Source organism: Bufo bufo, chromosome 6, assembly GCF_905171765.1.
Source record: "Bufo bufo chromosome 6, aBufBuf1.1, whole genome shotgun sequence".
Lineage (NCBI taxonomy): Eukaryota > Metazoa > Chordata > Amphibia > Anura > Bufonidae > Bufo > Bufo bufo.
In genome coordinates this window covers 246,083,824-246,155,912 of record NC_053394.1, presented here as the reverse complement: position 1 = coordinate 246,155,912, position 72,089 = coordinate 246,083,824, and the positions used below count along the sequence as shown (strand labels likewise).

General features: G+C 43.6%; 1 long non-coding RNA gene across 1 annotated transcript; it reads left to right on the top strand.

The window, feature by feature from the left end:
* The first annotated feature begins 46,788 nt into the window (after positions 1 to 46,788).
* LOC121003311 lies at positions 46,789 to 61,913 on the top strand. Its single transcript, XR_005779458.1, has 3 exons — positions 46,789 to 46,972; positions 57,087 to 57,088; positions 61,903 to 61,913. It is a non-coding gene; the product is annotated as an uncharacterized LOC121003311 (long non-coding RNA).
* The last annotated feature ends 10,176 nt before the right edge of the window (positions 61,914 to 72,089 follow it).

The window sequence follows — 72,089 nt, the reverse complement described above, 5'->3', positions numbered from 1 at the left end:
GAGTGACGTGCAGCGCTACGTGACCCAAGCTTATATAGAGGCTGGGTCACATGCTGCACTGGCCAATCACAGCCATGCCAATAGTAGACAAGGCTGTGATGGCCTCTTGGGGCAAGTAGTATGACGCTTGTTGATTGGCTGCTTTGCAGCCTTTCAAAAAGCGCCAAGAAAGCGCCGAACACCGAACCCGAACCCGGACTTTTACGAAAATGTTCGGGTTCGGGTCCGTGTCACGGACACCCCAATACAGTTCGGGTTCGCTCATTCCTAACTTTGAGCTTTATTCACCTTTTTAAACACACTGCTATTATGTAATAATATTTTTTTTATTGGCATATATAGGGCCTTCAGTATACTGAGTGACAAAATTCTGCAAAATACTGTAGCTGTGTGAGAGACATGCAATACATTTTCACCAGGGCCCAGAAGCTACACCATGAAACTCACATCACCTACTGTTTTTGCAAGGTTATTTGAAAGATAAATATCCTATGACAATATGCTTACAGTAGTTTGATTCAATGCTTTTTATTGAAGGTACTTATATTATGCAATTATTTTATTTGCCCCTTGCTTTGCTGTCATATGGAACGTTCAAAATAATGTATGAAATAAAGCATTGATTCAACAAACATGTAGAACAAAGCATTGATAAAAAGTATTATCATTTTTAAAGCCTGAAACATAATTGAAGGATCTTTATCATTTCGTCCTGTAGTGTTTGCAGCTGTGAAAGGTATAACCTAGATAATAAGGATGAGATAATGTTACCAAAACCTGCTGATAGGCAAGCAGCTCCCATGACAGTTCATTTATTCCATGTAGCTCAATCATTATTCAATTTTTCTATTGCTGAAAGATTTATTAACCATTCTATCTATAACTATCCATTATCAGATGCTCACTAATGAAATCTACAACACTTACACAGTTGGTATTTAATGTATTTGAAGAGACTTCAAAAGTAGTAGAAGAGGCTGGTTTATTGAGAGTTAAAATTATAAAAATAATTATGCAAGGACAAAAGTGTATAAGGATTTCATTCAGGTTTTATTCAGGTGTTCATTGAGTAGTCACCCACATATGACAAGTAATGCAAAATAATTCACACTAGAATTTACTTTTACTGAATGCATATTTTACTGAATTAAATATGCTTTCCACTTAAAAGTATTCTGTCACCTCGTTTTAGCCTATAGAGCTGCGGACATTCACGGCTAGATCGCCGCTAGCATGTCTGCAATATGTGCTTTAATTGTGTGCTTTAATTGTGTTTAAAAAATGATTTTATAGATATGTAAATGACCCTGGTAAGGAGCCCAAGGGGCTGTACTAACCTTCTTGGAGCCCAGCCATGCCCCCCTGTGAAGGAGCCCAGCACCGCCTGCGTCCTCCGAATCTCCTCCTTGCTCACAGTTAGATTGCCATAATCTCGCGATGCACGAGCTCGCGCATGCACAGTTCCTTCCCTGAGGCTGATGCCAGCACAGGGATGGAACACTCTACCAAAACTGTGCATGCGCGAGCTCGCGCATCGCGAGATTACGGCAATCAATACACCAATACACAGGGTAGTGCGCCTAATTATCTGTTAGTGATGACGTGATATTAAGCGCCAGCCCTCAATGATCTATTTAAGTTTATTTCTTTCTTCCAATGGTTTAGAGTTGTTCAATATAATTAAAGCAGCAAATAAGTCCTCATTACATCAATACACAGGGTAGTGCATTAAATTATCTGTGAGTGATAATGTGATATTAAATGCCAGGCCTCAATCATTTTTTTCTGTTTAATTCTTTCTCCACACGGTTACAAATTTTGTTGGGGGTTGTTCAATTTAATTTAACCAGCATATAGGTGAACAGTACACCAATACATAGGTTAGTGCACCAATTTATCTGCTAGTGATTAAGTGTCAGCCCTCAATGATCCATTTCAGTTTATTTTTTTCTCGCCATGGTTTAGAGTTGTTCAATATAATTCAACCAGCAAATAGGTGATCATTACACCAATTCACAGGGTAGTGCACCAAATAAACTGTGAGTGATAATATAATATTAGTTATAAGTGTCAGGTCTCAATCATCTATTTCCATTTTTTTTCTCCCCATGGTTTAGAGTTGTTCAATTTAATTAAACTAGCATATAGGTGATCACTACACCAATTTTTATTTTTTTTACTGTTTACTAAAATATACTCAAGTTATAGTTATATAATGGACATGGACATAAAGTCCAGACTTTTAGCTTTCAATTGAGGGTATCCATATTAAAATTGGATGAAGGGTTTAGGAGTTTCAGCTCCTTTACATATGGCACCCTGTTTTTAAAGGGACCAAAAGTAATTGGACAATTGACTCAAAGGCTGTTTCATGTAGGTGTGGCCAATTCCTTCATTATTTTATTTTCAATTAAACACATAAAAGTCCTGGAGTTGATTCGAGTTGTGTGTGATTGCATTTTGAAGATTTTGCTGAGAAGTAAACATGCTGTCAAAGGAGGTCTCCATCTGCGAAAACAGAAAAAAAAACATCCGAGAAATTGCTACACTATGAGTGGCAAAATCTTCAGTTTGGTGCAACCTTAAAAAGAAAGAAAGCACTGGTGAGCTCAACAATGCAAAAAGACCTGGACACCCACGGAAGACAACAGTGGTGGATGATCGCAGAATAATTGCCATGGTGAAAAGAAACCCCTTCAGAAAAGCCAACCAATATACCATAAAGCAAAGACTGTATGAAAATAAATACAGAGGGTACACCGTGCAAGCCACTCATAAACCTCAAGAATAAGAAGGCTAAATTTGACTTTGCTAAAAAACATCTTAAAAAAACAGTACACTTCTGGAAGAACATTCTTTGGACAGATGAAACTAAGATAAACCTCTACCAGATTGATGTAAAGAAAAAACTATGGCAAAGGCATGGTACAGCTAATGATCCAAAGCATACCACATGATCTGTAAAACACGACGGAGGCAGTGTGATGGCTTGGGCATGCACGGCTGCCAGTGGCACTGGGTCCCTAGTGTTTATTGATGATATGACACAGGACAGAAGCAGTCGGATGAATTCTGGGGTTTTCAGAGACATACTGTGCGCTCAAATCCAGCCAAATCCAGCCAAACTGATTGGCCGGAGTTTTATAATACAGATGGAAAATGATCCAAAACATAAAGCCAAGGCAACCCAGGAGTTTATTAAAGCAAAAAAGTGGAATATTCTTGAATGGCCAAGTCAGTCACCTGATCTGAACCCACTAGAGCATGCATTTCACTTGTTAAAGACTAAACTTTAGACAGAATGGCCCACAAACAAACAGCAACAGAAAACCGCTGCAGTAAAGGCCTGGCAGAGCATTAAAAAGGATTCTTTCGTTCCTCATATTTTTATGCAATCATTTTGTTAAACCCACTGAATTAAAGCTGAACTTTAACTGCATCTGAATTGTTTTGTTCAAAATCCATTGTGGTAATGTACAGAACAAAAATTTGAAATTTTTTGTCTCTGTCCAAATATACCTAACTGTACAGTCCCCTTTCTTTCTGTTTCCACACAGTTCCACACAGGGTTGATGAATTTATCAAGACCAGCATATATGTGATTACTACACCAATACACAGGGTAGCGCACATAAGCATCTGTGAGTGATAACAAATTTAGGCTTAAAACTGTGTCATGTTTTAGCGATAGTCCTACCGACTGCTAGAACATCTAAAAAAACACACCAAACCAAGCAGAGACAAAGACATGACAGTGAGCAAAACCGAAAACTTTAATAACAAGATACAGGCATGACAGCAATTAAGGGACCAGTGGCAGAGTACTACTGAGCCAAGTGCATCAGTTTTACTTGGGGCCAAACCCAAAGGGCAGAGACTCAGAGTCAGGGAGCCCTATTTTTCACAGAGCCCCAGATAGTGGGGATGAAATTAGCCAAGGGCTCACTGGTCGCACCTCCAGGATGGTCTCAGTGCACTTGGCCACTTGCCTGCAGAGACTGATGGTGCAAGCATCAGTAGTCCACACAAACAAGGACTGGAACCCAGGCATACATACTAGAACTCGATCAACTGCACAGGGCATGGTACAGATAAGACTAATGGGAACCCAGCACACAAGTAGCTGCCTGGACCCCATTCGAAATGGATGCATAGCGATCTCAGGCAGAGGCTGCCCTAACAGGCAAACAAGCAGATGCCTGGACCACATGCAGAACAACACATGGTGGTCTCAGGCAGAGCTGCACACAGAGTAGATGTCCTCCCTCTGGAGAACCCAGGGGCCCTCTCACCGAAGGCAGAACATACAAGATAGGAACAGAAGCAGTAAGCACTGCCAGGCTGAGGGTACTTTCACACTATTGTTTTTCTTTTCCGGCGCTGAGTTCCGTCCTAGGGGCTCAAATCCGGAAAAGAACTGATCAGTTTTTTTTTTTTTTTTTTTTTTTATATTAACAATTTTTATTGTTTTTTCAAATTTTTACATTCGAAGTCATAATAAAGAGCATTGACTGTCATCTAGCATGAAATGATATGCATATACAGTATTCATGTCTAACAGTCATATACACAATTTGCAATTGTAAATGTAAAAAGAGGCTTGTATAATCACATAAAGGCAAGTGTCAAATAGAAAAGAACTATAACTCTAACAATAAGTTAGTGTAACTGTGTGACAGGGTATTAAGATAGTACTTGAATCTGACTGAATTAAGACTGAGATATAACTGATAAGACTGATATAAGACTGACATAGGACTGACATGATATATGCGTGAGAGACATTGAAGTAGAGTTTAGGTACTGGCCCAGAAACATTGAGTTGGGGGGGGAGGCGTCTAAGAGAAGTTCCTATAACCTCTCCAAGGGGACCAAATCCGAAGAAAGGAGTGTCTAGTGTGAGATTCCCAATGAGAGATCTCCTCCATTCTGTATATTTGATCTACTCTATTTATCCAGTGCTCCAAGTTAGGGACTTCAGCAGATAACCAGTGAGTCGGTAGCAAGAGTCTAGCAGCGGCTATCAAAAGTGAGAAGAGCGCGGACTTAGATGGATTAACCCCCTTCATACCCAAGGATAGCAATGCTAAATCTGGTGTGCAAGGGAAGGAAGTCTGACATATCTGGTTGCTTAGTTTGATTATACTATGCCACCACGGATTTATTTGCTCACATGTCCACCAGATGTGAAAGAACGAGCCTTTGGTTTTGGAGCAGCGCCAACAAACATCAGTAGCGTTGGGTATATAAAGGCATGTTATATCAGGGGTCCTGTACCATCTCATAAGGATCTTGTAACTATTCTCCTGAATACGAATGCATCTGGAGATCTTATGAGGGGTAATTAAGGCCTTAGTAATTTCTAGAGGAGTCAAGGTTCGCTGGAGATCTCTCTCCCACAACCCAATCACTGCAGGTTTAAGTGTTGTGGGGGGGGGTAATCAGATTTTTATATATTGTGGAGATGGTTTTAGAAGGATACTTCTTACAGCTTATTAATTCTTCAAACCAGAGTGTAGGGTTAGAAGGGATGATCTTTTTTGCTAGGAAAAGAGATTCAGTTCTGATGAAGCGCATGAGAACTATGTTATGGATCTGTGTATTGAGCACTTTACAGATTTCTGGATCAGAGAGTATACACCCATTTGGGTCTAGAAGTTGAGAGATGGGATTTTCAAGAGATCTTAAAGTTAGGGGACAGCTATCTCTCAAGTCTTTCGGAGCCAGATTAATAAGATCTCTTATCTGAAGAAGAGGGGAGGGCAGGTTTAAACTCTTAGAGCAAAGTGAGATACCCTTCCAAACTTTTAATGTATTGCGGATGAGAGGATTTGGGATGGTACTAAGTGAAGAGGGTAGTTTATCGGCCAATAGGAGGGCTCTGATGGGAGAGGACAGGAAAGCATTCTCTAATATAGGCCAAGATTTATGGGGAGGATTTCTAATCCAATCAACCACTCGAGAGAGTTGTATGGCTTTTATATAAACCTCCGGGTCTGGGAGACCGATACCACCTTTAGCTTTGGGCCTTGTAAGTGTGAGAAATGAGATGCGGGAATTTTTACCATTCCAAATAAATTTTCGAATAAGCTTATTAAGAGAGACAAAGAAGGACTTAGGGATTTCAATAGGGAGTACTTGCATTAAGTAAGTAAGTCTGGGTATGATTAGGGACATTAGGATGTTTTTTCTACCAAACCAAGAAAGGTATGGGTATTCAATTGAGTCTATTTGGGCTTGGATAGATGTTAGAAGGGGTTTATAATTCAAATTAAATAGTTCAGACAATTTGGGAGAAATCTTGATACCTAAATATGTTAATAATTGGGTCTGCCAATTGAAGGGGGAGTTTGCTCGCAAGGAGGAAAGACTCAGGGGGGAAAGGCCTATGTGGAGAATTTGAGATTTCAAGGGATTTACTTTAAAGTTAGATAGTGAGCCGAATAGGGAGAGTTTTGTCAGAATTTTGGGCATAGATATATGGGGGTTAGTGGTTAGGATCAATAAGTCATCTGCGAAGGCCGCTAGTTTAAATTCTTGACAACCCACCTTCAAGCCTTTGATCTCTTTATCTTGTCTAAGAGTTTGTAGGAGAGATTCCATAACCAGGACAAATATGAGGGGGGATAGCGGGCAGCCTTGCCTCGTACCATTTCTTATTGTAAAGTGAGAAGATAAGAGTCCATTGACCGACACGGATGCTGAAGAATTTGTATACATAGAAAACACTGCATTTATGTATTGTAAAGGCAACTGAAATTTCGAGAGGATCAGTTTAATGTATGTCCAATCAATTCTATCAAATGCTTTTTCAGCATCCGTGCCGATCAAGACCAAGGGGATAGCTTTATGTGATGCATAGAATAAGGCATTCAGTACTTTAGTGGTGTTGTCCCTCCCCTCCCGACCCCTAACAAACCCCACTTGATCAGGATCTATCAAGAGAGGGAGAAGGCTTTGCAATCTTGTGGCAAGCATTTTAGCTATAAGCTTGAGATCGAAGTTGAGTAAGGATATGGGGCGGTAATTGGAGCATGACGTGGAGTCTTTACCCTCTTTAGGGATTATTGTAATAGTAGCTTTCGTCATGTCTGAGGATAGAGGTTGGCCAGCTAAAGCACCATTACATATTGGGAGCATGAAGGGGGTCAATAGGTCTCCAAAGGCAGAGTAGTATGATATCGGAAGGCCATCAGGGCCAGGGCACTTTCCTTTGGGAGTAGATTTGATGGCAGATGTTAACTCAAGGGAAGTAAATGGCTTGGATAAGGATTCTTGCTGTATAGCAGTCAGGGATGGGAGAGTGAGGGTGTCCAAAAAAGATTTAATATTGGCTTCTCTATCTAGGGTGGTGTCCGGAAGAGCACAAGGGGGGAGATTGTATAAAGTTTCATAAAACTGTTTAAATTGATCAGCTATATCTTCTGCTTTGAAAAGCTGAGTACCTATGGGGGATTTAATGCTCTGGATATAACGGGAGTCTCTTCTCTGTTTAATTCTACGCATCATGTATTTTGATGCTTTGTTTCCGTGAGCGAAAGTTTTTTGCTGGGCCGAAAGGAAGAACTTAGCTGAACGCTCATTTAGTAAGTTCTTTAGTTGCGTTCTAAGAGAAGAGAGTTCCGCTAGTTGAAGAGCGAGAAGGGATTGTTTATGGGCTTTTTCCACACAATGAATTTTAGACAAAAGAGTATTTAATTTCTTTTCAGACTCTTTCTTTAAATAAGAGCAGAGACTGATCAATCTGCCTCTGATGTAAGGCTTATGGGCATCCCAGAGTATCTGGGGGGATATCTCAGGGGTATTATTTAATCTAAAATATTCTTCCAGGAAGGATAGTATTTGTGACTTATGTTTAGAATTACCCAACAGAGATTCATTGAGTCTCGAGTTTGTATACCTACTGTTTTTGACTTCTGGGCATATAGTGCAGTATATGGGGGAGTGATCAGAGAGTGTGATGTTTCCTATCTGAGCAAGGGAGCAATGTTGAAGGTTTTCCTTTGGGGCTAAAATAGAATCTATCCTGCTGTACGAGAAGTTAGGTGAGGAATAGAAGGAATAATCCACTAATTCAGGGTTGAGGCATCGCCATATATCTATCATACCCATATTATAGAGTTTAATATGTAACACTCTCAGAGCCTTTGTAGATATTGAGGATTTCTTTGAAGAGGTGTCAATAAGAGGGTTGAAGGCAAGGTTAAAGTCACCTGCTATGACCAGGAGGCCTTCCCTATGATTGTCGACTAAGGCTAGGGTATTGGAAAGCCAATTAACCTGATCCTCGTTAGGAGCATATACATTAACAAATGTAAACATAGTTTGTCCTATTTTACCCTTTAGAATGAGGTATCTAGCATCCGGGTCTTGTAGATGGGATTTATATTGGAAGGAGAGCCCCCTACGGAAACCTATGCTAACTCCCCTCGAGGCGGCTCCCCCAGCCCCACAGTGGTACCAACTAGGGAATCTTGAGTATGAGAGATCCGGATAGCAGCCATGTTTGTAGTGAGTTTCCTGAAGGAAAACCACTGAGCATTTTTCCTTATGTAACATAGAAAAAATTTGCCTTCTCTTGGAGGGAGATCTCAGGCCCTTGACATTATAGGATACCAATTTAAGGTCAGACATCCTTGAGTGTGGGAAGAAAGAGAAGGATATAAAATCTATGTGAGATGTCTGCTAGAAAGTTACCCACCGGCCACCAAAGGGGGGGGAGGGAACCGCCACGAGAGAAGAACACCGGAGACCTCTGTCTAGGACCACCTCGGGACCACGACTTTTCTTTAAATATCATGTCAGCTTCGTATAAAAGAAAAATAGTCAGAGATGATTTCAAGTACCTGTCAAAATAACAAAAAGTAAACATGAACATAGAAAACAGAACCAGTAGCATTAACAGCAAGTGGTTAAATAGATGTTTATGAAGTGGGAACATAGCCAACATAGTTCCCTGAGAAAAAGGAATAACACTGGGGGAAAAAGGTACACTATGATACCAAGAAGCAGTAACTCCCTCTAGGGGGATACTATGTCTGGAAGGTCAGACTGGGTTGTCTTAGAATTTTTGTTAAACCTGGGATCAAACCGTAATTATTGATTTGAAGCTATATTTTTCATAGAGACAAGGATAGAAGGGGGGGGGGGGGGAGGGGAGAGGAAAGAGGAAGAGGACACCTTACATATACTGGCGTAGATGAGTCAAAGGACACCACTTATATATAAGACTGTGGAAATCATCAAACAGATGGGATGGGGTTCCCTACTGTATCTTTCTCCTACACTGAGTGGGGAAGGGCACGGACATGGGCAATGTTAGATTGAGGATCCCATTCACCACCCAGTGCAGTAAGCTAATTTATGTGGAGCATTCAAACAAAGTGGTAGTAAAATAAAACAAAACCAAAGAAAAATCTATGCATTGAGTCCTCTGCTTTCATAGTTATATGCAAGAGAGAGTAAAACAAAAGGATAAGGGGGGTTGGGAAAATAATACTTATGTTAGAGACAGACGCTTAGGGGTGGTGGTAACATTTCCCCTTCTGGATCTTTGAGATTTAGGAGTTAGGAGAGGTTCCCATGGAATTGGCGTAGGCAGGTTTGGTAATGCGGTCAGGTTTTGGACCATGTCCCAGTTTTCTATAGGGAGCGGCGATATTTGAAGGAGATCATAAGCTCTATCCAGATCGCTGAAGGAGGCAATGTTGACACGGCGACCATCTTGGAGAAAAGACAGACCAAATGGAAATGTCCATCTGTATAGGGTCTTACGACGACGTAGCAGGTCGGTGAGTGGTTTCAGCATTTTTCGCTTCTTCAGGGTAGTTTGGGCTAAGTCCTGATAGATGGTGATGGAGTTACCCTCCCATTCCACAGAGTCTGTGTTCCTAGATCCAGCCAGAATTGCTTCTTTCACCGGAAAGTGCAGGAATCTGCAGATCACATCTCTGGGGGGCTCATTTGCTTGTGGCTTTGGGCGAAGTGCTCTATGCGCTCTCTCTATCAAGACCTCGTGCACGGAATCAGGGCCCAGAAGCATGAGGGAGATCTGTATAACTGCCTCTGGGATATCCAGTGTAGAAACGGACTCTGGAATGCCTCTAAAACGGAGATTATTCCGCCTGCCCCTATTCTCCTGATCCTCCATTGCTGTGTAAAGAGCGTTCATGTGGCTCTGGGCAAGGGACAGGCTGGAGGCCGTTTCGCTTTGGTGCTGCAGGATTATGGCCTGGGTGTCTTCCAAAGCTTCCACCCTGCGGCCTATGTGGCGTACGTCTTCTTTAATAGAGGAGAGATCACGGCTAAGTGGCCCCAGGGCGTCTGCCAGGGCTTCTTTAAGGAAAGACCTGGAGATGGGCAGCCGTTCTGAGTCATCGGAGTCTTCTCCTACCTTTTCGGCGCTTGCAGCTGCCGCCTGTTTGTAGCTGGAGCGAGGTGTCCCGGGCGCCATCTTGGCTTCCTTGCTCACCGATGTTGCCGCCACTTTCCTGATGAATTTCTCAATTTCACCGGCTTGGCTCTGCGATTTGCTTTGACCAGTCTGATCTGTGGTCTTTTGGTTGCCGATCTTGACCATTTTAACTTCCAGATCGCTAATGATAATGGGCTATGAGGGATCTGCTAGCAGGAGAGCTGCACCTCACACAACCATTCAGCTCCGGTGCAGGCTCCCAGAACTGATCAGTTTTATCCCCGTGCATTCTGAATGGAGAGTAATCCGTTCAGGATGCATCAAGATGTCTTCAGTTCAGTCTTTTTGACTGATCAGGCTTTTCAGAAAACCGTAGCATGTTGTATTTTTACCTCCGGCCAAAAATCCTGAACACTTTGACTGAAAGCCGGATCCGGTCTTTTTCCTATTGACTTGCATTAACGCCGGATCCGGCGCTGTGTGTTCAGTCAAACCGGATCCGGCTTTTGCATGTTAAACCCAAAAAATTTGAAAATAAAGTTAAAGTCCATAAATGGCGGATCCGTTTTTTCCAATGCATTTTTTCATTGTTATCAAAATCCTGATCAAGATTCAAATGTAATCTGTTTTCACACGTTTTTCCAGATCCGGCGGGCAGTTCCGGTGTCGGAATTGAACGCCGGATTTAAACAACGCTAGTGTGAAAGTAGCCTAACATAGACCTAGACACTGAACAAATGCAGAAGACAGAGATGTCCTCCCTCCGGAGCAACCAGAAGCTCTCTCACCGAAGGTGTAGACAGGATTAGCAGATTTCTGTTCCCCATGCGGAGTTAGTCCATGGGCGAACAGACAGAGCTGCACACAAGGCACAGACAGGTAGAAATCTGGACCCCATGAGGGATGACACATAGTTGTCACAGACAAGACATGGAACAGAGAAGCAGATGCCTGTCCCCATGCGGAATGACACACGGTAGTCACAGGCAGAGCTGCACAGACAGGTAGAAGTCTAGACCCCATGTAGAATAACACATTTTGGTCACAGACCAAACACGGAACCATCAAAGGGGACCTAGATGTCTCACTAGGTGGGCACACAGACAGGGCAGAATAACCCCAGGACAGGTGCATAGCTCATGCTCCCAGTAATGATTGAGACAGACTCACCCCAGGCCCACATCTCACAAGAATATAAAGCACCCCACACTCAGACCAAGACATTAACCACACACAAACCAGGAGACGGGGAGGGGAAAGCAAGGAAGAGACAGTAAGCACACAGGCTAGAATACTCCACGTCGCCCCTGGCAACCAGCTTACAGCCAGTACACCAGAGAACAAACGTGAGCAACAGTCAACCCCTATCACAGTGAACACATTGTGGCAATCTGTTGTTTGTTTCTGTCTTCATACGTTTCCAATGAGATATTTTTTGGGAGGTTGTTGAAATTATTAAAGCCAACATAAATGTGATTACTACTACATATCCGCCTCCTCCAGCTCCTGCTGCCTGTTACTATGTGTGCCAAATCCTGTATGCCGTTTTTTCTCCACAACACGGGCACACAAAACCACAGTGGTGTTCAATATCTGCAGGATTAAAATAAGCCATGGCTATTCTAAAACACTAATGGACGCAGAACCGTCCCAAACAGCAGCAGGGCACAATATCGCTCACACTACCTCTCCTACCCTTCATGTTTCACGTAAAGCGTTGCCATGCCGTTCTAGAGGAAGAGCAGTTGGAAATGGAAGAGGATGATGATAAGTGATGAGCGGCAGGGGCAATATTAAAATTTGCAATATTTTGCAAATATTTGGGCCAATATTCGTCATATATTCGAATTCGCGAATTCGCAATTATTTTCTTGATTGCGAAAATAGGCAATGTAATATGCGCATATTGCACGCGTAATACAGGCGTGGATCACTGTTGCTACATTTTTCAAGCTGCTAGAAGTTTCCTGAGACTGGAGAAAATGGTTGGCACAGCAGAACATTACATGTTTATCAAGGCCATCTGCATTCGAATGACAGTGACGTCTTTGACCAAGGTGCATCAAACCTTCAGTTGTGAGTGTCTGCTACACTGTAGCTTTCTTACATATATTATTAGGTACACCTCTCTGATATCAGTGTATTATCATTTCTGTCCAATAGGATGTGGAACACATTTTTGATCCGGCCTTCGATACCTGCGGCTCAAGCACTGATATGAAGGCAACTTTGTTACCTTTGACTAACCTGCAACAGTGCTGTACTTGAAGCTGTTTAGGGTCTATTCTGCTCTCCACCGCTATAACATGCATAGCGATTATCTGATCATCTAACCTGGTGTTGCCCCAGTATATCCTGCTGCATCAGTGATTGATATATTATTGATTTGTATTATACCAAACTAATATATTTACCTCCTGATGATCCCACAGTGTTAACTAGGGGGAAACGCGTTGAGGTTGTTTAGGTGGTTGACCGGACAGTTGACCCTTATTATATGTGTATATATGTAATTTATCTTGTTTATAGCATCCAGAGTCCGTGAACATATATCCCTGCATTAATTTGGGGGCATATTATACTTCATCGATATCTTAGGCCCTTAGGGATATGCAGGGCTGATATTAGCCTAGGAACGTGGACAGGGGGTCTCCACCATTAGGGGTCCTTCCTGGGCTGAGGCTTTAAGAAGAGGGTAAGTGTAGGGACAATTCATTCCCTCTTCCCCACTATCATTGTCACTCACCTGGATGCTGTTAATTAGACCTTTCAATGTTGTAACCATTTTTTTGAGTATTTTTCTTGAATATCTTAAAGGCTCTTTAAGGGTCTTTTTTAATGAATATCAATAAAACTGTGATTTTAGGGGTTTCTTTGCTGGAACTTACAAGAACATTACAATAGCTTTATATGCAGATAGAATGCTCCAATATATTTGCGATTGCGCAAATCGGCAATTAATGATGCACATATTTTTGCGCAATATGTACAACTTCACATTTTATCAGGTCTGACTACATATTACTGATTGGTGCACTAAGTATTGTTGTGAACTTGTGACATCACAGCATTATGTCTGTAGCATGTATGTATGGACAGCAAACCTGTCACACTACCTAACATCCTGCACTGGAACCTATCAGCTACACTATATCATGATCTAACCTACACTGACTATCTCCCACTAACTATCTGTATTATATATATATAAGCTAATTAACTAACTATCTAATGTAATTAAACAGTAAAGCACAGAACACAGCAATGACACTGCTGTCTCTTTTAGAACTCCATAAAACTAAAGAAAATGGCTGCTGGGGAGGTTCTTATATAGTAAGGGGTAGGTAACTTTCCTATTGGTTGATAGGGATTTTGCTAAGCTCAGACAAAGACATTGCAGCCTTCTCATTGGCCCACAAGCAAGAAGGGAGGTTCCTGATGAAAAAAAAAAATCGAGAATATTTGAGAATACGAATATATAGCACTATATTCTAAATCTTCGCAAATTCTCGAAGTGGCAATATTCACGATTAAAATTTGCGATTTGAATATTTGCGCCCAACACTAATGATGATGCTGATTATGATGACACTTTCAATAAGACCCAATCATCTCATTGGGGAGCAAAGTTTAAAAGAATTAGCTCTTTGGGTATGCTGGCCAAAATGGTGACCCGTTGACTGGCAAATTGATGGCAGCATCTCCAGAAACATGATTTGTTCAAAGTGGGTCCATATGACAGTCAGTGGTCACCTGACCTGCCGCATCATAGAAAAAGCGATCACCTGACTGGACACATGACCGCATCACCTAACTTCTCCACCCACATGCCTACAAAGTGCATCAAAGTGCACCAGTTCACGTGCTGTTATCCACAATCATGTGGCCACAAAAAGCCCCTTCGTTGCCATGCAAACTAACTAGTATATCAACAAAGGATCTATACCAAAATCATCGGTAGATCAACCATGTATACTCAAATGTCGTGATCAAAGGGCATGTATCTGCGAGTATTTGGCAATATAAAAAAACATGCTAAAAGGATCCGCGCTAAAAACTTTTCTGTATTCATTTCTGGCCATCTAAGTGCCTCTCCCCCGATCTAAAAGAGAATAAAAATACAAAACCATTAAAAACTGGCTATATACTAGTAATGACTAGAGTTGAGGTGACACCTGGATGTTCAGGTTCAACGGGTTCGGCCGAACTTCACAAAAAAGTTTGAGTTCGGGACCCGAACTTGACCCCGAACCCGAACCTCATTAAAGTCAATGGGGACCCGAACTTTTGAGCACTAAAATGGCTGTAAAAATGTAATGGAAAGGGCTAGAGCGCTGCAAATGCCAGCAAAATGTGGTTAAGAGCATGGCACGTGCTCTGCAAACAAAAGTGGATAGGGAAATGACTTTAAATAACATAAAATACGTAAAATAAAAAAAATAAAAAATCTTGATCTATGAGAATGAGGTCCATATGGAGGAGGAAGTAGCCTACACAGTTTTTTGTTTTTTAATTTATTAAAAATTTTTTAAATCAGGGTACACCCCAAAACATTGGGAAATATAACCTGTGATAACCCCCTCCAGTCGTGCTAAACATGTGTTCAGACAATACACTGGCTGCAGGGCAGGCCAGCACCTCCAAGGCGTAAAGGGCAAGCTCAGGCCATGTGCCCAATTTGGAGACCCAGAAGTTGAAGGGGGCAGACCCATCATTCAGTACGTGTAGGCATGTGCATATATACTGCTCCACCATGTCGCACGTCCCCGTGATGTCCACGATCCAGTTGGATATTTTCTCTATCAACTTTTTATGTTCTTTTATGTTCCTACCATGGTGATCACGGGTGGCGGGGATTCAGGGTTCCAGGCTGGAGAGGGAGCTGGAGAAATGGATACCACATCCAAGGGAGGTCAATGGATGAAATTAAATGTAATCGAGCGGAAATGTGGCACAAAGTATTGAAGCATAAGCTTCCAAGTTAAGGAGGGGGCGCGCGGCAATTACCCACTCCGGACTCGGGAAGGTAGTGACGATAGATAACAATACAGGACTCTTAAGATGCCCTGTTATTGGAATGATTAATAAAAAAATTATAGGGAATGTCACTGTGGTATTTTGGATTTGGAAACGTTAGCCAGGAGAGGCCCTGCTGCCGCTTTGTTGACTCTAGATAACTTCTGCCTGATCGCACGTCCCTGTGACGTCCACCATCCATTTAGATATCTTCTCTATCAACTTTCGATGTTCTTTTCTGAGCCTACCATGTTGATCACGGTTATCGGCGAATCAGAGTTCCACGCCGGAGAGGGAGCATGAGAAAGAGAGACCAAATCCAAGGGAGTTTAATTGTTTCAAATTAAATATGATAAAGTGGAAATATGGGACAAAGTATTGAAGCCCAAATGTGGGACAACTTGTTAAAGTTTAAGCATTGAATGAAATGAAGTGGCGAGCATGAATTAAATAAGTATTTCTGAAATTGGATTCCCTGTCACCTATGCAAAGCAGGGGTTTCTATCCGGCAAAATTAGAAAAATGTCACCTGACAATGTAACAGACGATTTTTTTACATTTATGTTCCTGTCACCTATGCAGAGGTGCCCCCGTGACGTCCACCATCCATTTGGATATCTTCTCTATCAACTTTAGATGTTCTTTTCTGAGCCTACCATGTTGATCACGGTTATCGGCGAATCAGGGTTCCACGCCGGAGAGGGAGCATGAGAAAGAGAGACCACATCCAAGGGAGATAAATGGATGCCATTTTTTTTTTATCGAGCGGAAATATAGGAAAAGTTATTGAAGCGCAAATGTGGGTCAAATTATTGAAGCGCAAATGTGGGACAAATTATTAAAGCGCAAGTGAGTGACAAATTATTGAAGCGCAAATGTGGGACAACTTGTTAAACTTTAAGCTTTGAATGAAAGGAAGAGGCGTGCATCAATTAAAGAAGAATTTCTAAAATTGCATTCCCTGTCACCTTTGCAGAGCAGGGGTTTATTCACATCCAAAATTGTAAAATGTCAACCCAAGAATGTAACAGAATTTATTTTGAAATTTATTAACCTGTCTACTTGGTAGAGCAGGGGTCTATGACAGAAAAAATTTGTTTAATGTCACCCGAAAATGTAAAAGAAACATTTGTGAAATTTATTAAGCTGTCAACTAGGTAAAGGAGGGGTATATTACACCCAAATATTGGTGAATTTCATCTGAAAATGTAGCAGACAAATTAGTGACTTTTTTTAAACCCGTCTACTAGGTATAGAAGTGGTACATCACACCAAAACATTGGTGAATTTCACCCGAAAATGTAACAGACAAATTTTCTGATTTTTATTAACCTGTCTACTAGGTATAGCAGTGGGACATCACACCCAAAAATTGGTGAATTTCACCCGAAAATGTAACAGACAAATTTGTGAATTTCTTTAACCTGTCTGCTAGGTATAACAGAGGTATATCACACACAAAAATTGATGAATCTCACCCAAAAACATAACAGACAAAGTAGTGAAATGACATAAAATAAAAAAAAATACGTACAAAAAAAAATATATATTTTATTTATGAGGTGGAGGTCCATATGGAGTAGAAATTTGAGGAGGCGCTGGATGTAGCGGAGTAGGTGGAAGCAGTGCTAGAGGAGGACGTGGTAGCCAACACTGGATTTTGGTTTTAATTATTTTTATTTTTTTAAAATATTAGGGTACACTCCAAAAGAGTGTGAAATATCCAAAATACAATAATGAGCAATTGCTCTGCAGTATAGCAATGGCTGGTTAAGGCCAGTGTCATTTCTGCACAAGTCCTATGGGATCCATGCCTGGTTCATTTTAATGAATGTAAGCTTGTCCACATTGGCTGTGGACAGGCGGCTGCGCTTGTCTGTGATGACGCCCCCTGCCATGCTAAACACACGTTCAGATAATCCACTGGCAGCAGGGCAGGCCAGCACCTCCAAGGCGTAAAGGGAAAGCTCAGGCAATGTGCCCAATTTGGAGACCCAGAAGTTGAAGGGGGCAGACCCATCATTCAATACGTGTAGGCGTGTGCACACATACTTCTCCACCATGTTGGTGAAATGCTGCCTACTGCTAAGACGTTCCATATCAGCTGGTGGTGCTGGTTGTTGTGGCGTGCTGACAAAGCTTTTCCACATTTCGGCCATGCTAATCCTGCCTTCTGAGGTGCTGGCGGTGCCCCAGCTGCGTTGGCGACCTCTTCCTCATCCTCTTCCCTCGCCTTGTGTTTCCACTGTGCCCCCGCTGTCAGGTGGGAATGCCACCAGCAGTGCATCTACCAGTGTGCGCTTGTACTCTCGCATCTTACTATCACGCTCCAGTGAGGGAATTAAGGACGGTACGTTGTCCTTGTAACGGGGATCCAGCAGCATGGCCGCCCAGTAATCAGCACAAGTTAGAATGTGAGCAACTCGGCGGTCGTTGCGGAGACACTGAAGCATGTAATCGCTCATGTGTGACAGGCTGCCCAGAGGCAACGAAAAGCTGTCCTCTGTGGGAGGTGTATCGTCTGTGTCCTCTGTATCCCCCAGCCATGCACCAGTGATGGCCATAAGCTGGTCTGGGTGCCACCCTGCTGTGAACATGGTTCCTCCTCCTCCATCTCCTCTTCTCAATAGTGTACCTGGCGTTTGTGGGTGCAGGAACCCACCCTCAGAGCCAATTGTGAATGACTAGCCGGAAACCCTACGAAATGATCCCTCTTCCTCCTCCTCCTCCTCCTGTGCCACATCCTCTTCCATCATTGGTGGTGAAGTGGTGATGTTACGCAGAGCGACTCACCCGTGCGTGCTGCAGCTGAAACTTCACTATCGCCTGCTGTTGCTCGCACAGTCTGGCCAGCATGTACAAGGTGGAGTTCCACCTTGTGGGCACGTCGCATATGAGGCGGTGAGCGGGAAGGCCGAAATTACGCTGCAGCGCTGACAGGCGAGCAGCAGCAGGGTGAGAACGCCGAAAGCGCACACAGACGGCCTGCACTTTATGCAGCAGCTCTGACATATGGGGGTAATTTTCAAGAATCTCTGCACCACCAAATTAAGCACATGCGCCAGGCAAGGGATGTGCATCAAACCGGCTAGTCCCAGAGCGGCTACGAGATTTCGCCCATTATCGCACACCACCAGGCCGGGCTTGAGGCTCACTGGCACAAACCACTCATCGGTCTGTTGTTCAAGGCCCATCCACAGCTCCTGCGCGGTGTGTGGTTTGTCCCCCAAACAGATAAGTTTTAAAACTGCCTGCTGTCGTTTACCCCTGGCTATGCTGAAGTTGGTGGTATAGGTGTTACGCTGACCGGATGAGGAGCCAGTGGAGACGAGGAAGCGGAGTAGGAGGAGAAAGCAACAGGAAGCAAAATGAAGCGCCCTGCAATTCTCGGTGGTGGAAGGAAATGCGCCAAACTGCTATTCGCCTCAGGCCCAGTCACCACTGCATTTACCCAGTGTGCTGTTATGGAGATATAACGTTCCTGACCTGCTTACTGGTCCACGTATCCGTAGTCAGGTGCACCTTGCCACAGATGGCGTAGCACAGTGCACACCTGATTTTGTCCCCTACTTGTTTGTGCAGGGAAGGGATGGCTCACCTGGAAAAGTAGTGGCAGCTGGGCCAACGTACTGTGGGACAGCCACCGCCATAAGGCTTTTAAAACTCTCTGTCTCCACCAGACGGAATGACAGCATTTCAAAGGCCAGTAATGTAGAAATGCTGGCATTCAGGACTAGGGAGCGCGGGTGGTTAGGGGGGCACTTCCTCTTCCTCTCCAGTGTTTGGGAGATGGAGAGCTGAACCCTTTCGTGGGACATTGTGGAGATGCTTGGTGACCCAGGTGGTGGTGTTGCTGGCAGATCCACTGTTTGCGGGGTGGCAGGTGGCACTGTCACTCCAGAGGTGGATGAAGAGGCCGAGACTGCAGCAGGTTTTTGAGGTGTCTACTCCACTGCAGCTCGTGCTTTGCACTTAAATGCCTGGTCATGCAGGTTGTGCTCAGGTTGAGAATGTTTATACCTCGCTTCAGGATCTGATTGCACAGCGTGCAAAACACTTGTGTCTTGTCGTCAGCACATTGTCTGAAGAACTGCCACACCAGGGAACTCCTTGGAGCTGGGTTTGCTGTGCTCGGCCCCTTGCTGCAGTGGGCAGTAGCAGGCGTACTGTCTAGGGGACAGCCGCTCCGCTTTTGCACCCTGCTCTCTCTTCTGCTGTGCTGTTGGCTCTGTGCGACCACCGCCTCTTCCTCCAAACTACATAGGTCACTCGCATGACCTTGATTCCATGTGTGGTCAAGGACCTTATCGTCCTCCACATTATCTTCCACCCAGTCTTCCCCCCTGCCCTTCTTGTCAGTGTGCACAATTTCAAAAGCCCCAGCAGTTGGCACCTGTGTTTCGTCATCATCCGAGACGTGCTGCGATGGTCCTCCCATGTACTCATCTTGAAACATAAGTGGTTGGGCATCGGTGCACTCAATCTCTTCCACTTCTGGGGCAGGGATAGGTGGATGGCCCTGGGAAACCCTGCTAACAGAGTAATCAAAAAGCAGAAGAGACTGCTGCATGACTTGGGGCTGAGACTGCTTGGCTGATTTGCAAGGGGTGAGGTGAAAGACTGATGGACATCGGCTGCAGGTGCCAACTCTGATCTTTCAGCAGAAGACTGGGTGGGAGACAATGTGAAGGAACTGGAGGCACTGTCAGCAACCCAATCTACTATCGACTGTACTTGTTCTGGCCTTACCATTCGTAGAGACGCATTAGGCCCGACCAAATACCGCTGCAGGTTCTGTCGCCTACTCGTACCTGAGGAAGGGGTTTCACTTGTGCGTGTAGCTGGCACAGATCGACCACGTCCTCTCCCTGCAACAGGAGTTCCACCAGCAGCACCACGACCTGGGCCGCATCCCTTATTTGACACTCTCCTCATATTTCTCAAATTTAGGATATTGCCAAAAATTGGTGTTTAATTAATAGCAGAATAGAACAATAGTATGTAAAGGTTGTATCTCACACGTACAGATGCAGACTAGGCCGCAATTAAAGTTTTTTGCTCAAAAAGGGTGTTTTATTAATAGAAGAATATAACCACAGTATCTAAAATGTGTATCTCACAGGTACATATCCAGACTAGGTCGCAATTAAAGTTTTTTGCCCAAAATGGCTGTTTTTCAAATAACTGAATAAAACCACAGTATCTAAAGGGTGTATCTCACACGTCCTGATCCAGACTAGGCCGGAATTTTTTTATTTTTTTTTGCACAAAATGGCTGTTTTTCAGATATCTGAATAGAACCACAGTATCTAAATTGTGTATCTCACAATAACATATGCAGCAGAGGCTGCAAAATTAAGTTTTTTGCCCAAAAATTGTGTTTGTTTAATAACAGAATATGACAGCAGTATATAAACCTTGAATTTCACACGTTCGGATGCAGCAAGGGCTGTAAAATTGTGTATTTTGCCCAAAAAGGGTGTTTTATTAATAGAAGAATATAACCACAGTATCTAATGTGTGTATCTCACACGGACTGATCTAGACTAGGCCGCAATTTAAGTTTTTTGCCCAAAATGGTTGTTTTTCAAATAACTTAATAGAACCACAGTATGTGAAGGGTGTATCTCACACGTCCTGATCCAGACTAGGCCGGAATTAACATTTTTTTTGCACAAAATGGCTGTTTTTCAAGTATCTGAATAGAACTACAGTATCGAAAGGGTGTATCTCACAATGACATATGCAGCAAAGGCTGAAAAATTAAGTTTTTGGCCCAAAATGGCTGTTTTTCAAACAGAATATAACCACAGTATCTAAAGTGTGTATCTCACACGTCCTGATCCAGACTAGGCCGCAATTAAAGTTTTTTGCCCAAATTGGCTGTTTTTCAAGTAACTGAATAGAACCACAGTATCTAAAGGGTGTATCTGACACATCCTGATCCAGACTAGGTCGGAATTTGTTTTTTACACAAAATGACTGTTTTTCAAATAACTGAATAGAACCACAGTATGTAAAGAGTGTATCTCACACGTCCTGGTCCAGACTAGGCCGCAATTAAAGTTTTTTGCCCAAAATGGCTGTTTTTCAAATTATTGAATAGAACCACAGTATCTAAAGTGTGTATCTCACAATGACACATGCAGCAAAGGCTGCAAAATTAGGGTTTTTGCCCAAAACGGGTGTTTGTTTAATAACTAAATATGACAGCAGTATATAAACCTTGAATTTTACCCGTGCTGATGCTGCACGGGCTGTAAAATTTTGTATTTTGCCACAAAAGGGTGTTTTTAAAAACCAAGAAAATTATGGCTGTATTTCTAGCTAAATTGCACACTGAATAATCCTGCAAATGCACCAGATGTTGGATATTGACAAAAATTGCTGTTTTTTCAAAGCCAGAAAATTATTTAATTTTTTAAAACTTGTTTTTAACAATCACAGATGCAGCAAGCGCTGCAATATTAAAGGGGTTATCCAAGTTATATTTATTGATGACCTATCCTCAGGATAGGTCATCAATATCAGATCGGCGGGGGTCCGCCACCCGGCACCCCCTCCGATCAGCTGTTTGAAGAGAAGGCATGTGGTGTCAGCGCTGCCTCCTCTTCACTGTTTACCTTCTAGCCGTTGCATCTGCAGTGGTGAGCAGGTGTAATTACACCCAAGCCGTCCCATTCATTTCAATAGGAAGGCTTGGGTGTAATTACACCTGCTCACCACTGCAGATGAAACGGCTAGAAGGTAAACAGTGAAGAGGAGGCAGCGCTGACACCACATGCCTTCTCTTCAAACAGCTGATCGGAGGGGGTGCCGGGTGTCGGACCCCCGCCGATCTGATATTGATGACCTATCCTGAGGATAGGTCATCAATAAATATAACTTGGATAACCCCTTTAAGTATTTTGCAAAAAAAGGTTGTTTTTTTATGACAAAATATGAAAGCTGTATATAACGATTTAATTTTACATGTGCAGATGCAGCTAGGGCTGTAAAATAGTGTATTTTGCACAAAAAGGGTGTTTTTAAAAACCCAGAAAATTATGGCTGTATTTCTAGCTTAAATTGCACACTGACTAATCCTGCAAAGGAACCAGATGTTGTATATTGCCAAAAAAGGGTGTTTTTTTACTAACAGAATATGAATGCTGTATATAACACTTGAATTTTACACGTGCACATGCATCAAGGGCTGTAAAATAGTGTATTTTGCAAAAAAAGGGTGTTTGTAAAAACCCATAAAATTATGGCTGTATTTCTAGCTTAAAGGGTTTCTGTCACCCCAGAAAACTCATATTTTTTTTTTGGATAGTTATATTCCTTATAGCGCGATATAGGAGAATATAATAGTCTTACTTACTTTCATGCGGCCGATTCTTTAGAAAACAAAGTTTTATAATATGCAAATCAGGGCTCTACCAGCAAGTAGGGCGTCTACTTGCTGGTAGCCGCAGCAGAAAACCGCCCCCCTCGCCGTGTTGATTGACAGGGCCAGCCGTGATCTCCTCCTCCGGCCGGCCCTGTCAGTATTTCAAAAATCGCGCGCCTCTGTTCATTCGGTGCAGGCGCTCTGAGATGAGGAGGCTCGTCTCCTCAGAACTCCCTCAGTGCGCCTGCGCCGATGACATCACCGAAAGAGAAGACGTCATCGGCGCAGGCGCACTGAGGGAGTGCTGAGGAGACAAGCCTCCTCATCTCAGAGCGCCTGCGCCGAATGACCAGAGGCGCGCGATTTTTGAAATACTGACAGCGCCGGCCGGAGGAGGAGATCACAGCTGGCCCTGTCAATCAACACGGCGAGGGGGCGGTTTTCTGCTGCGGCTACCAGCAAGTAGACGCCCTACTTGCTGGTAAAGCCCTGATTTACATATTATAAAACTTCGTTTTCTAAAGAATCGGCCGCATGAAAGTAAGTAAGACTATTATATTCTCCTATATCGCGCTATAAGGAATATAACTATCCAAAAAAAAAAAAAAAGAGTTTTGTGGGGTGACAGAAACCCTTTAAATTGCACACTGACTAATCCTGCAAATGCACCAGATGTTGTATATTGCCAAAAAAGGGTGTTTTTTTAAAACAAGATTATTAGTATTTCAAGCTTGGATTTGAATGTCACAAAAGCTCATATGCAGTGCTGGTCCAATGAGTTTGCATAAAATGACTGCCGCCGCTGCCCACCTAACTAACGCTTCTTCTATGATGCGGCAGGTCAGGTGACCACTGACTGAACACGTGACAGCTAGGTATCATTATGCTGATAGGATGAAGTTCTGGACATGCGCGGTTGGAATTCAGGGACGCTAATGGTGGTATGCATGATGCGGGCGTTCCGGATGCTGTCACCCCCTCTTAGGTAATCAACAGTGGTCTTCTTTCATTAGGTTATGGAGGGGACATACTCGTGAATTATAATGTCACAGATGTAGTAGGGGAGAACACCAAAAGACAATCAAGAAGGAAGGGGAAAGACACTAGGCCTCACCGCTAGGGAAGGAAAAGGGTCACCACCTATAAAACCCTGCTCCTGGCCCTAACTCCTATCCATATGGGCACCTCTCGATGGTAGAGATACCCATACACGGGAACCTAGAAAACCCTGGTGACCCTCAGATGCCCTAAAGATAATGACAGGGCAGGGCCACCTGTTCTTTCCTGGTGAAGGAACTAGCATCTCACTGAGGCCTAGTAAACAACCAGGGGGGGGGGGGATACAAAACACGACAAGCGGAACACTTAACTTCAGAGGATGAAGGATAAACAGGACTTCAACACGAACCACACTCCAGCTCTTCCAAGACCAAATAAAGCTATCCCAAGCAAGGAGTGATGGGAAAAGTCTGACTAAATAGGGCGAGTTAAAGATCACATTATCCACACCTGAACAGGAGGTGTGGACATACCAGCAACACACAGACAAAGTGAAACCAAAAGAGGCTGTCATATCACTAATGCGTAGATAATCTTTCAGACCTTCTGGGACCTGTCACAGATGTGACATATACACCTTATTGGTAGATGTTAAGTAACAGGTGTTTGTCTTTATAATATTCGATCACTATTGGTTGAAGCCGCCTATTCGTGTATTTTACTTTGTATGTATGCTTGACAAAGGGTACTTGCTAGACGAAATGTTGCAGCGCTTTATTGGCTTATTTTGCACATGTCATATGGACCCACTTTTAATAAATCACATTTCTGGATATGGTGCCGTCAATCTGCTTTTCTTCACTATTCAGATGACCAACAGTGATGAACGGGAGGTGCCATATTCGATTTAGACGAAATTCGCGAATATTCGCTTGAATATTCGTCTCATATTTGTCGAAATCGAATATTCGGCATTATTCTAGTTATCGCGAATAATATGCGATTTAAATAATTGTGTATTGCGATTTTAACTTAAGGCTACTTTCCTATTGGTTTGATATCTAGAATTAGCGAAGATGACGAATATGACGAATGTATTCGTCATATTCCTTAAAACGAAGATAACAAAGTATTCTCCATCTTCGTTTTAGCTCCATATTCGTCAACTTCGCTAATTCTAGCAATCAAATAGGAAAGTTGACTAGAGACAGCTAATTTATTATTATTATTTTTTTTTATAATTTTTATTTCAATTTTATAAAAACATATACATTTATGCACAAAACACAACAATTCAACAATAAGAAAGTCCGTATTACAAATTAATGAATATTATAATAACTTTTTTTATTTATTTTTTTTAATTTTTTTTTCCCCTTCTTCCCATTTTACCCCTAGTACCCACCCACCACCCCTAGGGAGAGGGAGAGGGACGGAGGAAAAAAAAAAAAAAAAGTAACTTCCAGCCCTAATATAACCATTTTGTCCATATTTCATCAAGTTTTTCAAATTTTTTGATATAGCACTCCGTAACCCGTTCCACTTTAATCAAGTTGACAACTGCTTCTCGCCACTGTCCCACTGTCGGGGGATCTTCCTTTACCCATTTCCTTAATATAAGGAGTCTAGCTTGAAATAGTACTTTACCCAAAACCAATCGTATCTCTTTATTTAACTTCAGATGTTCGTCATATTCCTCAAAACAAAGATAACGAAGCATTCTCCATCTTCGTTTTCGCTCCATATTCGTCAACTTCGCTAATTCTAGCAATCAAATAGGAAAGTTGACTATAGAGACAGCTAAGTTTTTAATACGCTATGCGATAATATTACTTTGCTTTTTTTAAAATAAATAAAATAATTATAATACTGGAGAAATAGACCAGGCACTCTATATATGTAGCCAAAAATTTAGATGTTTATTTAATATACATATAAAATCAATTGTTTAAAAATATCTATTGTGACATAACAGCATAAAAAATAAATTGCAACAATATCCAATATGATATAAAAATGTAGCAGCAATATAATAATATAGCAGCAATATGTAATTGCAACAATATATCAAATAGCAGCAATAGTTGAAATTCAGCCCCAAAGACCGCAATCTAATAGCAGCAATAGTTAGAGTCCAGCCATAAAAAAACGCAATCTGATTGTGCGTTTAAACATCCATACGGCAGGGAATGTGGGAATATGACTAATAGCAGCACTAATTCAAATCCATCATGGGGAATTCTACCAAGCCAACCATAGTAAACCAGGTCTAAGTTGAAATCGCAATGCGATTACTTCAAGTTATAATAATCGAATTGCGATTTCAACTTAGAGCTGTGTTTCTAATGGGTCTGTTTGCTAGAATTAATGAAGTTAATGAATATGGAATATAGCAGTGCTAAGTTGAAATCGCAATTTGATTAATTCAAGTTATAATAATCGAATTGCGATTTCAACTTAGAGCTGTGTTTCTAATGGGTCTGCTTGCTAGAATTACCGAAGTTAACGAATATGGAATATAGCAGTGCTAAGTTGAAATCGCAATTCGATTAATTCAAGTTATAATAATCGAATTGTGATTTCAACGTAATTCTCAAATCCGACAGTACATTCTAGTATGGAGGCGTTCCCATGGTGATGGGGACGCTCCATGAGCACGGAAATCGGCAGAAGCGGCAACGGGCACTGACTGGAGCAGCCAGAAAGCCAGGAATCCTCAGGATAGGTAAGAACTACTTTTGGGAAGTGGTAAAGAAAAAATATAACAATAAAAAATAAAAAAATAAGAATATTTGAAATAGCGAATTTATAGTGCTATATTCGAAATATTCGCGAATAAGCGAAGTGGTAAAAAAAAAATTGATATTCGAATATTCGTGCTCAACACTAATGACCAATGTGGATCTCAGGTTGTGATGGGCTGATACATTCCTGATTATGACTAGATATATACTTTCCAGTGGCTCAAACCTCACTCCAACACGGTACGGAGCACACTCCAGCAGACACACCCCTATGTCTTTGTGTAAAAATCTATATTGTTAATAAAGGCTGGATGGCACTCAATATTTGGGGTTGCATAGATAACTCCATTTGTAGTTATTAAATTATTTATTTTAAAAAATCTCAAATAATAAAATCTTAAAATATACCATATAATATATAAGATGTATATTATATGGTATATTTTAAGATTTTATTATTTGAGATTTTTTTTTAATAAATAATTTAATAACTACAAATGGAGTTATCTATGCATTCCCGATTATGTCTTCACGGTAGTGAGTGCTGCTTTGAACACTATTATCACTTACTTGCTTATGTAGTGACAGACGAATCAGTGACATCAAGAAGTCTGATAATTACTGGATAGCCATGCTTTTAGACTCTCGCTATAAAAGCAAAATGGGGGAATGTTTTCCTGCCGAAGAAAGGGAGGCCAAATTACGTTATTACCAGGAAACACTGTGTACACAGCTTGCCACAGCTTAAAGGGAGCAAATGTCTGCTGCCACTGTGTCTGAAATGCCTCTCCCACCGCTACAAATGACAGAAGTAACAGCAGCAGTAGCAGCAGCCATTTTCAGTCTCCTCAACATGTTAGCGCAGTTTTTCCATGTGCTGTGCCAGGCTGAGGCCAATCAGCAAGCCAACAGCTCCTGTCTCAATGTGTCACTACCAGAGCTTTGGGACGTTCTCACAGCTCTGTTTCTCCACCCCTGTGATGATGTCACTACTAGAGCTGGGAGGAGTTCTTACTGCTCTGTTTACTTTTGGTTTCCTTCCTCCCAGCTGTTCCTCATGCGTTTGATTTCCCTCTCTTTATATCACCCCTCCTCCTATTGTAGGGCGTGGATTATAGTTCTCATTTCAGTTGTAGCTCTTGCTTTAGTATCTTCACTTGTAGCTATCAGTTCACTGGACCTGTCTTCTGCTGCAGCAAGCACTCCGGATATTGCCAGCTGTCCTTGGATCCGTCTTCTCTGCGGCTGCAACACCTTCAGCTAAGTGTACAGACATTGTTGTGTACCTGATTATTTTCTGACTGGATCTGAGGTAGCCACGGTTCCCTCCATATACTGAGTAGGGCACCGGTGGCCGTGCCCCTTCCACTATTGTAGGGGTTACAGTGGTCATCAGTCTTAGGCACGTGGGCATGCCTCGTTCCGCCATTTGGATCCGGGCATGTGCTTTAGCAGAATAGGGAGAGCTTTGAGGGTCTGACAGGGGTCACCCTTTATCCTCCCTAGTTTAGGAGCTCTTTTACTGTGTATACTATTGTTGCTCACATACAGCCATGACACAATGCCCAGGTTCAGGCCTACCTAAACTCTGTCCAGTCTCTGGCGCATACCCTGTTCCCTGACCTAATGGATTTATGGGCAGGCAGACTGGAACAGTTGCCCAAACTGGAACATCATGCTCTATTTCTTGTCCAGAATCTAGTCTCTGAGAGAGTTTTCAGACCTGTGGGTGGCAAGGTGACACCCAAGCAAACCAAGTTTTCCCCTGCCAGTATCCAAAACATCACTTTTGTCAAAATGAACCAAGCCTGGATTTGGGAGGATTTTCACAATTCTCTGTTGATGCTGCCACATCTTGCCACTGTTGTGGCTTCCTGACTTCTGACTCTATTATGCCACTGCCACCATCAAGCCACTGCTGCGGCCTGCCAACCATCATGGTCTGTACGGCTGCTGTGTCCATCATGCCACCACGGCCATCATGCCAATGCTGTGGCCCGCCTAACATCATGTTCTGTACGGCTGCTGCTGCCTCCATTATGCCACCACCTGTATCCTGCTTCTGCTGCAGCCTGCCGACCATTTTCTGTACGGCTGCTGCTGCTGCCTCCATCATGCCACCACCTATATCTTGCCACTGCTGCAGCCTGTTGACCACCATCTTCCCTCTGAAAGATCTGAGGCTACCACAGCAATAGTTCCTAAGAATAGGATATATTGAATGTCCTATAGGTTACAATGATCATTCATAGCAGTCTATGGAACAAACAATCTAACAATTACATGTTGAAGTCCCCTATGGGTACTTAAAATGTGTAAAAGAAGTTTTTAAATTTTTTTTTTTTTTTTTATTATAATAACCCCCTGCACTATTAAAATATAAATGTATTTATCCTGAATAGTGAATGCCTTAACAGAAAAAATATGCTTCACCCCTCCCCACAATTATTTTTTAAATAAAAAGTGATCAAAAAGTCATATACAATCCAAGATGTATCAATAAAAACTAAAGCTCCATAGGTATAAAAAGATACTATAAAAATTATGGGGGTCAGAATATCGCAATACAAAGAAAAAAAATCTGTTTTTTCAAAGTTTTTTTTTTTTTAAAGTATTCAGTCACAAAAAAACTTTGTTAATGTGGTATAGCTGTATTCATACTGACCTGTAGAATGAAGGAAACAGGTAGTTTTAACACATAGGAAGCTCCGTAAAAACGAAACCCATAAAACTATGGTGGAATTGCATTTTTCTTCTACAGTAGCAACACTCCATTTGGAATTTTTTCCAGCTTCCCACTACATCATATGAAATATAAAAGGGTACCATTAGAAAGTAAAACTTGTCCCGCAAAATAAAAGCCTCATACAGCTATGTGAATGGAAAAATAAAAAAGTTATGGCTCCGGGAAGCCAGGGACTAAAATAAAAAAAATGCAAAAACAGAAGTTTCATACAAGTGCAAACCACTTTCATTTCCCAAACTATTACATAATATCATAATAAAAAAAAAAAACAGCTATTTGAAATAAAAAATAAAAATTTACAGCACCAGATTTGTTGTATGTGATAATATTACTTGTTATGTAGGGCCGGTTAGTGCATTGAACCCAGATGAGAAAAAAGAAAATGTTTCTTTGCAATGATTTTTTTTTTACTTCTTTCTACTATTTCTGCTGTCAGTAAGAGTGGTAACCATTTAAGCCATTATTTGTAATTGTTTTAATCATTATTCTTATTTTGTAGAATGCTTAGCTGAAACAATTCAGCTATACATTTGTATTTTATACTGTGTTTGACATTTCTCTACAAAGCAAAAAATGAATTTCCTTGCTAGTAAGGTAATTGGCAGGGTCAGATACCCAAAGAATTCTGGCACAGTCAATCGCTCAAGATGATCTGTGATGATGATAATTTTATCGTCTGTGCTGCTTCAAAATGATAGCTAGAAACGGGAAATGATATATCTGAAAGAAAATAAAACAACAGGCATCAAGATGATAGAAAGGATAGTCCTGTAATGTTATTGTCCCGGTGTGACAATGAAATGGATGGAAACATACCGCCAAGTTGGAATGACTGTGCTTTACCTTGGAGGCAAAGTAGGGGGTACCATTTGTGAGAAAGAGAGTAAAGAATGGACTTTTTTCTACAGATGAATACATATTTATTATCATTCCTACATAAGTACTGCAAGAATATTAACAGGACAAAAACACACATACTTCATGCTGTATACTATCTTAAAGCTTTTTTCTAGAGTTATGCACGTGGTGCAATGCAAAAATCAGCCCTCCCAATAGCAAAAGTTAGTGGACAGAAGGAATACCAAGGAAAGATTACAACATGCCTGGCCCTGATCCTTTGTACCCATAAGTGATATTCCAGTCAGCTGAGTGTTCTATAATGGCTAAAGTGAAACTACACCATGTATGCTCTTACATTATATAGAGAATAGAAAACATCCTGGATCCTAAAAGCTTAAAAACCCTGCTGACTTCGAAAATTATATAGCACTTAAACCACTTGGTGCCATTTACAGATGACATAACTGAAAATCAGACTCAACATTCTCATCAGTGTTGCTAGCACCTGACATTATGGCACGTTTGCTGGGCCATGCTCTATCCCAGTACCCTAAGTGTCTTCTTAAAACCAGAGATCACCATATTCAACTTTGTGTAGATTCCTTCAATCTCCTAGTGGCTCATGATACCTAGAGGTGTAGCTAGGCTTTCCAGCACCCGGGGCAAGAATTCAGTACGGTGCCAAAACAATCCCCCTGCACATTTGCCACCCAAGTTTATTAAATCAGAAAGATGGACAAAATGAGTAGTATTACAGTGTCCCCTCCAGCTCCATTAAATAAAGTTAAAGAAAAAATAATACACAAAAACTCACCTGTTTCCCTGATGGGCAGGCATATCTGGCATTCCCAGCAGCAGCAGCATGATGCGGTCACATACACACTTCACAGTCCTGACTGTGTAGGAGGCTGATTCCTGGACTGCACCACTCCTCCCACACAGCCAAGAATCGCAATGTGTGGACTGCTGGGGAGTGCCAGAGCTCAGCAAAACAGTGAACCAGTGATCGAATAGCTGCCTGCTTCACCATGTAAATGAACTGTCCGAGTGTGCCCTCAACCCTCTGCACCCGGGGCTTGTTCCCTGCTCGCCCCCCTCAATATGCACATGTGATGCCCAGGTATCTTCAGAGTCCACTAATAACTATATAAAAGTAGAGATGAGGTGTGCCAATAAATTCTATCGAAATTAGATACATTATGAATTTCCAAAAAATTGACCTCTAAATGAATCCAAAGTGTCACAAGAGTCCACTTTGACAAACTGACCCCCCCCAGCCCTCTGTCCCTGCCTACTTGCACTTACCCGACCTAGGCAATGGAGCGCAACTGGGCGGCGACCCCTAACCTGCGTAAGTGCGGAGGGACAAATAAACATACAAACAAAGCGAGGTCGAATAACAAGGTCAAAACCAGGAGCTCAAGGCGGCACAAGGGAAAAGGCAGAAGCAGCGTCAATAAACAAACCGAGTGTCAATAACAGGAGAAGCAAGTCAGACAAAAGGAGCAAGCAAGAGACGAAGTCAAGTAACTAGCCTAAGACAAATACCAAGTAAAAATGCCAACAGAATATTCACTGGGTATAGGACCTAATTCACAGGCAACCTGTGGCCAGAGGACTGCCTGTTAAATAGGGGAGCGAAGGAGTCATGTCACGGGGCCAGTGTCACATGACTCATCCCCCTGCACACTGCTGAGCGCCGAGTGTCCAGTTCGGTGCTCAGACTTTTCGTCGAACTTACGGGAGCAGAGGACACCTGCCACGCTAAGGAGGCGTGAGCGGCTGGGTCCACTCCGCCCCCCTTTGCCTTGGAGATGAGGACACAGCGTGTGTCCTCGCTCTGAAGTTATCGCACGTCGCCGGCGGCCCCGAAGGGAAGGAGGGCGAAGCCGGCGCCCTGTCTATGGCTATTCATTTCAAATTGTGCAAAGATTGTGTTCAGCTCCATTTTACTGTGAAATTTGCTGTGAAAACAGGAAAGAAGGTGAAGTATCACATGACCTCGGAAGGAAGTGCGGGGAGGGCTTTCCCTGACTGGCTCAGAGGCTGTATGCAGACTTCTGCTTAGAAGGAAGAAATGCCATTCTGTTCCTAGCTAGGCTTGTGAAAGGATATCTTGTGGCAGTGTCTGCCAAAAAACAATTGCAGACACAAGCCAGTTACTAAGGGCACTATAGGGGCAATATAGGGAGATAATTGAACATATATTTGGGCAGATATAAGAGTTTTATCAAGAAAATCAGCATAGAAAGTGAGTGAAAGTCGAATTACCATTTGAAATTAGGCATTTCAGTGGAGTATACCTGCGTTATTGAACATGTTGTATATTACTGCAAGATACTGTTCAGTGTTATAGCCAGCTCATCTAATTGCATTAACACAATTGTTACAAGGGGTGTTCAATAAGCTATCTATCTGAATATGAAAAAAATAATAAAATTCTGAGAAAATTAAACTTATCAATCTAATTCCACTTTGTCTCCAGTGATCGACTGCCTTCTTTGACTGCATAATCCTCAAGGAATCATTGCCTGCGCAGAAATTTCTTCAGGTTTCGACAAAAGAAAGTAAACACTGGGAACCAGGTATAGACTGTAGGGTGGATGGCTAAGATTAGTGTTGAGTGAATCAAAGTTAACGAAGTGTAAATTGATCCGAATTTCAGCAAAGATTTGATTCGCCGCGAATCCGAATTTCCTGGTGATTCGGGGTATCAAATATATATTTTTTTTAAATGGCTGCTGCATACATTACAAAGTGAAAGTAAGAAGCCTGGGGTGGACGGATCACAGCCCTATAAAAACCCTCCTCCTGCCTGGTGTCCTCCATTTTACTGTGAAGTTAGTGCAGGGAGAGACGTGACAGGCGTTAGGGACAGTGACTAGGAAATACTTTCTTTACAGTATATTACTTTTGAACAGCTCAGGCACAGTGTAGGTGATAGTGTAGGGATATAATAGGTATACTTTATCCACACTATTAGGAGAGTGCAGGGGCCGATTGAAGAAGCCATTCTATTGCACCTTACTGCACTAATTGGGGTTTAAAATTGTTTTGTTACAGATGATTTAATTTTTTTTTCTTTTATACATAAATCCGTTAATCCTTGATTCTGTAATTGCGGTGAAATTGTGGCCTGATACTACTGATTTTGGGGGTGGGATGGTAGCAGCAGTCACTGCGAAAAGCCAGAGCTGCCAGTGTCATCCAAGGGCTCATGTACACAAAAATTATTTTTCATGTCCGTATGTGGAACTATTCAATTCAATGGGTCCGCAAAAAAACAGAAATGGCTCTGTGTGCATTCCGTTTCCGTATGTCCACATGGCCGTTCAGCAAAAGAGATAGAACATGTCCTATTCTTGACTGTTTTGCAGACAAATTTGTTACAATGGATCCATAAAAATAAAAAAAAACTGATGCAATTTGGACTCACACGGAGGTCATCCGAATGTTTTGGGGATCCTGGTTTTGCAGACTGCAACACACATATGGTTGTGTGCATGAACCATAAGGGCTCATTCAAATGGCAGGTGTCACGTATGAGCTGACCCTGGCTGACATCGAAGTTACGCAGGGGAGTACTCCTGCTTGGATCATAAAGAATCGTTGATGGCCTTTCTCTGTTCGTATAGTCGGTCCAACATATGAAGGGTGAAATTCCAACGAGAGGAAACGTTGCATACTGTATCAGCCTATGTTGGTGGTGTACGAGTGGCTGAAATGTATGCAAAGTTTCCTGGCTATTTTTAGTATGTCTTGCAGATGGGTGGAAGACTTCAGGAACAACTTGACAACCAGATTGAACACGTTTGTCATGCAGGGTGCATGGCTCAGCCCTCCTTGATGCAGTGCCGACACCATATTCTTCCCGTTGTCGGTTACCATGGTTCCGATTTTGAGTTGTCACGGAGAAAGCCAGGATTAAATTTCTTGATGAAGAACACGGAGCAATTTCTCCCCATGTGCCCTGCACATGTGGTATGCTGGAGGGACACTGTGAATTGTCCCTGCAGTGGAAGCTGAGGACACAGTCATAGGTGTGCGCAGCCTATTGCATTAGGGTGTGCACCCTAAAGCACAAACACACTCCGCGTGCGTGTGTGTATATATATATATATATACACACACACACACAAATACACTAAGGGGTATGAGGGTACATTATTATACAGGGGTAATATAACTTATATTATATAAGTTATATTACCCCTTCATTATGTCCCCTGAGATAGCCCTCCTCAGTTATATTACCCCTGTATAATAATGTACCCTCATACCCCTTAGTTTTACCCCCTGTATAATTTACCCTGATCCTTCAGTTATATTACCCCCTGTAATTTACCCTGATACCCCTCAGTTATACAGTATCATATAACTGAGGGGTATCAGGGTACATTATACAGGGGTGTAATTGAGGAGGGGTAGCAAGCAGCAGGGAACATACAGGGCAGAGTTCCAGTGGTGTAGCGTGGGTTGTTAGCACCCGGGGCAAGCCAAGTATTTCTCCCCCCAATCTGTGGACACGCCCCTTTTTACAAATAATGCAGTAGATGTCCCCTGCAGTCCTATGTAACACCACAGATAACACAGTGACAACTGAGTACAGATAGTGTAGCAGATATCACCTGCAGTCCTATGTAACACCACAGATAACACAGTGATAACTGAGTACAGATAATGTAGCAGATGTCACCTGCAGTCCTATGTAATACCACAGATAACACAGTGGTAACTGAGTACAGATAATGTAGCAGATGTCACCTGCAGTCCTATGTAATACCACAGATAACACAGTGGTAACTCTCTGAGTACAGATAATGTAGTAGATGGGTATGAGTCCCCAGAATTCAGAACACGCACAGTGTGACCTGAAGTCTGGGACCGGACTGCGGCAGTGTGGGCTAAATCCTATAGCGACCCCACCCCCCCAAACAGATATGTGGATGGACATTACATATAATGGTGCACACTATACAGTAGAGTACAGCAGCACATACCTGTTACATCCAGTGACGTCTCCTGTGATGTAGACCTTCCTCAACGTCTTCATTCGGAGATAAGACCTCCATGATACCTTCTTTCAGCCGCGTCTCTGCAGAGTTTCACAGAAAAATGTTTAGATTTCTCACTTTACTATCCTCCTCAGATAACAGACCTCCCCTCCACCCGTAGTGCCCATAAGTATAATGCCCTCTGTATAATTATAATATATACTGGCCCCTCTGTGTTGTTATTATTCTTAATATTATAATGGCCCCCTCTGTATTAGGCTCCATTCACACGTCCGCAAAATGTGTCCGCATCCATTCCGCAATTGTGCGGAACGGGTGCAGACCCATGCATTCTCCATGGGGACGGAATGGATGCGGAAAGCACACAGTGTGCTCTTCGCATCTGCATTTCCGGAGCGGCCTGCCGAACTTCCGGTCCGCGGCTCTGGAAAAAAATAGAACATGTCCTATTCTTGTCCGCAGCTGTGGACAAAAATAGGCTGTTCTATGGGGGTGCCTGGCGGGTGTGTTGCGGATCCGCAAAACACTGCGGACTTGTGAATGAACCCTAATAGTAATAATTATGGCGCTCTTCAGCCCCTCCAGCATACAGTCCCATGTAAAATACATCACTCCTTGCCTTCAGCCCCTCCAACATACAGTCCCATGTAAATAATATCACCCTTCCTCTCTTCGCTGCCTGCCTTGAGCCCCTTCAGCATACAGTCCCATGTAAAATACATCACACCCTGCCTTCAGCCCCTCCAACATACAGTCCCATGTAAAATACTAAACTCCCCCGGCCTTCACCCCTTCCAGCATAGAGTCCCATGTAAAATAATATCACCCCTCCTGCCTTCAGCCCCTCCAGCATACAGTCCCATGTAAAATACATCACTATCTCTGCCTTTAGCCCCTCCAGCATACAGTCCCCAGGTAAAAAATATCACTTCATCCCCTCTCTTCAGACCCCTCTAACATTCTGCTCCTCTCTGCAACGTGCTCTGTGGAATTTCCTGCATATCTTGAGGCCCCGCCCCCTGTATGACGAGACTCCGCCTCTTTCCCGACAGCATACCTCCCTAGAGCAAATCCATTCTAGCGCTCTACTGCCTCATAGGCTTCAGACCCTTAGCCTGAAGGCTATGTGAAGGATCACATCAGGAGTTGGCAGATGGCAGTGCAGCACGGAGGTGATGATTAGGGTGTGCCCAGGCACACCCCGTGCGCACGCCTATGGACACAGTGCAGTATGAGGATGCAGAGGCAGACATTGGCGCAGGACCAATGGCGTGAGAACGTGGAAGCGGAAGAGGCGTCACCTAGCCAAGTTGCTGGTGTGGCTGTGCAGGAACCACATTCACCCAGTGGGCCGTACAGGACATGTATTGTCACTGATCATAGTTACAGCTCCACACGTTGGCACTGCCGTGCACTTTGGCAGACACCGACAGGCTCAAGGATTGGCCCACCATCTGTTCTACATACATGTGCAGGGCTGGTACTGCTTTTTTGGCAAAGAAATGACGGCTTGGGACTCTCCACCTCGGCTCGGCACAAGCCATCAGTTCTCTGAAAGGTGCAGAGTCAACCAGTTGGAAAGGGAGGGACTTGCTCACCAGCAACTTGGCCAGGAGCACATATAGCTTCTGCACTGTTCGATAAGTGCACGCATTCTGTTGTCTCTTGGCAATCGCTTCAGTGATCGATTGCTGATAGAATGACTGATGAGGAGCAGGAGCATCAGGACCAGCAGATGATGAGAAGGACAGACAGCTCCCTTCGGCTGAAGTGGTGGAGCCTTGACTGCCTGAAATTGGGTGCGAGCCACTGGGTGATGCAGTGGTTGCTGCAGCAGGCTGGACCACCACATTGGAGCCACGGATGTCCCAGGCAACTTTATGGTGACGCTGCATATGTTAACGCAGGGCCATGGTGACAACATTGGCACCCTGGCCACGCTTCACCTTCTGCCCACAGATTCTATAAATGGCCATTTTCACCTCCTCCGGCGGCTTAACAAAATACTGCCAAGTAGGTGATTTTTCCCCCAACACTCCGCACTGACTGACTGCTACCGCCGCTGCTTTCGTGAATCCCTGCACCACTACTTTACGGGCCGATAGGCTCCTGCGAAGTGGGTGGTCTACCCTGGGCACGTTTGGCTCCTGACCTACCACTGCTGCAGACTTCCGGCCATTCTAGTGACTTGCTGGCTCTGCTGCTGCCTTATGGGCAAGCTGCCACCCTCTTCTCCCGATGATGATAAAGCCCCTAATTCACCCGTTACCCAAGTGCGATCAGCTACATCATCATCATTTGAGTACTGTCTGCATGTCACTGATGCCCTCCTCAACGGTCTCTGGGTCAGGAGTCTGACCGCTGGCAACACCAGCTCCCACGCCACTTTCCTCATCACTACTTGCCCGCCTACCAGAGGAAGCAGCGGATGTCTCCTCCACATCTTGGCTGGCCAGTAGCTGCTGACTGTCCTCTAGTAGCTTGTACTTGCTGTATAGTGGAGCTGAGCCCACAGCATTTAATACTTCTCTGGCTGAGGGAACAGAATTGGACCGAGGCAGGTTGAAGATAAATGACAGCACAGGGCCTGCTCCGGGTCCATGCCAACTAAGGTTGTGTCTGATGAACTCACCGACTCTTGGCTGGGGGTGTTTGATGTCATGTGAGATGACGTGGCTGACCAAGTCAACCATTCAAGAACCACTGGGTTTCTGGTAAAGACACGACCGCTAGATGACACCGGGAGCTCAGGCCTCTCACTGCGACTCCTGCTGCCACTCCCCCTTACTCTGCTTCAACCTGTGCCTGCGCCAGAAACATTAAGGGCTCTGCCACTCCCCTGTGCAGGGCCTATCACTTCTCTGTCTGACATACTGTTAGATCAAATAAATAAATAAAAAAGGAAATTAAAACATCCCAAAAAAGTCTGTAATTTTCTCACTTCCCCACTGTCACGGCTGTATGTGAGCAACGAATGTGTAGAATAAGCCACGGCACTCCAAAGGGATCCAATCAATTTCTTTATTACACCTAGTGCAGCAACGTTTCAACCTAATGGTCTTTATCAAGCTCCCAATACACTGATAACAAAGTAAACTTTAAATACAATCCCATAGCCCCACATTGGCTATTGCTAAGCCCTGCCCATTAACCCCCTCATTACTACCTAAAAACATTCTCAGATTGCCAACCCCATTGTCAATCCCTGATGACATACTTTTCTCACCGACATGCTGTAGGAGACTCCGTCAAGCCCTCATCGCTTCAGGTACATAGCGATGTTCCCCCGCTGTTCCATGAGGATTCGGCGTCCCTAGATCCAATCTGCGCAGGCGCGACATCACTTCCGCCCTTTCAGACGCACTTCCGCCAGGCTATGCCCTATTTTCCGACCACATGACCCTGTCGCTCCAGTGACGCGATGTCACATGATCGTGCATCGCTATCTTCATGTCACTACGCGCTGGGGCTCAATTATACTGAATATTTAGGCAAACGTATAGGCAGAGGCTCTCGATTGGATGATGTGGGCTGCCTGGTGCACACCATAAGAAAAACTACTATTTTTAACCATTAATCAAATCATTATAATACATAAGTTACTTAAGTGAAGAAGCTGCAGCCATAGGGTCCATCATTGCATCCTTATTTAGGGGTGCTTTTATCACAACTCGAGAAACTACAGAGTGAATAACATGGCGTTTATTCTAAGCCTGTACAAGCAGGTTTTCAATCATTCATCCAATGGCTGGTATATAGAGCAAGTGTTCCAGGGGTAATAAGCCCTCAGTCCACTAGCCCATCCAGTCCCATACTGACATTCATTCTACAGGGAGGTAGAAATAGAGATATAAGGAGTAACCCACCAATAAGGGGTCTCCATCTACCTCTCACAACCTCACAATTTTTTTATGATTAATCCTGCTAAATCATTATTCAGCTCCAACACCATTTCACTCTATTGTCCTTACAGATAGATAGATTCTCAAGTTATACAAACCAAGCAACTAGGCCCTTCCGGCTGCAGTCTCTATACACTATACAAAAATAAAAAATGATATTATATCTGATGCAGACCTCAACAGCCTCACATCTCCATCAGGAAATCCACATGGCAGGTTCCCTTACTCCCTCATCAGCTATAGAACTTTCTCATAGAGGTATCGTGAAGGCCAAAAAGACGGTTCTCCCACAGCATGCGTATGTTCTCCATCTAGGGAAAGAAAAATAAATAGAACAATATCATAAAAATGGAGATGCAAATAAGATAAGGGTTACATATTATACATATATGTAAACATATAAAACACGGCTACTAAGCCTGATTTTAAATCATATCTCCGCACATCCTGATCGAGAGTTCAGAAAAGGGAACCAACCTTAAATTCCCTGTTCAAGCCTTTCGGCTCCATTGTCTCCAACTCATAGATCCATCTTAGTTCTTTCTGTTTTAACAGCTTCTCCCTATCTCCACCCCTCCTCAAGACTGGAACACTATCAATGATCCTATATCTCAATTGAGAGACATTATGTCTATATTTCCAAAAGTGTTCAGGTACTGGTAACTCAGCTTCATCTTCACATTCCTGATTTTGCTGATTCCCTTTTTCTTTTTTAGCTAACAGCTTACGTATAGTGTAACGATGCTGATTTATCCTGTTTTTACAGGGCTGTGTCGTCTCTCCAATATAGAGAAGGCCACACGGGCACTGCAAGCTGTAAATGACAAAATCTGTGTTACACGTATAGGGTCCTCTAATGTCATATTTCTTCCCTGTTCTAGGGTGGCAGAAGGAGTCACCCTTGATTAGGCTGCCGCAATTGCAGCAGCCCAAGCAAGGGTAACACCCCCTTCTACCAACCTCTTTTTTCTTAACTTTTACATCAGCTGATGTCAAGCTATCCTTAAGATTTCTAGGCCTCTTATATGACATCAGCGGGGGGGATTGGAATTCAATTACCTTTGGAAAAGAATTTGTTAGTATATGCCAGTTATGTCTCAATATGCCCGAGATACGATTACTCATTTTACTATAGGTTGACACAAATGGGATCCTACTTATTTTTTGTTCTTCCCTCTTCGTTGTTACAGTTAATAGTTGCTGTCGATCACTATTCCTGGCTTTTTCTAAATGCCTATCTATCAGGTTTTTGGGGTATTTCCTATCCCTGAGTCTTTGTCCCATTTCTTTCAATCTGTCGTCAACCAAATTCTCCTCTGACACTATTCTTCTTGCTCGTAAAAACTGACTAAAAGGCAAGGATTCCACTGACCTCCTAGGGTGTGCACTATCAAAGCATAACATACTGTTCCTGTCAGTTGGCTTAATGAAGAGGTCTGTTTCTAATTTACCTTCCCTTACATAAACCAACGTATCTAGGAATTGTAAAGATTCCGCTGAGTACACTTTTGTGAATTTCAGTTGATCATGCAACTGATTAATATATTCATGAAATTCATGCAGTTTTTCTTTTGTACCATTCCATATTAGGAATATGTCGTCTATATACCGCATCCACCCCCTCACATGACTGTAGAAGGTGGATGGGTATATAGACGTCTCCTCCATGTTTGACATGTATATGTTTGCATATGTCGGGGCCACGTTGGAACCATCGCGGTGCCCCGACATTGCTCATAAAACACATCTTCAAACAAAAAATAATTATGATACAGTAGAATTTCAAGTAAGGAGATTAAAAAGGTTTTTATGTCAGAACCAAAGTCCGACCTATCGAGGGCCCATTTAATTGCCTCCAGCCCCAGTTCATGGTCAATACTGGTGTAGAGGCTGGTTACATCAAATGAAACCAATAAATCTCCCTCTTGAAATTCCAGTGCATCAATTTTTAACAGAAAATCTGTAGTGTCTCTCACATAGGATCTGGCCTCCATTGCATAAGATCTTAAAACCTTATCAAGAAAAGTGGCTGCATTTGAGAAGACTGACCCCATACCCGACACTATGGGGCGTCCTGGCGGGTCTATCAACCCTTTATGTATCTTAGGGAGGGTATACAAGAGAGGAGTCACCGGGTTCTGTGGCACAAGGTAAGTATGTAAATTGGCATCAATCAGGTCATTTGCGAAAGCATTGTCCGCCAATAACCTGATCTTGCGCACGATATTCCATTTTGGGTCTTGACTTAGAGGTTAAAAAATTGTGAGGTTGTGAGAGGTAGATAGAGACCCCTTATTGGTAGGTTACTCCTTAAATCTCTATTTCTACCTCCCTGTAGAATGAATGTCAATATGGGACTGGATGGGCTAGTGGACTGAGGGCTTATCACCCCTGGAACACTTGCTCTATATACCAGCCATTGGATGAATGATTGAAAACCTGCTTGTACAGGCTTAGAATAAACGCCATGTTATTCACTCTGTAGTTTCTCGAGTTGTGATAAAAGCACCCCTAAATAAGGATGCAATGATGGACCCTATGGCTGCAGCTTCTTCACTTAAGTAACTTATGTATTATAATGATTTGATTAATGGTTAAAAATAGTAGTTTTTCTTATGGTGTGCACCAGGCAGCCCACATCATCCAATCGAGAGCCTCTGCCTATAGGTTTGCCTAAATATTCAGTATAATTGAGCCCCAGCGCGTAGTGACATGAAGATAGCGATGCACGATCATGTGACATCGCGTCACTGGAGCGACAGGGTCATGTGGTCGGAAAATAGGGCATAGCCTGGCGGAAGTGCGTCTGAAAGGGCGGAAGTGATGTCGCGCCTGCGCAGATTGGATCTAGGGACGCCGAATCCTCATGGAACAGCGGGGGAACATCGCTATGTACCTGAAGCGATGAGGGCTTGACAGAGTCTCCTACAGCATGTCGGTGAGAAAAGTATGTCATCAGGGATTGACAATGGGGTTGGCAATCTGAGAATGTTTTTAGGTAGTAATGAGGGGGTTAATGGGCAGGGCTTAGCAATAGCCAATGTGGGGCTATGGGATTGTATTTAAAGTTCACTTTGTTATCAGTGTATTGGGAGCTTGATAAAGACCATTAGGTTGAAACGTTGCTGCACTAGGTGTAATAAAGAAATTGATTGGATCCCTTTGGAGTGCCGTGGCTTATTCTACACATTCTTTGGCTACTACGGGAATCCTAGGACCAGGATTCAACGCTACAGGCACCACCACGTATCAGAGTTATTGCAACAACAGTGAGTAGTGCTGGCCTGTTTTTCTATTTATGCATATGGAGGTCTGAGGACATGCACACTCACCCAGTATAGCCTTTGTTACCTATGCTGTAAACCGTGGGAGGAGAAAAATGGATACACCTAAAAGCCTTCTTTATACGAGTGAACAAATTTCGCACATCTTGAGTGGGAGTGAAGACGAGGGAGCTTTCCTGAGTAAACCCACAGCTGATTTGATAAAACGGAAATGGGAAGTAGAAAAGAAACAGCTTATTAACACCGAACTACACCTATCCACATTAAGGGAATACTACAAGGCTGAACGCATACCGAGAGGACTAAGGACACACTTGAGACCAATCCTGTTTCCTAATAATCCAGAGTTCCTAACTAAGTTCGCCTTTTTAGCGGATAGATTTTCGATGGATATGATGTTATTAAATATGGATTACCTACAACAAGACTTGTTAAATATACAAGTAAGAATAATAGAGTATGAAAGACAACTACAAGCTCTCCAAACTGAACAGGAGCATCAAGCTATAAAAGAACGGATGGAGCAGGATTTACGGAAATATCGAGATAATATCGAGACAACAAAAAGACAGAAGTGGAGTCGGGACCAAGATGACTACAGCAAAGGTAACATCTACAAACCAATAACAACAAATAGGAACAGGAACCCAAGGTCCAAAAGAAGATTCAAGACAGAGATAATTAGAGCCAATCGAGTGAATCTAACAGATACAGAGTCTTCAGGCGAACAAAGTGAAGTTTTTTTAGGAGAAAGAGCAAGAGAAGCACCCGGAGAGGGGGACGAAAATGCCAACACCGGGGACAAAGGAGAAGATCTAGCGAGAGTCACGCGATCAATGAGGCCACCGACGGGAACCAGATATACCAGGAAATGAATGGAGGACTGGACAACACCTTAGTGGTAAATATTTCATCCTGTGAACTTTCTAGAGATGAAGTATTGCTCCTAAATAGGGGACTATCTTTTAGTCCAGAGGCTGAGATTGACTGGTTTCAGGTGGAGATGGACCTACACTATTTTTTTAGGCGCATCAAACTGAAGGTACACTTCAGTGAAATGGTACATACAGGAGATAAGGATGTACATAAGGAGGTACTTTCGCTTAAAAGTGTAGGCCTGTTTCTCAAAAGTGACTTCCAACCGCCAGTATATAATAAAGCTATTGAGACCTTTGTCTCCCTTGTCAGACTGGAGATTGAAAAACTTAAGAAATCAAAAATGGATCTAAATATCACCAATCTGACAAGGGGTGAGAAAGCGGCACTAAAGTCCTTAAAAAATAGGAGGGAAATTACTACTAAAAGGGCGGACAAGGGAGGAGCCACCGTGGTGATGGACACGGAGAAGTATAAAATGGAGGTGATGAGACAAGTAAATGATAAAGAAGTATACAAAAATCTAAGTCAAGACCCAAAATGGAATATCGTGCACAAGATCAGGTTATTGGCGGACAATGCTTTTGCTAATGACCTGATTGATGCCAATTTACATACTTACCTTGTGCCACAGAACCCGGTGACTCCTCTCTTGTATACCCTCCCTAAGATACATAAAGGGTTGATAGACCCGCCAGGACGCCCCATAGTGTCGGGTATGGGGTCAGTCTTCTCAAATGCAGCCACTTTTCTTGATAAGGTTTTAAGATCTTATGCAATGGAGGCCAGATCCTATGTGAGAGACACTACAGATTTTCTGTTAAAAATTGATGCACTGGAATTTCAAGAGGGAGATTTATTGGTTCATTTGATGTAACCAGCCTCTACACCAGTATTGACCATGAACTGGGGCTGGAGGCAATTAAATGGGCCCTCGATAGGTCGGACTTTGGTTCTGACATAAAAACCTTTTTAATTTCCTTACTTGAAATTCTACTGTATCACAATTATTTTTTGTTTGAAGATGTGTTTTATGAGCAATGTCTGGGCACCGCGATGGGGTCCAACGTGGCCCCGACATATGCAAACATATACATGTCAAACATGGAGGAGACGTCTATATACCCATCCACCTTCTACAGTCATGTGAGGGGGTGGATGCGGTATATAGACAACATTTTCCTAATATGGAATGGTACGGAAGAAAAACTGCATGAATTTCATGAATATATTAATCAGTTGCATGATCAACTGAAATTCACAAAAGTGTACTCAGCGGAATCTTTACAATTCCTAGATACGTTGGTTTATGTAAGGGAAGGTAAATTAGAAACAGACCTCTTCATTAAGCCAACTGACAGGAACAGTATGTTATGCTTTGTTAGTGCACACCCTAGGAGGTCAGTGGAATCCTTGCCTTTTAGTCAGTTTTTACGAGCAAGAAGAATAGTGTCAGAGGAGAATTTGGTTGACGACAGATTGAAAAAAATGGGACAAAGACTCAGGGATAGGAAATACCCCAAAAACCTGATAGATAGGCATTTAGAAAAAGCCAGGAATAGTGATCGACAGCAACTATTAACTGTAACAACGAAGAGGGAAGAACAAAAAATAAGTAGGATCCCATTTGTGTCAACCTATAGTAAAATGAGTTATCGTATCTCGGGCATATTGAGACATAACTGGCATATACTAACAAATTCTTTTCCAAAAGTAATTGAATTCCAATCCCCCCCGCTGATGTCATATAAGAGGCCTAGAAATCTTAAGGATAGCTTGACATCAGCTGATGTAAAAGTTAAGAAAAAAGAGGTTGGTAGAAGGGGGTGTTACCTTTGCTTGGGCTGCTGCAATTGCGGCAGCCTAATCAAGGGTGATTCCTTCTGCCACCCTAGAACAGGGAAGAAATATGACATTAGAGGACACTATACGTGTAACACAGATTTTGTCATTTACAGCTTGCAGTGCCCGTGTGGCATTCTCTATATTGGAGAGACGACACAGCCCTGTAAAAACAGGATAAATCAGCATTGTTACACTATACGTAAGCTGTTAGCTAAAAAAGAAAAAGGGAATCAGCAAAATCAGGAATGTGAAGATGAAGCTGAGTTACCAGTACCTGAACACTTTTGGAAATATAGACATAATGTCTCTCAATTGAGATATAGGATCATTGATAGTGTTCCAGTCTTGAGGAGGGGTGGAGATAGGGAGAAGCTGTTAAAACAGAAAGAACTAAGATGGATCTATGAGTTGGAGACAATGGAGCCGAAAGGCTTGAACAGGGAATTTAAGGTTGGTTCCCTTTTCTGAACTCTCGATCAGGATGTGCGGAGATATGATTTAAAATTAGGCTTAGTAGCCGTGTTTTATATGTTTACATATATGTATAATATGTAACCCTTATCTTATTTGCATCTCCATTTTTATGATATTGTTTTATTTATTTTTCTTTCCCTAGATGGAGAACATACGCATGCTGTGGGAGAACCGTCTTTTTGGCCTTCACGATACCTCTATGAGAAAGTTCTATAGCTGATGAGGGAGTAAGGGAACCTGCCATGTGGATTTCCTGATGGAGATGTGAGGCTGTTGAGGTCTGCATCAGATATAATATCATTTTTTATTTTTGTATAGTGTATAGAGACTGCAGCCGGAAGGGCCTAGTTGCTTGGTTTGTATAACTTGAGAATCTATCTATCTGTAAGGACGATAGAGTGAAATGGTGTTGGAGCTGAATAATGATATAGCAGGATTAATCATAAAAAAATTGTGAGGTTGTGAGAGGTAGATGGAGACCCCTTATTGGTGGGTTACTCCTTATATCTCTATTTCTACCTCCCTGTAGAATGAATGTCAGTATGGGACTGGATGGGCTAGTGGACTGAGGGCTTATCACCCCTGGAACACTTGCTCTATATACCAGCCATTGGATGAATGATTGAAAACCTGCTTGTACAGGCTTAGAATAAACGCCATGTTATTCACTCTGTAGTTTCTTGAGTTGTGATAAAAGCACCCCCAAATAAGGATGCAATGATGGACCCTATGGCTGCAGCTTCTTCACTTAAGTAACTTATGTATTATAATGATTTGATTAATGGTTAAAAATAGTAGTTTTTCTTATGGTGTGCACCAGGCAGCCCACATCATCCAATCGAGAGCCTCTGCCTATAGGTTTGCCTAAATATTCAGTATAATTGAGCCCCAGCGTGTAGTGACATGAAGATAGCGATGCACGATCATGTGACATCGCGTCACTGGAGCGACAGGGTCATGTGGTCGTAAAATAGGGCATAGCCTGGCGGAAGTGCGTCTGAAAGGGCGGAAGTGATGTCGCGCCTGCGCAGATTGGATCTAGGGACGCCGAATCCTCATGGAACAGCGGGGGAACATCGCTATGTACCTGAAGCGATGAGGGCTTGACAGAGTCTCCTACAGCATGTCGGTGAGAAAAGTATGTCATCAGGGATTGACAATGGGGTTGGCAATCTGAGAATGTTTTTAGGTAGTAATGAGGGGGTTAATGGGCAGGGCTTAGCAATAGCCAATGTGGGGCTATGGGATTGTATTTAAAGTTCACTTTGTTATCAGTGTATTGGGAGCTTGATAAAGACCATTAGGTTGAAACGTTGCTGCACTAGGTGTAATAAAGAAATTGATTGGATCCCTTTGGAGTGCCGTGGCTTATTCTACACATTCTTTGGCTACTACGGGAATCCTAGGACCAGGATTCAACGCTACAGGCACCACCACGTATCAGAGTTATTGCAACAACAGTGAGTAGTGCTGGCCTGTTTTTCTATTTATGTATGTGAGCAACAATAGTATACACAGTAAAAGAGCTACTGACCGGACCCAAACTAGGGAGGATAAAGGGTGACCCCTGTCCGACCCTCAAAGCTCTCCCTATGCTGCTAAAGCACATGCCCGGATCCAAATGGCGGAACGAGGCATGCCCACGTGCCTAAGACTGATGACCACTGTAGCCCCTACAATAGTGGAAGGGGCACGGCCACCGGTGCCCTACTCAGTATATGGAGGGAACCGTGGCCACCTCAGATCCAGTCAGAAAATAATCAGGTACACAATAATGTCTGTACACTTAGCTGAAGGTGTTGCAGCCGCAGAGAAGATGGATCCAAGGACAGCTGGCAATATCCGGAGTGCTTGCTGCAGCAGAACACAGGTCCAGTGAACTGATAGCTACAAGTGAAGATACTAAAGCAAGAGCTACAACTGAAATGAGAACTATAATCCACGCCCTACAATAGGAGGAGGGGTGATATAAAGAGAGGGAAATCAAACGCATGAGGAACAGCTGGGAGGAAGGAAACCAAAAGTAAACAGAGCAGTGAGAACTCCTCCCAGCTCTAGTAGTGACATCATCACAGGGGTGGAGAAACAGAGCTGTGAGAACGTCCCAAAGCTCTGGTAGTGACAGTACCCCCCCACTCTATGGGTGGACTCCGGACACCCAGGACCCACCTTCTCAGGATGAGCCCTATGAAATGCCCTGATGAGGCGAGTGGCTTTAATGTCCGACACCGGAACCCACATCCTCTCCTCAGGACCATAACCCTTCCAATGAACGAGGTACTGAAGAGAACCGCGGACAATGCGAGAGTCCACAATTCTGGAAACCTCAAACTCCAGATTGCCATCAACCAAAATCGGAGGAGGAGGCAAAGAGGAGGGTACCGTGGGCTGGACATATGGTTTTAACAGAGATCTGTGAAATACATTATGTATCTTCCAAACCCGTGGAAGATCAAGACGGAAGGCAACAGGATTGATGACTGACAAGATTTTATAAGGCTCAATAAACTTGGGACCCAATTTCCAGGAGGGAACCTTCAGTTTAATGTTTCTTGTAGACAACCACACCAGATCACCCACATTCAGGTCCGGACCAGGCACACGTCTCTTATCAGCCACACGCCTATACCTCTCACTCATCTTTTTAAGATTACTCTGAATCTTTTGCCAAATGGTAGACAAAGACGAGGAAAATCTCTCCTCCTCAGGTAAACCAGAAAGAGCCCCTCCCGAGAATGTCCCAAACTGCGGATGGAACCCATATGCACCAAAGAATGGTGACTTATCAGAAGATTCCTGACGACGGTTGTTCAGAGCAAACTCAGCAAGAGGGAGAAATGAACACCAATCCTCCTGGTTCTCTGCCACAAAACAGCCCAAATATGTCTCCAGATTCTGATTGAGGCGCTCAGTCTGACCATTCGACTGCGGGTGAAAAGCAGAAGAGAAGGACAGCCGAACCCCCAGGCGATAACAGAAAGCCTTCCAGAACCTGGACACAAACTGCGTGCCTCTATCGGAAACAATATCAGAGGGAATGCCGTGCAATTTAACAATATGGTCGACAAAAGCTTGCGCCAACGTTTTAGCATTGGGTAAACCAGGGAAAGGTACGAAATGAGCCATCTTGCTAAAACGGTCCACCACCACCAGGATCACCGACTTCCCCGAGGAACGAGGAAGATCCGTGATAAAGTCCATGGACAGGTGTGTCCAAGGACGGGAAGGTATGGGTAACGGGAGAAGGGAACCTGAAGGCCGTGAACGAGGGACCTTAGCGCGAGCGCACGTCTCACAAGCAGCCACAAAACCCTCCACCGACTTACGAAGAGCCGGCCACCAAAATCTCCGAGCAATGAGATCTACCGTGGCTCTACTCCCGGGGTGACCAGCAAGAACCGTATCATGATGCTCCTTAAAGAGTTTGTGACGTAGCTCAGGAGGCACGAACAACTTCCCAGAAGGACAACGGGCAGGTGCCTCAGTCTGGGCAGCCTGGACCTCGGCCTCCAAATCGGAATATAGAGCAGAAACAACTACCCCCTCCGCCAAAATGGGACCCGGGTCCTCGGAGTTTCCTCCTCCCAGAAAACAGCGAGAGAGAGCATCAGCCTTCACATTTTTTATCCCAGGTCGGAATGTAACAACAAAATTGAATCTGGAGAAGAACAGAGACCATCTGGCCTGTCTCGGATTCATACGCCTGGCCGACTCCAAGTATGCCAGATTCTTATGGTCGGTAAAAACGGTGATAGGGTGCCTGGCCCCCTCCAACCAATGGCGCCATTCCTCGAAAGCCAACTTGATGGCCAACAACTCCCTATCTCCCACATCATAGTTTCTCTCTGCCGGGGAGAGTTTTTTAGAGAAAAAGGCACAGGGTCGCCATTTGGCAGGAGAAGGGCCCTGGGACAAAACCGCACCCACACCCACCTCGGAAGCATCCACCTCAACAATAAAAGGTAAGGAAACATCGGGATGCACCAAGACGGGAGCAGACGCAAAACTCTCTTTAATCTTAGAAAAGGCTGCAAGCGCCTCCCCCGACCAAGAGGAAAAATCCGCCCCCTTTTTTGTCATGTCAGTGAGGGGTTTGACAACAGAGGAATAATTCAAAATGAACTTTCTGTAATAGTTCGCAAAACCCAGAAAGCGCATCAATGCCTTCTGATTCTCAGGAAGCTCCCACTCAAGTACAGCACGGACCTTCTCCGGATCCATGCGAAAACCAGAAGCAGAGAGGAGAAAACCCAGAAATTGAATCTCCGATACCATAAAAAGACATTTCTCCAGCTTGGCGTACAATTTATTTTCCCGCAGAATCTGCAGAACCTGAAAAAGATGATCCTGATGGGTCTGAACATCAGGGGAAAAAATCAAAATATCATCAAGATACACCAATACAAATTTCCCCATTAAATGGTAGAAAATACTATTAACAAAATGCTGAAAGACGGCCGGAGCATTCATCAGGCCGAAAGGCATAACGAGATTCTCGAAATGCCCGTTAGGGGTATTAAAGGCCGTTTTCCATTCATCCCCCTCTCTGACCCTGACCAGGTTGTACGCGCCTCTCAAATCCAATTTGGAAAACACCTTGGCCCCAACAATTTGGTTGAAGAGGTCCGGGATCAGAGGAAGGGGATAGGGATCGCGAATCGTGATACGGTTCAGCTCCCTAAAATCTAGGCAAGGTCTCAGAGAGCCATCTTTTTTTTTAACAAAAAAAAAACCCGCGGCCACAGGTGACTTTGAGGGACGAATATGCCCCTTCTCGAGACTCTCGGAGATATAAGTTCGCATTGCGATTCTTTCCGGTTGTGAGAGATTGTAGAGGCGTGCTTTTGGCAGCTTGGCGCCGGGAATGAGGTTAATGGGACAGTCAAACTCCCGGTGAGGAGGTAGCTCCTGAACACCGCTCTCGGAAAGCACGTCCGAGAAATCAGAGAGAAATGATGGCACAGTTTTAGTAGACACCTCTGCAAAAGTCGCTGTGAGACAATTCTCTCTACAAAAGTCACTCCACTCATTTATTTGCCTTCCTTGCCAATCAATAGTGGGGTTATGTCTAGTGAGCCAGGGTAACCCCAAAACTAGAGGAGAAGGCAATCCGTTAAGGACAAAACAAGATATATCCTCCACATGAGTGTCACCTACAGCTATCCAGATATTGTGAACAATGCCCTTCAGAGATCTCTGTGAGAGTGGAGCAGAGTCAATAGCAAAAACAGGTATATCCTTTTCTAATGTGCAAACCTGAAAACCATGCATGGCTACAAATTGAGTGTCAATAAGATTGACGGCCGCTCCACTATCGACAAAAATCTCACAAGAAATGACTTTGCTCTCTAGCGCCACCCTGGCAGACAGGAGAAAACGGGAACTGCAGGTCAGAGGAAAAGCATCAATTCCTACATCAACTTTGCCCAAAGTAGCAGATGAAGCAGAATTTGATGATTTACCTTTTGAGGTTTTTCTCTTATTATCGCTCTTAGTACAGTTCAAGAATCTCCTAGAGGGACAAACATTTGCCAAATGACCTATGCCCCCACAACAAAAACACACCATACTCTGAGGACTAAATCCTCTTTTATCAGGGGCAAATCGACCTAGCTGCATGGGCTCCTCCTCAGAGGGAAGCGAGACAGGATAAGGCCCCTGCACACTGAATGAGTCCGCACCACTGCCCCTAGACTGACAATGGCTGGACAGAGAGGTCTCGTTTCTTTCTCTTAGACGCCTGTCAAGGCGTACCGCCAATGACATGGCAGACTCTAAGGACGTTGGTCTCTCATGGAAAGCAAACGCATCTTTCAATCTCTCTGAGAGACCATGACAGAACTGACTCCGGAGTGCAGCATCATTCCAACCCGAATCAGCTGCCCATCTCCGAAATTCAGAACAATAAAGCTCCGCAACAGTTTGTTCTGGCATAAAACACGTAAGTTAGATTCGGCCAGAGCAACACGATCCGGGTCATCATAAATCTGCCCCAGGGCCACAAAAAAAATCTTTCCACGGATCGAAGGGAGGGATCCCCTGATGGCAGCGAAAAAGCCCAAGTCTGAGCATTACCCCTGAGCAGGGAGATGACAATCCTCACCCTCTGCTCCTCCTTACCAGAGGAGTGGGGACACAAGCAAAAATGGAGTTTGCATGCCTCTCTGAAGCGAACAAAATTCTCACTGCCCCCGGAGAACGTCTCCGGAAGTGAGACCTTTGGCTCGCAACAGACTCCATGAGCCGGAGCAGAGCCCAATGCTTGAAGCTGAGTCATAGATTGACGGAGATCCGCTACTTCCAAAGAAAGACCCTGCATGCGGTCAACCAGGCCAGAAAGCGGATCCATGTAAAAAAAGGACGGTTTTGGTGGATTATAATGTCACGGCTGTATGTGAGCAACAATAGTATACACAGTAAAAGAGCTACTGACCGGACCCAAACTAGGGAGGATAAAGGGTGACCCCTGTCCGACCCTCAAAGCTCTCCCTATGCTGCTAAAGCACATGCCCGGATCCAAATGGCGGAACGAGGCATGCCCACGTGCCTAAGACTGATGACCACTATAGCCCCTACAATACTGGAAGGGGCACGGCCACCGGTGCCCTACTCAGTATATGGAGGGAACCGTGGCCACCTCAGATCCAGTCAGAAAATAATCAGGTACACAATAATGTCTGTACACTTAGCTGAAGGTGTTGCAGCCGCAGAGAAGACGGATCCAAGGACAGCTGGCAATATCCGGAGTGCTTGCTGCAGCAGAAGACAGGTCCAGTGAACTGATAGCTACAAGTGAAGATACTAAAGCAAGAGCTACAACTGAAATGAGAACTATAATCCACGCCCTACAACAGGAGGAGGGGTGATATAAAGAGAGGGAAATCAAACGCATGAGGAACAGCTGGGAGGAAGGAAACCAAAAGTAAACAGAGCAGTGAGAACTCCTCCCAGCTCTAGTAGTGACATCATCACAGGGGTGGAGAAACAGAGCTGTGAGAACGTCCCAAAGCTCTGGTAGTGACACCCACACAATGGCTAATAAGCTCTTTTTTTTGCCACTAATACATGCCAAAAAGGGCTTTAGAACATATAACTGCACCGCTGCACATGTGGGATTTTTTATTTTTTTATTTAAAGGTTTTTATTAATTTTATAAGTTGACATTATCCATGGAACTACAAGAACAATGTAACACGGTACAGGGTAAGACATCAATATACTTATATCAGCAGTATAGGATATCCATATGTTAGCATATCAAGAGTACAAAATGAAGTAAGTACATAAAGGCAAGTTACTTAACCTCAGAAGACTAGATATCAGAAAGCTGGAGCAACATTAACTCAATATATAATGAGTCATCTGTAACCCTGCCAAGGGAGGAGGAGGAATCCATAGAGAAGGCTCATATGTGAAGAGTAAAAATTTGCAAGTATCGTTACATGTAAATTACGTGGGTCACTTAGAAGCTAGATTTGTAGGAGACATGGGGATGTGGCAAGATAAGAATTGCAATGGGGGAGAGATAGTCAACCAGATTCAGGCTTGACATAAATGTGGAATTGTAAACCTATGAACGAGCCATTAGTGTTGATCACGAATATTCGAATTGCGAATTTTAATCGTGAATATCGGCACTTCGAGAATTCGCAAATATTTAGAATATCGCTAAATATATTCGTAATCGCGAATATTAGATTTTTTTTAAATACCAGTTCATGCGAATTGTTATGCGAAAATTTTAGGCAAATTTTATGCGAATTATTTAAGAAAATAATGCCTGGAGATCATGAATTCGCGAATTTTCGAATATATGGTGAATATTTGCCCAAATATTCACGAAATATCGCAAATTTGAATATTGCCCCTGCCGCTCATCACTACGAGCCACAGGTACCATTTTTTCATGAATTGTGTGTGGGTACCAGATTCCCAAGAGGAAATTTCCTCAAATCGATATACATGATCAACTTTCTGCTTCAATTGCAATATAGATGGGAGGGAAGTTTGCAACCAGAATTTAGGTACAAGAAGTCTTGCGGCTTTCAATAGTTGTTTAAAAAGGAAAGTGGGGGGGGGAAGGGCATCATCATCTAAACAGGCTAAAAGGGCTTTGCAGGTTGAGACCTGCACGGTTGTGTGACAGATCTCATTGCTAATATCGAATATGACTCCCCACCAATCTCGTATTTTGGGACAGTCCCACCAGATGTGAAAAAAAGAACCTCTATCCTTCCCGCACCTCCAGCAGACATCCGAAGAGCCATCAGTGAAAAGGCATGATTTCTCTGGGGTTATATACCATCTAGATAACAATTTGTAGCTTTCTCCTGGATCCTAACACACCTAGAAGATTTATTGGTGGACACAAACAGTTTGGGGAGCATAGATAGTGGTAGGTCTCTGTTTAAGTCTTTTTCCCAATGTCGGATGAAAGCAGGTTTGACTAATAAGGGAGTTGATCTCAACCTGTTGTGCATTTGTGATATGGGCCTTTTAGGCTGTTTCGGAGTATTAATCATGGATTCAAGCCAAACCAAGGGCCGGAGAAGTTCCCCCTCGCCTGTGTTGTGGGATAAGAACTGTCTTATGTATGTAATTAGGGTTAATCCATTGGGCTGGGGTTTTAAAATGTCTATCATTTCGCTATTGCTTATAATTCCTCCTGTACACTCCAGGAAGGATGTAATAGGAATAGAAGAGTACCTTATTTACCTAGGTGTAGAGGACCATCTATCGGGGGAAATTGTTCCAATCACATCTCTGACTTGTATGAGAGGAGAAGGGAATGGGATTGAACAGTGTGTAGAAAGTAACCATTTTCAGGCATTAAGAGTGGCTCTTAAAATTGGGTAAGAAGTGGGAGGTGTATAATTTGGGTTTTGGCTACCTAGAAGTAGCGAGCGAAAAGATCTGCCCATCAATTGTTGTTCTAATGAAACCCAAGATTTTTCGGTGTTAATTCGTAACCACTCAATTACCCTAGATAGCAGTATTGCATTACCATAAATCTCAGGATCAGGAAGGCATATTCCACCCAGAGCCACTGGTTTTGAAAGCTGGGAATAAGATAGCCTCGGTTTCTTACCATTCCATATAAAAGATCAGAATTTTTTCCTTATCAACTTATAGAATGATTTAGGTATAGGGATAGGCAGGACTTGTTGGAGGTAGGTAAGACGAGGTATAATCAGAGATGTCAGGAGATTCTTACGCCCAAACCAGGAAAGATAAGGGGTACGGTGTTTTTGTATGATAGGGAGAGAAACCATGGGATTAGTGGTCATGATCATGACATCATCCGCAAAAGCTGCCAATTTGTGCTCTTGATCACCCAGCCCAACACCACTGATGAGTGAGTTATTTCTCAGCGAAACCAGGAGGGGCTCTAGTGTTAGAACAAAGAATAAGGGTGACAGGGGGCAACCTTGTCTAGTGCCATTACATATGTTAAAGTGGGAGGAAAGGGTGCCGTTGACCATTACCTTAGCAGTAGAGGATGAGTACATTGCAAAGATAGCTTGTACATAGAGACCAGGGAGTCTGAAACGCAACAGAGCCTCTCTCAGGTATGACCAATTGATCCTATCAAAGGCTTTTTCTGCGTCAGTACTTAAAAAAAGTAAAGGTTTTGAGAAAACTGATGCATGACATAATACTTTTATGACTCTGGACCTATTGTCTCTGCCTTCTCTATCACGAACAAATCCAACCTGGTCTCTATGAATCAAGAGGGGGAGGGAGTTGGCTAAGCGGTTGGCTAACATTTTAGCCAAGAGCTTTAAATCTATATTTAGAAGTGAGATAGGCCTGTAGCTGGCGCATTGTTTTGGGTCCTTCCCCTCTTTAGCTATCAGTGATGTGCGCTACCGTCAAGTCCCTGGATAGGAGGCCACCCTTTAGAGTAAGATTGCAGACGTCTAGAAGATGGGGTAGTAGTTGGTTTTGGAAAGATTTGTAATATGAGGCCGGTAGACCATCTGGGCCTGGACATTTACCTACTGGGATCTGGTGCAGGGCAGTGGTTAGTTCATCTATAGTGAAGCGGGAGACCAGGAACTTTTTTGTGAGTCTGTCAGAGATGGGAGGGTTATTGAGTCTAAGAAGGATGAAATTAAAGACTTATGGGAGTCAGGATCTTCTGTGGGGGATAAGTTATAGAGGGCCTCATAAAAGTATCAAAACTGGGCTGCAATTTGGGCAGTGGTGAATATTGGATCTCCTAGCGGGGAAGTTAGCTGATGTATAAAATTATTGGCTCTCCTGTTTTTTATTTTGTGCATCATGAATTTGGAGGCCCTGTCTCCATGAGCGAAGTATTTGTGCTGGGAGTTGAAATAAAATTTGGCTACCTTAGTTTGTAAAAGGGCTTTCAATTCAGCCCTTAGTTTTGATAACTCTTCAAGTTGGTGGTCAGAGAAAGAGCTCTTATGGAGCGTCTCTAGGGTTTTAATTTTTAGTTGGATGGATTCTATTTTTTCTCATCTGATTTTCTTCAAGAATGTTCCTATGCTAATAAAGTGTCCCCTAATGTAAGGTTTATGGGCGTCCCAGAGAGATTGAGGTGATATGGAGGGTTGTTTATTCAGAAGAAAATATTTCTTCAGAAGGGCCTTTGCTTTTAGATTCTGTATCTCTCAGTAGGGATTCGTTGAGACGCCAACTAAAGGCTCTCGGATGCTGTGAAGGCGCTAGAATGGAGAGAAAGATGGGGGCATGGTCAGATAGGTGGATGGAACCAATGCTGGATTCTGAGCACAGCTGAAGGTGTTCCTTGGAAACAAAAAGGTAATCTAGGCGATGATAGGTGTTATAGGGATGTGAGAAAAAGGTGAAATCCTTAGAGTCAGGATGGAAGGCACGCCAAGAATCTACTAAATGCAGGTTCCACAAACTTTCCCTCATGACTCGCAGGGAACTTAAGGAGAGAACTGATTTGTGTGAGGAAGCATCAAGTTGTGGATTCAGGGTTGCATTTAGATCCCCTCCCAGGACCACCAGACCTTCCTTGAAGGATTCAATAATTGGGATAATTGAAGTAAGCCAACAAGCTTGTTTCGTGTTTGGCGCATATAGGTTGATGAATGTGTATATCAGAGGACCAATGTGATTTTTGATTAGGATATAGCTTCCCTCCGGGTCTTGGAGGTGACTAATGTATTTAAAGGGTATTCTTTTCTGGAAACCTATGCTCACCCCACCCGAGGCAGAAGAACCCCCCCCCCCCCCCCCACAATGGTACCACTGAGGAAAGTATGAGAACGTCAGATTGGGGTAATGGTTAAACCTGAAGTGCGTCTCCTGGAGAAAAAGGACATTCACACCTGACTTTCGCATCAAAGAGAAGATCTGGCTACGCTTGGAGGGGGAGTTGAAACCCTTAACATTATAGGAAGCTATGTGTAAGTCAGCCATATTGGTTTGAGTATATAGGATTACCTTTGCAAAACTCACAGATTCTCCAGGAAGACGCACTATTCACCACATGTGGGCTTTTTTGAACGTGCCAGCTTCTGACAATAGTGTTGCCATCTGCAGCCTGTGCTGTCAACGCATAAGTCGTGGTAAGCCCAACACTCACCGAGGGACGACCACCTTAAGAAGGCACCTGGCCTCCCATAACTGAGCCCAGTGGGAGCAACGCCGTCAGAACCCGCAAAGCCACACTCCTGGTGCTCCACATCCTGACTCTTCTCCTTCTCCTCTCTCCTCACATTTTTCCTCCACTCTACCTTCCACCGTGCCATCGAACCTTCCAGCGTTCATCTGGCATAAGGCAGGCTTCCGTGGCCCAAATGTTTGAGCGTAAAAAGATGATGATGCCGGATAACCCTCTTGCCCAATGGCTGACCGCTGGCTTGTCGGAACTGCTAGCTCGCCAACTACTGCCATATAAACTGGTGGACTTGGAGGCCTTTAGAAAATTTGTGGCCATTGGCACATAGCAATGGAAGATCCCCGGAAGGAAATATTTCTCCCAGAAGGGCATCCCAGAGCTATATGGCCATGTTCAGAAGCAAGTGAATATATATATCTGGCACACAGTGTCGGTGCCAAGATACATCTGACCACAGACACGTGGTCTAGCAAACCTGGGCAGATAAGGTACATAACTTTTACTGACCACTGGGTGAACCTTGTGACGGCCGTCAAGCATATAACCTGTGGCTCCCGTCTGGATTTGGTGTTACCGCCACGGATTGCATGCAGGCCTGCCTCCTCTTCTCCTCCTCCTACTCCATCCTCCGACTCCTCCTCGGCTGACTCCTCCTTTTCTACTGCTATCGCCTCTTCCACTGAAGCTCCCCAGAACCTATTCGACGTCCCAGGTGAGACATTGCCAGCATCACAGAGGGCTGGCAGAATGCAGCATTTTCAGGCCTTGCTGCAAGAGATGCTGCATTCTGCTGTTGCGGGTGCTAGCAGAGGAATTTCCACCCACAGCGAAACAGGTGCGGGTACCAATCCTACCTCGCCTGCAAGAAGAGTGCAGTTTAAAGATGTTTTGGTCCCTACGGATATGAGATCATTCTTGCAGTCAACTCATCGACAGCCGTCCTCCGGATCCAGCCTCAGGGAACGCCTAGACGACAGGTGTCCGACTACATCGGGTTAACGGCCGATATGGAAGCTCTGAGAAGTGAGGAACCCCTGGACTACTGGGTGTGCAGGCTTGGCCTGTGGCCAGAGCTGGCACAATTTGCCATGGAACTCTTTTTTTTTTTTATGATTAACAATTTTATTGTTTTTGACAGAAAGAGCAGATTGTACATATCATTATATCTCAAAATGACCAACATAAGCGTATAATCAGTATTCATAAAAGTAGTCTGTAGATGTTTTTCTTGAATGATGACAATCATATAGTGTAGATCAAAACACTGATGAGATAAACAATATAACCATAACAACAGTTAGATGTGGGTTAGTCTATGGAAAATACTCTATTTTGTGTATTACATGTGGCAAGTCACAATTTCTGCAAAGCAATGGGAGAAAAGCGATATCTCAGGACTGATCAAGAAAAATTTCTATATCTCTTCCAGGGCAACCATATTTGGAGGAAGGTGGGCCTCGTCCTTGTTTCCCAATGAGAGATTTCCTCAAACCTATAGATTTGATCAACTTTGTTGATCCAGTGCTCACTCCTTGGGATCTCGGAGGAGAGCCAATGAGTAGGTAGGAGCATTCTGGCAGCAGCCAGTAGGAAAGAGAAGAGAAAAGCCTTGTGCTCTTTTGTTCCAGATATTCCCAGGGAAAGTAGAACTAACTCTAGGGTACATGGGTATGCGGTATTACAAATTTGAATGCTAAGCCTAATTATTTCAAACCACCATGATTTGATAGGGTCGCAAGACCACCAAATGTGGAGGTACGTCCCTTTGTCTTTTAGGCATCTCCAACAAATATCTGGAGACCCCGGTTTAAAGCAGCAAGTTTTGTCAGGGGTGTTATACCAGCGGAGGAGAATTTTATAACTATTCTCCTGTATGCGGATGCATCTGGATATTTTGTGCGGCGCTAGCAGAATTTTTGCAATTTCGGGGAACGAGAAGGTCTTCTCCAAGTCTCTTTCCCAAGGGCCTAGGGCCGCTAATTTGGGGCAGGGAGGAGACATCTTCAAAGATCTATATATGGTAGATATTGTTTTAGGGGGGGGCAGTAGTTGACTAAACAACTTCCCAAACCAGCTGACCTGTCTTGTTGGGGGTATCTTTTTTATGAGGGGGGGTATTTTAGTTTTTAAATAACGTATAAGCATATAATGTTGGGCAGAGAGTCCTAGTTTCCTTATAAGCTCAGTTTCAGTAGGAAAGCAACCCTCTGTGTCCAGTAAGCTAGATAAAGTGAGCTTTGAGCACCTTAAAGCAGAGGGGCAGCTTTGTCTTAATTCCTTAGGGGCGAGGGCTATGATATCCTTAACAAGGAGGAGAGGGGAGGGAAGCGTCAAGATCCCCTTATCAGCCGAGACCAACTTACAGATCTTTAGAGTATTGCGGATCATGGAGTTAGGGATAGAGCTAGGAGCTGGAAGAGGGTTGTCAGCTAACAAGAGGGCTTGAGCTGGGGTGTTGAGGAAGGAGTATTCTAACTTAATCCATGTTTTATGAGGGGGGTTTCTAAGCCAGTCTACAGCTCTAGACAGTTGGATGGCCTTCATATACACTTCAGGATCTGGCAAACCTATTCCTCCGTGGGCCTGGGGTTTGGTCAGCGTGCTAAAAGAGATGCGTGGACTTCTCCGTTGCCAGATGTAAGTGCAAATTTTCTTATTCAGAGAGTAGAAGAATGTTTTGGGTATTTCAATAGGGAGTACTTGCATTAAGTAGGTCAATCTGGGGATAACCAAGGACATGAGGATATTCTTCCTCCTGAACCAGGTCAGATAAGGGAGATCCAGAGAGTCTAGCTGAGCAACCATAGAAAGAAGAAGAGGTTTGTAATTTAGGTTAAATAAGTCAGGTAGGTGGGGAGTGAGCTTAACTCCCAAATAAGTTAATTGTTGAGTGTGCCAATTAAATGGAGAGTTTTTCTGGAGTGAGGAGAGGGCTAGGGGTGACAGCCCGGTATGAAGGACCTGCGACTTGGTGGGATTTACTTTAAAATTGGACAGAGAGCCAAAATGGTTAAGGATCGACAGGATAGTGTTCATGGCTCTAGAGGGATTTGTAGTAATTATTAGAAGATCGTCAGCAAAAGCAGCAAGTTTGAACTCACAGCCATCCACTGAAAGACCTCTAATTTTCTCCTCTTGCCTGAGGGTTTGCAGAAGGGTCTCCATTACCAGGACAAAGAGAAGGGGGGAAAGTGGGCATCCCTGTCTAGTTCCGTTTCTGATTGGGAGGGGGCATGATAGGATTCCATTCACTGACACGGACGCCGAAGAGCGAGTGTACATAGAAAAGACTGCATTCAAAAAGGGTTCCGGGATCCCAAATTTAGTCAGGGTCAACCTAATGTACGACCAATCCACTCTATCAAATGCTTTTTCGGCGTCCATGCCAATCAGAACCAAAGGAATGGAGTTGTAGGTGGCATAATATAGGGCGTTTAGGACCTTCATGGTGTTATCCTTTCCTTCTCGACCCTTGACAAAGCCCACCTGATCAGGATGGATCAGTGTGGGTAATAGACCCTGGAGTCTAGAGGCAAGCATCTTGGCTAGCAATTTGAGGTCTACATTGAGTAGCGAGATGGGGCGATAGTTGGGGCACAAGGATGGATCTTTGCCCTCTTTTGGAATGATAGTGATCGTGGCCCTAGTCATATCAGTGGAAATGGGGTGGTTCTCCAAGGAGAGATTACATACGGAAAGCAGGAAAGGGAGGAGGGGTTTCCTAAATGCTGAATAATATGCTATAAGGAGACCATCAGGGCCTGGACATTTGCCTTTGGGGGTGGAGTTGATGGCTAGCGACAGTTCATTTATTGTAAAAGGTCTAGTTAATAAGTCTCGTTGAGACTCAGAGTGGGTTGGGAGATGCAGTCGTTTCAGGAACTCATTGATATTGTCTTCTCTCCCCATAGAGGGATCTGGTGGCGTAGGGGTGGGTAGATTATACAAAGCCTTATAATAAAGTTTGAATTGTTCAGAAATTTCTTCAGCCTTAAATAGGACATTCACCTGGGAAGATCTGATGCTCTGGACAAGGCGGGAGCTTCTCCTCTGCTTAATTCTCTGTATCATAAATTTTGATGCCTTGTTGCCATGGGCATAAAACTTTTGTTTAGCAGACAGAAAGTATTTGGCTGAGCGCTCATTCAGGAGGTTCTTCAGTTCTGTCCTAAGGGAAGAGAGTTCCACCAACTGCTGAGCTAGTAACGATAGCTTGTGCGCCTTCTCCAGAGTATGAATCTTCGCCAGTAGAGTTGTGTATTTTTTGTCAGATTCTCTTTTAAGGAAGGAGCAAAGGCTAATTAATCCACCTCTAATATAGGCTTTATGGGTGTCCCATAGGACCTGGGGGGATACATCTGGGGTGTGGTTAATGGAGAAAAATTCTTCTAGAAAGGAAGTGATTTGGGATTTATGACTCGGGTTGCCCAGCAAAGACTCGTTGAATATCCAGTTAGATTTCTTACCTGACCCAGGTGCAATACAGAGGTAACAATATACCGGGGAATGGTCCGAGAGGGTCATGTCACCAATTTTGGCGGAAGAGCAGTGTTGTAGGTGTTCCCTTGATATAAAGATGTAGTCTATCCTGCTATACGAATCATTAGCTGAAGAATAGAAAGAATAGTCAAGTAAGTCAGGATTAAGACAGCGCCAAGTATCTCACATTCCCATATCAAATAACCTGGTTTGTATTAATTTGAGAGCCCTTGTGGGGATGGATGATTTCTTCGAAGAGGTGTCCACTAAAGAATGGAGAGCTATAATAAAGTCACCCGCTACAATCAATATTTCCTCCCTGTGGGTCTCTATAAGAGAAAAGAGTGTGGAGAGCCAGGTGATTTGGTCCTTGTTAGGGGCATATACATTAACTAGGGTGAGTAGGGTCTGCCCTATTAGTCCTTTCAATATCAGGAATCTTCCCTCTGGGTCTTAGATGTGTGTTTTGTATTGGAATGACAGATCTTTATGGAATCCGATACTGACTCCCCTTGAAGCTGCGCCCCCAGCCCCACAGTGATGCCAATTGGGAAATTTTGAATAGGAGAGGTTCGGATAGTTACCATGCTTAAAATGAGTCTCCTGTAAGAAGACTATTGAACATTTCTCTCTATTAAGTTGTGTGACAGGATTTGACATCTCTTTGAAGGAGACCTCAACCCCTTGACATTATATGATGTTATTCTAAGTACACTCATGGTCTAGGGTGAGAAATGGTAGAGCAAGCACAGAAGTCTGAAGAATAGTGCTGGTAAATACCGCTAGTGAGAGGGGGAGGAGGGCGCCGCCACAAGGAGAGGGAGATTACAATACATCCACATGAAAGTGATACCACAGTCTGTTTCTAGACATCCCACATCTGAGGAACAAAGCGAAAACATACAGAACATTAACATATACCATAACAGGTAGAGTAACATGTTGTTCATACAAAGAGGAGCAATACCGCTCCAGGTAGGAGAGAAGCATTGTACATAACAATACCATATTGTAAATTGAGAGCAAGAGAAGTGAAAAGCAAGAGGGAAGAAACAGTATAGGAAGAAGGTATTAAGAAAAGCAAGTAAGAGTATAGGAGAGTAAGAATATCAGAGAATCGGGGGGGTGTAAGACACTGTCGTGTGTATCACCCTTGTTTTGAGCTAGGTGACCAGGGCTAGATCGGCAGGTGAATATCATGGAGGTAGGTAGAGAGGGGGAGAAGCCAAGAAATATTAAGGAAAAGGTTATTGTAGAATTAAGCATAGAGTTTCCCTAGTTAAGGGACATCAATAGAGAGAGGGGATATTTTCAGTTCTCCAGTGTGAGCCTTCTGGGTGTTGCTTTGGAGGTTCCTCTTCTACCTCTTTGGGGTTTAGGGGTTTGCTGCTTTTCCCAAAGCTCAAGTGGTGGGAGAGTAGGCAATTTATCCAAGTCCTGGACTGGGTCCCAGTTCTGAATGTCCAAAGGATCAATCCCCAGGTGTTCAAAAGCATGTTCTAGGTCCTGGAATGAGGAAATGTTGGTTCTGCGACCCTCGTACATAAAGGAAAGTCCAAAAGGGAAGGACCATCTATATAAGACTTTTTTTTTTATCTAAGCCAGTCCGTCAGTGGCTTCAGGGTTCTTCACTTCCGCAGGGTTGACTGGGCCAGATCTTGGAAAATGAGAACTTTGTGCCCATCCCAGCTTGCAGCTTTAGCTTCTCTAGCTTTTAAGAGGACAGCCTCCTTCACAGGAAAATGCAGGAATTTGCAGATTATGTCCCTAGGAGAGGCCGTGGAAGCTGGCTTGGGTTTAAGGGCCCTGTGGGCTATTTCAAGGAGCACTTCATGTGCTGAGTCTGGGCCTAAGAGGGAGAGGCAGATTTGTACTATAATATTAGGTACGTCCCCTGGGGTGACTGATTCAGGGACACCCCTGAAGCGCAGATTGTTGCGCCTCCCTCTATTCTCTTGATCCTCCAGCGCATTGTATAGGAAGTTCATATTAGATTGTATGGCATGGAGGTTGTGCTGAACAGCGATCTGATGCTGTATAACTAAGGTTTGCGACTCCTCTAGTGTTTCTACCCTGCGCCCTATATGCCGGACATCTTGTTTGATGGTAAGCAAATCAGAACTCAAAGGTTCCAAGGCAGACGCCAGGGAAGAGGTGAGGGCTTCTTTGAGGTACGTGCGGGATATGGGTAGTGCACCCGCATCAGTCTCACCTCCATGAGCCGCGTCGGATGTCTCCGGCGGTTTGTGGCTTGTGGTGCGCGGCAAGGTCGGCGCCATCTTGGATTCGCTGGCCACATAGGCAGAGGCCGCTTTCTTTATAAATTTGTCCATCTCTCCCTCGGCGTTCACAGGTCTATGCTGGCCCAATGTATCCCCAGCTGAGGATCTGCTGATCTTGACCATTCTGGACTTGACAGGCTATAAAACCAGGCTTTGTGGGTGATATTACTGATGGAGCTACAGCTGAATGCGTCCGGTCAGTTCAGGCGCTAGCTCCGCCCCCCTTGCCATGGAACTCTTGGCTTGCCTCTCGTCGAGTGTCCTGTCTGAAAGAATTTTCAGTGCAGCAGGGGGGATCGTGACTGATAAGCGCACTCGCCTAGCTCATGACAGTGTGGACTACCTCACATTTCTAAAAATGAATGAGACATGGATCTCAGAGGAATTCAACACCTGTGAAGACCACGTGTATTGAATTTCCTCATGCCAGCCCACACATATCCGCCACCACCCAGAGCAAAGAATGGTCTTTGTCTTATGTATATACAGCGGCATAAAAGGCCTTTCTGTCATGTGAATGCCTATTTTTTGGGGCCTCTACTCCAGTGGCCTACAGTGCAATTTTTATTAAGTGACCACCTAATGTACCTCCAGCCACAGAATCACAAGTTCTTTTGTGTCAGGTGAATGCCAAATTTTTGGGGCCTCTACTCCGGTGGCCTACAGTAACATTTTTATCCAGTGAACGCCTAATGTATCTCCAGCCACATCAGCCAAATTTCTTTTGTGTCCGGTGAATGGCAAATTTTGGGGGTCTGTACTGGCCTACAGTAAAAATTTTATCCAGTGACCGCCTAATGTACCTCCAGCCACATAATTACAAGTTCTTTTCTGTCAGGTGAATGCCTAATTTTTGGGGCCCTTACTCCTGTGGCCTAAAATTTTTAAAAATTATTCTCCAGCAGGGAACATTTTTGAGAGTTTTCCTTTAAGACGCATAAAAATGGCCCCTAATTAAAATATATATTTTTTGTGCGAATCTTTGCCAATGATCCCCCTCTGGTATATCACTGTCCATTTTGCGGGACTATTTGTGTACTTCTAGTAAGTGTTTGCTGGCTGCAAATTTGACCTGAAGGTTTTTCAGGTTCGCCTGCCATTAAAGTGAATGGGGCCCGCCGCGAACGCACGGTTCGCGAACATTTGATCGCGAATGCGCGTTCGCGAATTGTCCCGGCCGATGTTCGTCCATTACTAACATATAACTGCACTGCTGAACGTCAAATAGGCCCTTACTTTTTTCCATTTACACACTTAACAAAAGGCTTTAGAACATATACCATATTTTTCACCCTATAAGACGCACCGGCCCATAAGACGCACCTAGGTTTTTGAGGAGGAAAATAAGAAAAAAAAATTTTTTAACCAATAGGTGTGCTTTTGGTGGGTTTTGAACTAATTGTGGTCTGTGGATGGCACACTGTTATGAGGGATCTGTGGATGGCAAACTGTTATGGGGGATCTGTGGGTGACGCACTGTTATGGGGGATCTGTGGGTGATGCACTGTTATGGGGGCTCTGTGGGTGACACTTATGGGGGATCTGTGGATGACACTTATGGGGGATCTGTGGGTGACACTAATGGGGGATCTGTGGGTGACACTTATGGGGGATCTGTGGGTGACACTTATGGGGGATCTGTGGGTGACACTTATGGGGGATCTGTGGGTGGCTCTTATTGGGGTCTCTGGATGGAACTGTTATGGGGATCTGTGTATGACACTGTTATGGGGGGATCTGTGTATGACACATATATAGCATCTTATGCTATGTGTCATCCACAGATCCCCTCCATAACAGTGTCCCTGTAGTGAATGACCCTCAATACAAGGGGTGGGGGTTGCATCTTTAATGACAGCGGGGCCCGTGCAGTGACTGTATTCTACTACACGGGCCCCGCTCACTGTATAATCGTATCTGTATTCTGTAATAGTTAATTGTGTAATGTAATCGCATAATCAGCGCTACTTACAACTACAAGCGCTCGGTAGGTAGCAGAGAGGAGGGAGAAGGGAGAAGGCAGGCCGGGAGGACGGGCGCTGGCAGTGTGAGTCACTACGTCATGCGCCCGCCTGCTTCATTCATAAAGTGGGCGGCGCAGGCACGTGACGTAGTGAGTGACGCGCCGCCCGCCCATCCTCCCGGCCTGCCTCCTCCCTCCTCTCTGCTACCTACCGAGCACTTGTAGTTGTAAGTAGCGCTGATTATGCGATTACATTATATACCCAATTAACTATTACAGAATACAGATACGATTATACAGTGAGCGGGGCCCGTACAATTTACTAAAAACATGCTTTAATCGATTCCTCCTCCTTTCCTCTCTATTTGCATTTCTCTAGTTGTGTACACATGGTTGCCAATGGTTACGGCAACTGCCGTGACGGCCACGCTTGCGTGGTGTCCTTCTCTTCTTATAGGCTGGATGGCCAGCTTCATGGGATCGCGCATATCCGCGCATGTGTGGTCAATCTCTTGCCTCCCTTCGTAAGTTTATTCCTCTTGCATGACCGCGCATGCTCTGTATCATGCACCTCTGCCACTCCCAGCTCAGACGTGAGCGCGCACACACACACATGCGGCAGGGGGATTATGTCAGCAGAGCACTGATTCGGCTGTCATGCAATAGGAAGGTCAACGCCCCCTGACTGAACAGTTTGCCAAGAGGAGAGAGCAGCCAAAGCACGCAAAACAGAAGGTGGGATAACCCCTTTAACTATATCAATTTCACTGTCACGTATGCAATGCAGGTGTACCTCAGACAAAAATGGGTATATGTCACCCAGGGCCGTCTTTATCGCGGGGCAAAAGGGGCAGCTGCCACGGGCCCAGTTGCTCCTGAGCTGCCTCTTGAGCCCCGCTGGCCACTGCCGACAAATTCAATGACCTCGAGTGGCGTGCCTGGGGTGGTGGTCCGCCCCGGGTGTCAGGCTGTCAGCTACACAGGGGGGTGCTGCCATTCCTGCCTGCTTGCGCGCACTCCAGGCAGTGAACTGTGAGAGAGTGAGAGCTGTGATTATTTTAGGAGAAAGGACCTTAGATGACATCACATAGCTATATTACTGGTCACATGGCTATGAGGTAATCAAAGGTCCTTTCCTTCTACCAGGAGTGTTACTGCAGCCTGCAGGAGAAGTTTTCATAATTGTGGACCTTTTCTTGTGTGAAGATTACATCAGGAAAAGGTGACAGGGGCTGTTATGCTAATATACTGTAAGCTACTGTATAGTGGGGTGCTATACTGTATACTATGGGGTGCTGTAAACTGTGGGGTGCTATACTGCTCTACTCTATACTGTGGAATGTTATATACTGTGGGGTGCTGTATATTGTGGGGTGCTGATCCTGAGCCTGCTGGAGTCTTCAGAACTGTAAGTATTTACAGTCATTCATTGTACTCTACCAGGTGTGTGGATTTTCTTTGTGTCTGTGTGTGTTGTGGTGGAGGGCGTGGTTGCATGCTAGAGTGTGGGAAGGCGGGATCCAGGGGGCCCAAGTAAATTCTTCCCCAGCGTCCAATCAATATTAAAGACAGCCCTGATGTCACCCACCGAAGTAACACAGATGGATAAGCTGTATTTATTTCCCTGTCAGGTATGCAATGCAGGTGTACCTCACAACAAGAATAGGAATATGTCACTCGCCAAACTAACAGACGGATTAACTATATAAATTTCACTGTCACGTATGCAATGCAGGTTGTTGTGCCTTTTCATAGGTAAATGCATTGATATCCAATTATTCTAGTCAAGATGGATGTTCATTGCCTTTAAGAGCCATGCTCGACTATATTTACAATTTTGTATGTCTTGAGTAGGCCGAAGTATGTCTGTGTATAAAGGTTTCTGCTCTTTAGTGTTATTCTTCTCATGAATGTACCAGTCTGAGAAGAATACTCCTTGTCTAATTATAAATTTATGACGGGAGATAAGATAAGAAACAGCTGGTGATAATTACCTATACAATTAGGTATTTATTAATGAAGCTAAATATATAATATGTATGTATTCATTTAACAAGCCTTAGTTAGTCCTTAGCATAAGACAATCAGTAGGACACACACACACATATATATATATATACAGTACAGACCAAAAGTTTAAACACACCTTCTCATTCGAAGAGTTTTCTTTATTTTCATGACTATGAAGGCATCAAAACTATGAATTAACACATGTGGAATTATATACATAACAAACAAGTGTGAAACAACTGAAAATATGTCATATTCTAGGTTCTTCAAAGTAGGCACCTTTTGCTTTGATTACTGCTTTGCACACTCTTGGCATTCTCTTGATGAGCTTCAAGAGGTAGTCCCCTGAAATGGTCTTCCAACAGTCTTGAAGTAGTTCCCAGAGATGCTTAGCACTTGTTGGCCCTTTTGCCTTCACTCTGCGGTCCAGCTCACCCCAAACCATCTCGATTGGGTTCAGGTCCTGTGACTGTGGAGGCCAGGTCATCTGGCGCAGCACCCCATCACTCTCCTTCATGGTCAAATAGCCCTTACTTTCAAAGTTTTCCCAATTTTTCGGCTGACTGACTGACCTTCATTTCTTAAAGTAATGATGGCCACTGGTTTTTCTTTACTTAGCTGCTTTTTTCTTACCATAATACAAATTCTAACAGTCTATTCAGTAGGACTATCAGCTGTGTATCCACTTCTGACTTCTCCTCAACGCAACTGATGGTCCCAACCCCATTTATAAGGCAAGAAATCCCACTTATTTAACCTGACAGGGCACACCTGTGAAGTGAAAACCATTTCAGGGGACTACCTCTTGAAGCTCATCAAGAGAATGCCAAGAGTGTGCAAAGCAGTAATCAAAGCAAAAGGTGGCTACTTTGAAGAACCTAGAATATGACATATTTTCAGTTGTTTCACACGTGTTTGTTATGTATATAATTCCACATGTGTTAATTCATAGTTTTGATGCCTTCAGTGTGAATCTACAATTTTCATAGTCATGAAAATAAAGAAAACTCTTTGAATGTGAAGGTGTGTCCAAACTTTTGGTCTGTACTGTATATATATATATATATATATATATATATTGATAGAACATTCTTTGACAAGCTAAGTGATGGATTCCCACAGGAAAGACTTGTTTCAAGTCCTTCCCATTTAAGATATGGTCTAGCAAAGATCCTAGAGCCCTGTTATTTGTCTTAATAGTCTTACCAAAATCATATGTGTGAAAATAGTCCATGATGGGGCAGAAGGATACAGTTATCTCTACTAAGCTATATCCTTGAATGGATTTGCCCATTCTGGAAGTCATGTGATGTGTAGTTGACTAGAAGGGGGCGGAATGTATTTAGCATTCCATATTGATGTCTAGGATTAGACACGCCCATCTTGATATCATGAGGTTTTCTCTGAACAGAAGTAATGTATATAACTTATATTCCTATTTTGATATCCTAACCTAATAATAGCTTTGTTATAATGTGTCAAGTTATTTCCACTCACATGTATTGTTAAGCTTGTAATGCTTTATATCAACGCTGAATATATTCATTTGCATGTATCATTATGTTTATTTATTTATGTTTATAATCTCGTAACCAATAAACCTGTATATTATTGTATAATGCAGAACTACATTTTTATCATTAACGTTATCTCATGTCAAAAGAACTTATTTATCTGAGGAAATAGTCGGACTCAGATGTGAATTGTATCAATTAGTTTGTCTACAATTAACCAGGTCATGATTTCAAGAATTTATGACAAATTTTATTTTTTCATGATTAAATATTTTATGACCATAATTAAAAATTCTTAATTGAATTATTACCGCCCGACAAGGTGTATCTCACACAAAAATTGGGTATATTTCACCCATCAAACTAAAAGACAAATTTACTATATCAATTTCCCTGTCACGTATGCAATGCAGGTGTACCTCACACAGAAATTGGGTATATGTCGCCCACCGAACTAACAGACAAATTAAATATGTCATTTTAACTGTCACATAAGCAATGCCGGTGAACCTCACACAAAAATTAAGTATATTTTACCCACCAAACTAACAGACAAATTTACTATATCAATTTCACTGTCATGTATGCAATGAAGGTGTACCTCACACAAAAAATGGGTAGATGTCACCCACCGAACTAACAGACGGATTAACTGTATTTATTTCCCTGTCAGGTGTACCTCACAACAAGAATGGGAATATGTCACCCACAAATCTAACAGACGGATTAACTATATCAATTTCACTGTCACGTATGCAATGCAGGTGTACCTCACACAAAAAATTGGGTATATTTCACCCACCGAACTAACAGATAAATTAGCTATATCAATTCCACTGTCACGTATGCAATGCAGGTGTACCTGAGACAAAAAATGGGTATATGTCACCCACCGAACTAACAGACATATTAACTGTATTAATTTCCCTGTCACGTATGCAATGCAGGTGTACCTCACACAAAATATGGGAATATGTCACCCACCGAACTAACAGACAGATTAACTATTATATTTTTGTGTCAGGGGTACAAAGATGGTGGATTGCACCCACACAAATATCGCTATAGCTCACCCACAGAATTAACAGCGAGATTAATTATTATATTTCTGTGTCAGGGGTGAAAAGCTGGTGTATTGCACCCACAAAAAATCTTTATACTATCGGTCACCCACAAAACAAATAGCCAGATTCCTAACTCACTCCCTCAGTTCAGCTGCCTGCTTCCTGTCCCTGCAATACTCAGAGCTCATGGGCGGTGCTACATGTGATTCAGCTTTCATAGAAGCTGGGTCACATGATGCACCGGCCAATCACACCCATGCCATAAGTAGGCATGGCTGTGATGGTTTCTAAGTGCCTACAGCCAGGGCCGGTGCAAGGATTTTTGCCAACACAAACAAAGCTACATTTTGGCACCTCCCCGACCTCGCAGCTCACCTGGCCCAGGTCCCGTCTGCAGCAGCTGGCTTCTCCTCTGTGTGGTCATGGTATCTACTCTCTGCTTCAGATAATCGCTGATTTGAGGACCGTATTTTTCGCCCTGTAAGACGCACCTAGGTTTTAGAGGAGGATAATAAGAAAAAAATATTCCATTACACCTCAGGTCAGACCAGCAATTAGACCCCCTATGTTAATCAGACCTCAGATCGGACCCCCAATGCCTCAAATCAGACCCCCATGTCAGACATCAGCCCCCATCCATCAGCCCCCTATGTCAGCCATCATGCCCCCATGTCAGCCATCATGCCCCATGTCAGCCATTAGCCCCCCATGTCAGCCATCACCCCCCCTCCATCAGCCCCCCATGTAAGCCATCATGCCCCCATGTCACATCAGCCCTCCATGTCACATTTCTCCCCCTCCATGTCACATTACCTTCCTCCATGTCACATTTCTCCCCCTCCTTTTTACATAATCCCCCCTGTCACATCACCCCCATGTCACATTTCTCCCCCCGTGTCCGATTTATCCCCCTCCATGTCACGTTTCACCCCCTCAATGTCACATTTCTCCCCCTCAAGGCCTCAATGTCACATTTTTCCCCCTCCATGTCGAATCACCTATGTCACATCAGCCCTCCATGTCACATTTCTCCCCCTCAATGTCACATTTCTCCCCCTCCATCCATGTCACATTTCTCCCTCTCTAAACCATGTCACATCACCCCCTCCGTGTTGCTGTGCTGCCGAGCCCATGCCGCTCAAGTAAGTGATTTAAAAAAAAAAAGAAGGTTAATTTTTCCAGATAAAGAGACCGGGGCCTGGTTGGTTGGTTTGAATCTTGACTAACTTTGCGACTCTTACGGGCTCCAAGCTATCTTGAAGCTCTTCTCATTGTCTGTAGCTACTGGAGGCCTGTTCATGCCAGGCAAGTTTCCCCCCAGAAGTATCTTGGTCGATGAGCAGCCAATACCACACTTGCAGCAATCTTGACAGGATTTATCTCCAGGTGGAGAGGAATTGTTTTCTTGGCATGCTTTCTCCATCGCAACACCACGTCCTTGAATAAACAGAAGACTGTCCGACTCTCTCCTGTCTTAGGCAACATGTAATTTTTATTAGTAAATTCATTAAATATTTAATATTAAATTGAACCAAAACTTGATTAAAATGATAATTAAGTATACTTAAATTCGTTCATGTTAGTGTCAAGAAGAAGTGCACTCCTTTTACACGCTCGTCAGCTGATTCCACAT